The 67,979-nt window shown below is 36.9% G+C and overlaps 2 protein-coding genes and 1 long non-coding RNA gene across 11 annotated transcripts; 2 read left to right on the top strand and 1 right to left on the bottom strand.

Moving 5' to 3' along the window:
* Positions 1 to 19,317: 19,317 nt before the first annotated feature.
* Positions 19,318 to 50,729, top strand: LOC115225485 (synapsin-like). Of its 3 annotated transcripts, none has more exons than XM_029796440.2 (11): positions 19,347 to 19,466; positions 21,069 to 21,160; positions 24,445 to 24,595; positions 25,771 to 25,860; positions 34,369 to 34,431; positions 37,030 to 37,172; positions 38,554 to 38,628; positions 40,440 to 40,542; positions 41,716 to 41,825; positions 46,051 to 46,152; positions 49,262 to 50,729. In XM_029796440.2, the coding sequence occupies exons 1-11, from the start codon at positions 19,362 to 19,364 to the stop codon at positions 49,530 to 49,532; spliced, it is 1,305 nt and encodes a 434-aa protein (XP_029652300.2). In that variant the 5' UTR covers positions 19,347 to 19,361; the 3' UTR covers positions 49,533 to 50,729. The 3 variants fall into 3 exon arrangements, with proteins under 3 accessions (XP_036370007.1, XP_029652300.2, XP_036370006.1); XM_036514113.1 differs by having other exon boundaries at positions 25,771 to 25,875; XM_036514114.1 differs by lacking the exon at positions 46,051 to 46,152 and having other exon boundaries at positions 19,318 to 19,466; positions 25,771 to 25,875.
* On the top strand, positions 31,214 to 54,871 carry LOC115225484 (prestalk protein-like). Of its 7 annotated transcripts, none has more exons than XM_029796439.2 (2): positions 31,214 to 31,268; positions 53,777 to 54,871. In XM_029796439.2, the coding sequence occupies exon 2, from the start codon at positions 53,799 to 53,801 to the stop codon at positions 54,588 to 54,590; it is 792 nt and encodes a 263-aa protein (XP_029652299.2). In that variant the 5' UTR covers positions 31,214 to 31,268; positions 53,777 to 53,798; the 3' UTR covers positions 54,591 to 54,871. The 7 variants fall into 7 exon arrangements, with proteins under 7 accessions (XP_029652299.2, XP_036370008.1, XP_036370013.1 ...); XM_036514115.1 differs by lacking the exon at positions 31,214 to 31,268 and having other exon boundaries at positions 53,042 to 53,911; positions 53,948 to 54,871; XM_036514120.1 differs by lacking the exon at positions 31,214 to 31,268 and having other exon boundaries at positions 53,042 to 54,362; positions 54,469 to 54,871.
* LOC118768168 lies at positions 50,839 to 51,797 on the bottom strand. Its single transcript, XR_005004024.1, has 2 exons — positions 51,417 to 51,797; positions 50,839 to 51,362 (listed from the first exon to the last, which is right to left on the bottom strand). It is a non-coding gene; the product is annotated as an uncharacterized LOC118768168 (long non-coding RNA).
* Positions 54,872 to 67,979: the final 13,108 nt, after the last annotated feature.

Raw genomic sequence — 67,979 nt, 5'->3', positions numbered from 1 at the left:
TTTTTAAGTGGGTGTGAAGGACGACTGCACAGATATGTATGTATACATTGTATATAAGTATGTGTATATGTATGGAGTCTGTGTGTGTGTAGAGTAAATTTATATATGTGTATATGTATTGTGTGGTACATGCAGATGTATTACATACATGTATATGTATGATATATAGATATGTGGGGGCAGTGTATGTGTGTGTGTATATTATAATAGTATATGTAGGTATATATATGATTATATATATATATGTATATATATATGTGTGTTTTAGTATACATGTATATTTATATATGGTACATATATATATATATATATAGATATAGTATATAGTATACATATATAATATATATAGATATATATATATATATATAAGATATATACATATGTGTTGTGTTGTGTGGGTGTATATCCACACATGCTATTTACATATATATGTATGGATGTGTGTTGTGTGTGCCTGTATTATATGTATATAATCCTTAACGTTCTCCATGCTAGATTACATCGACCGGGGTTCTAGCCAGAAGGTGTATGTAATGGCAATGTGTCTTACAGTGGATGTTACGCCAACACTGTATGTAGTGTGTTTTTACGTGCCACCTGCACATTAGGCCTTACAGGTAGATTGTGTTTATTTTTATGTTGACACAAACAGTCGAGATAGCACATATATATATGATATAAACATATGTATATATATATATATAACCCTTGATTCAGTAACACTGTGTAGAAACTCTATACTTGGAATGACCAGTTTTAAATACTATTGGATTTTACTCATACGGTATTGGAATCTTATACCATTCTGTCTAAATAATGGATCTACAATTACAATATCCCTACACATCTCACATCTATTTTCATTCCTCCACCTCACTCTCTATTTCATATCTTATCTAAATAAAACTATTGCTTAACCATCTTCTCACGCCGTCTCTGATGAAGGTATATAATAAATATCCTTGAAACAGCTGTAAGACCTTCTATTTATTAACGTTCTAAAATATACACAGCCATGGTTTTTTATCTCATTACGAAAAAAAGGTTATATATACATAGGAGTGGCTGTGTGGTATGTAGCTTGCCTACCAACCACATGGTTCTGGGTTCAGTCCCACTGCTTGGAACCTTGGGCAAGTGTCTTCTACTATAGCCTCGGGCTGACCAAAGCCCTGTGAGTGGATTTGGTAGACAGAAACTGAAAGAAGCCCGCTGTATGTATGTATGTATATATATATTATATATATATATATATATATATATTGTGTGTTTGTGTGTGTGTGTGTGTGTGTGTGTGTATGTTTGTGTGTCTGTGTTTGTCCCCCCAACATTGCTTGACAACCGATTCTGGTGTGTTTACGTCCCCGTAACTTAGCGGTTCGGCAAAAGAGATCAGATAGAATATGTTCTAGGCTTACAAAGAATAAGTCCCAGGGTTGATTTGCTTCACTAAAGGCAGTACTGCAGCATGGTCACAGTCAAATGACTGAAACAAGTAAAAGAGTAAAAGAGTAAAGAGCATACATACATAGCTTTCCATCTAAATCAACACACTATTTCCTGCAAAAGACAGGTCTACCTATCTATTAATATTCGTCTCTTTCCCTATCTATCTATCTATCTATCTATCTATCTATCTATCTATCTATTTATCTATTTATCAATCCGACCAAATATCCATCCTTCCATATATACATACCAATATACATATATGTTTAAAGAAAAATTTTCTTAAAAGTTATTTACTATTCAAAAAAAGTATTTTTGAAAAACAGAATGTCACGAAAGTTTTGGAAACTAGTTTCTATATTCCTGTGTAAGTGATAACAACAAAAGCACTTGCACAGAATTCAAAAGATTCTTTCTAAAAGATTCGTGTCTTTCTGATTTTTGAAATATTTTTTTTAAATAGTTGATAACTTTTAAGGAAGTCTTTCTTTAAATTTTGTCACAGTATCAAGTATTTTTTCAACTTTTAAATATATATTATATCTGTGTATGTAGATGTGTATGTATGCATACACACACATATACATACATACACACACACACACATATATATATAACCACAATCATACACATATATGTATATATATACATATATATGCATGATAAAGATTTTATAACTTTTTAAAAACATTTAGTAATAGTTTATCAAGTAATTTTCACAAAGACTTTTAAATATATATATGTGTGGTGTGTGTGTGTATGTGTGTGTGTGTGTGTGTGTGTGTGTGTGTGTGTTGTATGATGTATGTATATATACTATATACTTGTGTGTGTGTATATATATATATATAACGGGAAGGTTTATGAAAATAAACAAAAGACGAAGGCAGGTGGAGTACAAACAAGTAAATGTATTAGTATGGCGCTCAGGAATAGAAATAAAACAAGTCTTTTACGTTTTGAGCCTACGCTCTTCAACAGAAAGATACACAGAAAATATATATATATATTTATTATATATATATATATATATCATATATCTTCATCATCATTTAGCATCCGTTTTCCATGCTAGCAGGGGTTGGACGGTTCAACTGGGGTCTGGGGAGCCCGAAGGCTGCACCAGGCCAGTCAGATCTGGCATTATATATACATACATATATACATATATGTATATGTTGTGTGATATATATATATATACACACATACATATATACATATATGTATATATGTTTGTGTGTATATATATATATATATATATATATATATATATATATATATATATATACACACACCATACTTATACATATATATATATATATATATATATATATATATATATTATACATATATATGTGTGTATGTGTGAGTGTTGTGTGTATATACATGGAGGATGGGAATCATAATTTTCTTTCTTGTTCCATTATATGCATTAACCTATCAACCTTTGTCATGCTTTTTTTTCTCCCCCCATATTTTTATTACTTTCTCACTGACCAGTGTCCTAATTTCTTTCTGATATATATAACACATACACAGAGCCTGAAAAAATTGCTTTGAGATACATGGTGAATTTTATAAATATGCCTAGCTAAAGCATCATAAAAGCATGAAACTATTGGTTGCTCTTTTGGTTGTACATTAAATTGATATTCATCTCTCACTTGATGGAGTATTCTTTTGTTGATTCAACCTCTATTGGATCTATAAACTATATATATATATGTGTATATATATGTATATATATACCACACCACACACACACACACCACACACAACAACATATATATATATATATACATACAGACATATATATATTCCCACACGCATATATATATATATACAATAATATATATATATATATATTATATATATATATATATATATATATATATATATATAGATATATATACATATACATTCAGAGTGGCACGTAAAAAGCACCATCCGATCGTGGCCGTTTGCCAGCCTTGTCTGGCACCTGTGTCGGTGACATGTAAAAAGCACCCACTACACTAACGGAGTGGTTGGCGTAGAAACACTGTCAGATCAAACTGGAGCCTGGCGCAGCCTTCTGGCTTTCCAGACCCCAGTTGAAGCGTCCAACCCATGCTAGCATGGAAAGATGATGATGATGATGATACATATCAAACAAGTGATTGAAAAATGCTTTAGTATTATTATTCACCATTACACATGTTTTGTCTGCTAATAGGAGTTACAAAGTTGCATACACACACACATATATATATATGTGCAACTGGACTCATCTGAAGGCTATGAGCACTATCCCTTTTTCCCAGATGTAATCCTTAAAGAAAATAATACACATCTCTAAGTGCAGGTATGGCTGTGTGGTAAGAAGTTTGCTTTGCAACCACATGGTTCTGGGTTGAATCCCACTGCATGGCACCTTGTCAAGTGTCTTCTACTATAACCTCAGGCCGACCAAATCCTTATAAGTGGGTTTGGCCAAAGGAAACTCAAATGCAGTGAGCTGGCAGAAACGTTAGCACACCGGGCGAAGTGCTTAGCGGTATTTCATCTGCCGCTATGTTCTGAGTTCAAATTCCACCGAGGTCGACTTTGCCTTTCATCCTTTCGGGGTCGATAAATTAAGTACCAGTTACGCACTGGGGTCGATGTAATCGACTTAATCCCTTTGTCTGTCCTTGCTTGTCCCCTCTGTGTTTAGCCCCTTGTGGGCAATAAAGAAATAAGAAGGAAACTCAAAGAAGCCTGTCATATGCACGCATGTGCATGTGTGTCTTTGTGTTTGCTTTTGCCTACCACCACTAGCTGACCACCAGGGTTGGTTTGTTTATGTTTGCTTAACTTAAACCAACAGAATCAGTACCATGCTTCAAAAAGTGTAAATACTGGGTTCAATTCATTAGACCTAAACCCTTCAAAGCATGCCCCCAGTATGGCTGCAGTCCAATGATTAAAACAAGTAAAAGATAAAAGATAATATATATTATATAGATAATATATAGGCGCAGGAGTGGCTGTGTGGTAAATAGCTTGCTTAAGAACCACATGGTTCTGGGTTCATTCCCACTGTGTGGCACCTTGGGCTAGTGTCTTTTACTTTAGCCTCGGGCTGACCAAAGCCTTGTGAGTGGATTTGGTAGACGGAAACTGAAAGAAGCCCGTCGTATATATGTATGTGTGTGTGTGTGTGTATGTGTTTGTGTGTGTGAGTGTGTGTGTGTGTCTGTGTCTGTCCCCCCAACATCGCTTGACAACCGAAGCTGGTGTGTTTACATCCCCATAACTTAACGGCTCAGCAAAAGAGACCGATCCGATTGAGTGAGTACTAGACTTACAAAGAATAAGTCCTGGGGTCTTGTTCAAATAAAGGCAGTACTCCAGCATGGCCACTGTCAAATGACTGAAACAAGCAAACGATTAAAGATTATACCCACGTTGATGCAGATTATATAATATGCATACTTGTACAACATTCCCCCCAAAATGCATATTCTCCATAATTTTGCACAGAGCATGACTCACGCTTGCCGCACAGTCATATGTGCCATAGAATGGCAATTGCTAAAACAAGTATGCTTGGCTATTTTACAACCACTTTCAAAATCAATACACAAGGGAAATAACAACTGCTAAAATCACTAAATATTTACTTCCCCTCATCTCTGTATTTCGAATTTTATTGGGTTGTCTGGAAAGTTCGTGCCGATTTTTTAAACGAAAGAAAAAGATCAATAAATACTTGCCATCACATTTTTAATCAACCAAATATGAACCATTTTGTTGCATAATGCATCTCCATCTTTCCTTTAATTTGAAAATACCCTCTTCCCAAAATTGAGGTGGTTTCATGGCAAAGAATTCATCAAGGTATCTTTTTATGTCATCCAAGGAATTGAAATTTTTACCATTAAGACTATTCTGCAGAGACCTGAATAAGTGAAAATCTGAAGGAGCACTATCTGGTGAATATGGAGGGTGGGGTAACACATCCCAGCCGAGCTGCAGCAATTTTTGTCTGGTTCCCAAAGCATCAAGTGCCGAAAATGAACTTTCTTATCTTCCATTTTAAAGGGATACAGAATTAACACAGGTTATAGGAACATAAACCTTCTTCCATGAAAAGATAGCTTAAACTGTGCTCTAACTGGAGATGTAGTCAAATCCTATTTTATGGACTCAACCATGTTCTAAATAAGTCGAAAGGTAAGCTACTATAAATCAGCACAAACTTTCTGGACGACCCAATACTTTGGACCACCTAATAATGCCTGAAGTCTTGTGAAGTCTCAGAGTCAAATAGAACGTGGAGATGGATTATCATAAATTTTAAGTCGAACATTTGAAAATTCCAAACTATAATACATGAAACGTAAGGTAGCATCGAAAATCTGCACATAAAATAAAATACATTGAAATAAATTCATATGGCTGTGTGGTAGGTTGCTTGCTTACAAACAACATGGTTCCGGGTTCAGTCCCACTGCGTGGCACCTTGAGCAAGTGTCTTCTAATATAGCCTCAGTCCGACCAAAGCCTTTTGAGTGGATTTGGTAGACGGAAACTGAAAGAAGCCCATCGCATATATGTATATATATATATATATATATGTATGTGTGTGTATATGTCTGTGTGTCTGTGTTTGTCCCCCCAACATCACTTGACAACTGATGCTGGTGCGTTTGCGTCACCGTAACTTTGCGGTTCGGTAAAAGAGACCGATAGAATAAGTACTAGGCTTACAAAGAATAAGTCCTGGGGTTGATTTGCTCGACTAAAGGTGGTGCTCCAGCATGGCCGCAGTCAAATGACTAAAACAAATACAAGAGAGACAGAGTAAGTCTTAATTGATGTTCAATCCTTATTATTATTGAGTGAGGGAGCAGTGCATGCCATCAAAGTGACACTGGGGTAAAATATACGAAGCCCAGTATACCCATCATGACTACCCATATGATAAGGGTATACAACTTTCTTGAACCCTCACTTTTTATGTATCCCCAATGCATCAGACTCTTACCCACCAAACTTCATTATTTTCATCATCTAACGTGACTCGTTTCACTTTCTAATAAGTGAGAATTTGTCAGAAGGCCTCCAGAAAAGCAGAAAATATGACATACCTATATGTGTGTGTGTGTGTGTGTGTGTGCGTGTGTGTGTGTGTGTGTGAGAGAGTGTGAGTGTGTGCATCTGTGTGTGTGTGTGAGAGTGTGAGTGTGTGTGTATTTATATATTTATATAACTGCAAATATAATAAAATATAATATGTAAATATATATTAACCAAGCCTCTATGTTCTAATTGAGCAATAATAGAGCACTGACAAGCTTTTCTCCTCTATGTTTTCTCCAGTGTACATCTATCTTCCTTCCTATGCTACGTGCTGTCTCTCCATTGTATGTTGTCTTGTTTCTGCACTGTCCCTCAGTACACCAGGTGCTATAGACTACATTTCTAATCTTACATTTAAATTGTGGGTTCACCCTGCATACTGTACTGGGACCTTTTGAATGGATATGTTCTACAGAATAGGGGTTTTATGGTGTTCCTGGCCTGTCTACTAATATAATCCAAAGATTTTCTTATCTAAGCTTTTCCAAAAAAGGTATTCTAGTTTGCTTTCAGGGGTAGCACCAACAAACATGACACTCTGGTATTTTTGGTTATTGCACCATGACTTGACCTTATCTGTTTTCTTCTTGGTCCTTTCTAAGCTATTTCAGGATTTACTCCTGTATAGCAGGCAGATCCCATTGGCATCACTCGCTATGATGGTCTTGTACTTACTTGTTCCTTTGTACACTCTAATCCTGTCTCTTTGGCTTTAGCCAGAAAACTGCATACAGTGAATGAAGTGTTGTATGTGTCTTTCTAATTCCATTGGGTTGCACATATGGGACCCATTTCTTATCACTCTAACCAAGTCCACTATTTGAGAAATCCTGCATTGAAACTGATATTGTTATATTTTGGGATGGTCATTTTTTTTATTTTATGTTGTTGCCAAATAACTACACAGACTATATACTTATTCCTCTCATTTTATTATTATATATATATATATATATCTTTATGCACACATACAATAAATCCTCGAGTATAATCCGCATTTCCCCCCAAAAAATTTAAAGGTTAAAATCCCTAGTGCGTATTATATATGAGGTTAAAAATGAAAAATATTTTCTAAGCAATTTCTGAGTCCGGCAATGTTTATTCAGACGCATTTTGTGATGTTGGGCATAAAAATCCCTTAAGCTAGACCTGAAAGCAATGAAGTCATAAAAGAATCATCCATAACTTGCAGTAAGCAACATTTATTAAACGTTATTACTGTTATTACTGTTATTTCTTTATTGTCTGCAAACAAAATGCACAAAAAAGCTACACGTTTGCATTATGTTATATATACAATAATAATAAAGGATGTTACCATATACATTTTTACAAACCAAGGACGTTATATAGACCTCTTTGACTCAAGTTAGAGAAGGGGTGCGTATTATACACAAGGTGTAGGTTTTTCAGAGGTACAGACCCCTAAAAATCCCCTGTGTATTATACTCAAGGGCGGACTATACTCGAGGATTTACAATACATACAAACAGACACCCATTTATATACACATACACATATCTTTAAATATATATGTGTTCATATCTATCTTTCTGTGTACTTATCTATCTATATATCTATTTATCAATATATATGCATATACATATATGTGTGTATATATATATAATTGTTTGTTTGTATTCCACCTGCCTTCGTCTTTTGTTTATTTCTGTAAACCTGCCTTCGTCTTTTGTCTATTTTCATAAAGCTTCCCGTTATATATATATCTATATATATATACCAGACATTATATATACCAAAACTCAGACATTTGAAATTAACCCCAATGTAATCGGTGAAACTAAGCACGTGTCTGTTTTTATACGGAAAACTGGTGATTAGTTTTACAAATTATATTACCTGTGGAACGATCGTACTGATGAGTCCTACGGACGAAGGATTACGTAAGTGATTCATTCGTTAATAGGCGAAACCGCTGGTCTGCGAGTAAATCTGGTTTTTTATATAATTTTCATCTATCTTGCCCGCATATTGTTCTGGTGTCCACTGAATTTTCCTCTAGAGAACATTGTTTTCTTTGTAGTTTGATCATAGGTGATCTACTTCTAGCATATGGCTGACCACATAGTGGTTTTTAGCCCTTTAAATATATATATATATACCGGAGTAAACACATAAATGTGAAACAAGGTGGAAAAAAGAGTACTCAAATACCAGTGGTAGAGTAATATGCTTTATTTAAAGCAGCAGAAAATTCAACAAAACCTGTTACTCTGAGTAACAGGTTTTGTTGAATTTTCTGCTGCTTTAAATAAAGTACATATATATATATATATATATATGTGTATATATATATATATATTATATATATGTGTATATATATATATATATATATATATATATATATATATATATATATATATATATATATATATATGCTTGCATGTTTGTGTATTGCAATAGATTATTATCTTATCTTCATTTCTTTTTCTTTTCTTTGATTCTAGGTGGCGCTGCTGTAGCTGAAGATTGGATTTACACCAGATTGTAACCACAACCAAGGAAGACAGAAATTGAAAGAGAGAGAGAGAGGGAGAGAGATAAACACAAAGAGAGAGATACATACATACAGAGGCAGAGAGTGAAGGTGGATAGAAAGAAAGAGTGAAAGAAGAATTTAACAGAGAGAGAGAGAAAAAGGGCTGTCAAAGAACGAAAGACGCATAGATATATATACATATATATGTATATATAAAATTATATATACATATATCTGTGTGTATGGTTGCTAAAAAAGAAGGGAAAAACTCAACAGCTAAGGACCTGTGAATGCAACAAGAGCCTGAACTACAATAACCTCTCTATCAACAAAGAATCGGTTTAACAATTCCTGTTCAAGTTCCTTCTTCTTTCACTCTTAACCTTTCAAAGTCTTCCTACTTCACCCTCTTTCTCTCCCCCTCACACTTCTTCCCTGTTGCTCCTCCCACCGCTCTCTTTATCTACCTACCTATCTACCTCCTTACCACCCTCCTCCCTCCTTGCTTCCTACCTAGCCACACCCACAATCTCCTACTCTTTCCCTCTCTCCTCTTGCTTTGCACCTCCTACCCTTTACTCTTTCCTCCTTTCTCCAAATTCTCCTCCTCTCTAATTTTCACCTCCTACTTTCTCTTCTCCTCCTACTGCCACTATTATAACTCCCTCCTTCTTTCTCTACATTCTTCACCTTCTCCTCCTCTCCTTCACCTATGCCTTTAGCTCTTCAATCTTTCATCTAAAAAGATACAGAAAACGCCTGATTCCTTCTTCTGGACATCTTTTGGCTCCAATTTTCTCCATCATTTCTCTTTTATTTAAAAAACAAAAGATCAAAACTTACTTCTTCAGGGGCCTTCTACAATCCTCCTTCAATTTTTTTTAAAAAAGGTCATCCTTCCATTTCTTTCCTTTCTCTGTCTGTCTGTCTCATATTTAACAAAAAGAAAAACAACAAAACAAACAATTCTTTCCCCTCTTCCTTCCTTTTTTTTCTCTCTCCAAAAGTCTTTCTCATTTTTTCCCTTAAATCGTTCCAACAAAACCCGTCAAAATTTCGTTCTCAACATTCAAGGACAACTTCTCGACGGGAGTCAGCTTCCTCCGGAGACGCTTCAGCTCAGGTGACCTCCAGGGCGAGCTACGTGATGCCCAAGAGCAAGGCCAGGTCCCCGTGCTTCCGATACGGAAGGGGCCTTCGCCGAGTGCGCCCAGTTCCCCATCGAAGACCAGCGCGGTCGGGATTGCCAAGGGCATATTCTCAGGTCAGAGGTCAAATGTCAACAAGGACCGATGTAAGACCCTCCTTGTCATTGACGATCCCCACACCGACTGGTAAGGCCCCTATTTTTGTTCCTTGGGATTATTTTATAGGGGTGGGGTGGAGGGATTTTTTATATGTTTTATATCTTTTTGTTATTTGTAGTAGTAGTAGTAGTAGTAGTAGTAGCAGCAGCAGTGATGGTGGTGATGGTCACTTGGTCAGTCCAGGCACCAATCTGGCAGAGCTATGATCAAGAGATGCTCCAGCAGAGGCCTGGCCCATTTCTTTTAAATCAGGCACAGTGTATCTAAGACTACATAATTTAATATGTGCTCATCCTCACTCGGTCTTCTTGTTTTGGAAGACATTAATGTGTGATTTGAGAAAAATTAGACTGCTATTTCTTATTTCTTTATTGCCCACAAGGGGCTAGACATAGAAAAGACAAACAAGGACAGACAAAGGGATTAAGTCGATTATATCGACCCCAATGCACAACTGGTACTTAATTTATTGACCCCAAAAGGATGAAAGGCAAAATCGACCTCAGTGAAATTTGAACTCAGAATGTAATAACATGAAATGCCGCTAAGCTGGTGTGCTAACGTTTTTGCCAGCTCGCCGCCTTATAGACTGCTATTTCTAGCAGATTAAATGACCTCAAAGAGGCCCTTCCATTGCCTTATATGAATCCTTACATTTTCAAAAGTAGATACATGCAGTCATACATACATTATATATATATATATATATGCCTGTATGTATATCTGTATGTTTGCATGTATGTGTGTGCATACATATATACTGATTCTATTGCATATAATGGATATATATATATATATATAGTATATATACACACACATATATATATATAAAATACCAGATGGGACAAGAATGCAAAACATCCAGACAGTTAGGTGATACAAAAAGGGACAACAACAAAACATCCAGACAGACGATACAAATAAAACAAGGATGGGTCATTTGAAGTTTTCTATCTTCAGTCAAGTACCAGATTATCCTCGCAATTTCAGCTTAGATCAATGGGACACCAAGATATAAAAAGTTCATAAACAAGCATTTCAAATATCAAATATACATTACCATCCTCAGCTGCCTAACTGATGTCACTATGGTTTTGACACTTAGGCAGTACCACTCTATCTGGTGGTTTCAACAACATTCAAATCTTAGATGCTCTTGGGAATCAACAGACAGGCAACAAGAGTGAAGTATTAGTATAGCATATATCTTCTATCTTTTATCTTTCACCTCTTTTAGTACATAGACTGCGGTCATTCTGGGGCACCACCTTGAACTTTTAGTCAAATGAATCACCCCAGTACTTACTTTTTAAGCCTGGTACTTATTCTATCGGGTTTTTTTGCCAAACTGCTAAGTTTTGGGTAGGTAAACACACCAACACCAGTTGTCAAGTGGTGAATGGGTGGGTGGGGTGGGAGGCAAACACAGACACACACATAGATATATACATATATATATGAGGGGCTTCTTTCAATTTCCACCTACCAAATCTACTCTCAAGGCTTTGGTCAGCCCAAGGCTATAGTAGAAGACACTTGCCCATGGTGCCACACAGTAGGACTGAACCTGGAACCAGATGGTTGGGAAGCAGCCTCTTATATTTTTTTAATGGAAAGATATAATTTGAAGCATTAAAATCACTATTTATAGTTAGTAAGGAAAATAGCCAAAGAAAATTGAATTTTTCACTTCAAAATTTTCTAAATGATTCACTAGAAATGTTCAAATTTTGCCAAATTTTTCAGACAAATATTTTTTCTTGAGTGAAATGTTTGGTAAAAATAATATTCACAGCTACAAAGAAGTGTGAAGAAATCCATTATTTTCTCAATCTGATAAGTCTGAGTGAGAAAAGTTCAAAATCATGATTTGTAGTTAGTAATGAAAATTACCCAAAGAAAAGTTGAATTTCTCATTTCAAAATTTCAGCTGTTATTTCTAGTATACTTAGCAACCCCATACAGGACCATACTCCACCATCAGTTATGCCCACTTTGGTATCGCCATCACCATCACCACTATCACTGTAAGAATATATGTAAGCATGGGGGCCACCAAGTTACGAAACCATCATCTCCTCACTCTGGCATTTGGTTTAAGTCTGCACTCCAGCGCCCCCTGACGAGAAGCTGACTTGTGCTGGGAAGTATGTCTTTGTCTGTTTCTCTTCAAGGGAGATGAATCACCATCACCTGTCAGGTGGCACTGCCTTACTGATGCTAAAAGGTGTGTCCCAGCCTCTGTCACATATCATGGCCAACAGGGGTGGATGGGTGGGCACATACACATGACTAAATGTGTGTATGTATATACATTTGTGAGTATTTCTATGTATATTTGCATGTATCTTGCATGTATTTTATATTGCATGGATATCATAAATATATACAGATGTGTGCATGTGTGTGTGTGTGTGAATATTTATATGTATATATTTTTATAGCATATATAGGAGAATTTGTTTTGGGACTCAAATATCAAAACTCGTAGTCAGCTTTAACTTTCATTACAGATTTATTAAAATACCAAACCGGTTTCAACTATTTTTGTTTATCAATGTTAAAATAGAAAAATAACTTGAAATGGGTTTACAAAAGATTAAAGTTACAAGGGAAAATTCAGAAAAACATACTTAAATAATCAAATATTCATACAAGTTCCAAGGAGTTCCGCAGAGATAGACATCAATACAAGTTCAAATGTTCAATGATTTTCGTAACAGTCATACATGATTGAAAGTTCAGTTATTTTGGGTGATATTAACAATTACGATTTCAAACCCCAAAACAAATTCTCCTATATACTTTCTTGCGTGGTTATACACTTCTTTTCTCTTTATATATATATATATATATTGGGTTGCCTAGAAAGTTTGTGCCAATTTCTAAAGGAAAGAAAAAGGTCAATAAATACTTGCCATTACATTTTTAATCAACCAAATATGAACCATTGTGTTGCACAATGCGTCACCATCTTTCCTTTAACTTGAAAATACCCTCTTCCTAGAATTGAGATGGTTTCATGGCAAAGGATTCATCAAGGTATCTTTTTACGTCATCCAAGGAATTGAAATTTTTACCATTAAGACTATTCTGCAGAGACCTGAATAAGTGGAAATCCGAAGGAGCAATATCTGGTGAATATGGAGGGTGGGGTAACACATCCCAGCCGAGCTGCAGCAATTTTTGTCTGGTTCCCAAAGCATCAAGTGCCGAAAATGAACTTTCCATTTTAAAGGGTTATAGAATTAACACAGGTTATAGGAACATAAAGCTTCTTCCATGAAAAGATAGCTTAAACTGTGCTCTAAATGGAGGTGTAGTCAAATCCTATTTTATGGACTCAACCATGTTCTAAAATAAGTTGAAAGGTAAGCTACTATAAATTGGCACAAACTTTCCGGACAACCCAATATATATGTGTGTGTGTGTGTGTGTGTGTGCGTGTGTGTGTGCGTGTGTGTGTGTGTGTGTGTGTGTATTTGAAAAAAAATTAATAGAAATAGATTTTCTGAATATATTTCCACTGTAATAATTAGGTAATTATAAATCATAAACACCTAATGTTTTATAAACATCTAATTATTAAATTAGATTTCTGTTCTTTCTTTTCAAATGTATAATTCTGTAGCATGGACTTTCTATTTCTTATTCTATTCTCTCTCTATATATATGTGTGTGTGTAGACACAGACACACACATAGATATGTATACACACATATATGCACAGACATGTGTATAGGTAAGTATATATATATATATATGATAATAATGATAATGAATTTATTGTATACAGAGCTCAGGTGTATATATTGTAACATATCCATTATACACATACAAGTCCATAATATAAGCTATATTGTATTGCTAAATAGATAAAGTACAGCTAAGGATCCATAACTATACTTATGGATTACACACTGAAAAGGAAATGAATTACGGGAATTCTATCTGCACACTGCCATTGTGGATTCTTACCACGGATTTTACCATGGATATATTTTATTTTTTCAAAATTTTTAGCTCAAATTTATACCAACACAGATTTATACCAATAACTTTTTTAACAACACCTTTCTCATCCGATTTTAGATAGCATTTCCATCATTCGATTTACTACACTGACATTTATCCTTTTCTCTGACAAGTGGATACACTTCCCAATAACGGTTATCTCATTTTGAGAGTAGTATATTCATGAAACAGTCATAAGGACTTTCAAAACTTTTTAAAAAATTTTTTAATGATCATAGCTGTATTTTATCTATTTATTTATAAATACAATATTGCTTATATCATGGACTTGTATCTACTGTGATTTTTAAGATATAACTTTTCCTAATTTTTACTCTCTAATATTTAATCGCACTAATTGAATCTCTAAATACCTTTTAAGGTTTTAGACATTTCTCATGCCAAGAGCATTTTTATGAAATCCAGTACAATTTGTTTTCAATAGACATATTTGATTAACTCTGTATGTGTGTGTGTGTGTGTGTGTGTGTGTGTGTGTGTGTGTGTGTGTGTAAATCCCTACTCCTTTGCATAACACACACACACACATGCACAAAAGTAGGCACATGGTTGTTTAATACGAGTGGAATGGTCTTTTCATTTCTCTATTTCTGTTTTTTAAACCTAAGTGGTTCATAAGATGACTAAGGGATTTTTAGATGATCCTTAGTTCATAGAAGTCCTTCTTTTTTTTTTTTTTTTATTTCTATACACATTTGAAGTGCTTACATGTCAACCAACTGCATACCTTTTGTCCACCCCTGTATATGTCTTCTGCATTCTTATGTCTAATTTCAAAAATATTCCCTTATAAAATATGGAATTTCCTTTCAGCTCACCAAGGTTTATACATAAGGGTACATAGAGGGTGTTATAGGGTACATATAGCTTATTTAGGGAGACATTGTTATATAACCCCAGATCATTAATGATCAAGTAGATCTATGACCAAATGTGTTCCAACCATGACCACCCCCATCTTTTATTTAATCAGTAAATCTAGGGCTACATTAACCCTTTCATTTCCAACCCAGCTGAAACCAGCTCTGACTCTGAGTACAAATGTCTTGTTTTCTGAATTAAAATCTTCCACCAAACCTTAGTCACAATTTATGTTCCTAACACTAGCTGATTGATAACTAAGTTATTTTACTAAATTCTTTGTTATGTCTAAAATAATTGAGAGAAGCACAGAGCATCTCAAAATAAATACAGTAATGAAAGAGTTAAGCAAAGTGTTCTTCATAAGAAAGATTGATCTGACAGAATCTGGCTGCTATTTCTAACAAATGAAACAGCCACTTAGATTCTCCCTTATTTAGGGTGCATACTGTTAATTTATAACAATAGATATTTACATTCTTAATTTTTGGTGTATGTAGGTAAAGAAATTGAAATATCACGACTCATTCAATGAAGCCCTTGTCAAGGGTCAGCATGTGAGCTCATTCCCCATTGAAACCAACTGCCAGTTTTCCATCAACTCAGTGTGCTATTTCCAGCAGAAGATAGGCCTGAAATCTAGACGACTGAAGCATGTCCTCTTTAAGGAAACAGACCTCTCAGAACATAATTGACATCAAGAGGCAGGGATCAGATATCGAAGATGCAAAGAGTGTCATGCACTTCCTCATCCCCTGCCAACTCTCTTCTGCCTTAAAAGTCCCCGGCTCTTCTATACTGCACTTGGCCTGAACAGCATCCTCTGCATGTATCAAGATAAAGAGGCTCTCTCAGTCACTATATATACCCTATGTATATATATATATGTAGGTATGATTTAATACTCGGACACCACTGCTGACATATATATAAATATATATAAATTCAGAATTCAAGTAAATCAGGTCCCAAAATAGTAAACCACCAAGGTCAGACCAATGGCATTTTTGCTTTGGAATTGAGATGTTTTGAAATGTTTTATTCTTACTTATATTCACCTGATGAAAATGGGGTTTTATTCATCAATAAAAAAAATATGCCTGAAACAGTTGTAGTGAACCACAATCCATCTGTTGTTATTCGTTTTATAACTAAATAAATGGAGATGTTATTAAAATTCTTTTACTTTCGACATATGTTTCGAAGACAACATGGTATTATTCCAAAGGAATAAACGGTGTAAAATGCAATCTTCTCATCAGGAAAGAAAGAGAGAGCCTCTCTCAACAACAAGACATTATAACAATTACGATGACTGCCTACATGATAAACAGAACGTTATTAGGTGTTTTAAAAAACCGTTAGTAAATTTGACGTCAAAGGTACATACTAGGAAGAGAAGGGTTAAAGAAATAAGTAGAGAACTAATAAAAGGGTTGAAAATGTTCAAAGGCTTAAAAGTATATATATATATATCTTCTCAACACTCATTTTCGATCAAAGTAATTGTCACTGAAGATCTCTGTTGGTCCAGGCCTGTGGTGGAATGTGTCCACCAAAGGTGTCACACAGTAGGACTAAACTTCAAATCACTTGGTTGCAAGGCAAACTACTTTACCACGCAGCCACAACTGATAAACTGAAGCAACTGCACCCTATTGCAGCTATGGTGTTTGGTGCACCAATTACTGTTATGTTATAAGCGACTTATGCAATGACAACTGCATCTCTAACATCTGCACAGCAACTGTTAAGACTCCTACTACAACACATGCTCACATAATGCAGTTTATAAGAATACAACCTGCAACAAAATGTGCATCAACTGCAGATTTGCTTTCATCAATGAATTAGCCAGCTGCTATTACTATCAATATCAAATATGCTAGCTGCAGTTTTATCTTAATCTTGCAATGCACCAGATGTACGTTCATGTTAGTATAACTGCAGCAGCTGCAGTTTCTTTTTCAATCAGTGATGCACCAAATGCACACAGATTTTGAAGATAAAAGCATCAATTGCACTTTTCAATGTCAAACTGCTTTAACAAAATCAAGTTGACAGGAACGTTTGTGCTACTGCAATTCTGATGCAAACAACTGCACGTTAACAATGCAGCATATATCTACTGCACTTCCAGCACCAATAATTGCATTCTGACAATGCAGAATATAATCTATTACATTTCCAGCACCTGCAACTGTACTCTGACAATGCAGAATATACCTACTGCACTTCCAGTGCCAACGACTGCATTCTATCAATGCAGTGTATATCTGCTTCATTAACTTCTGCGCCACCAACAATCGCACATTAACGGCACACATGCTAATATGCTAACTACAACTCTCTTTACTCTCTTTTACTCTTTTACTTGTTTCAGTCATTTGACTGTGGCCATGCTGGAGCACTGCCTTTAGCTGAGCAAATCAACCCCAGGACTTATTCTTTGTACATCTAGTACTTATTCTAGCAGTCTCTTTCGCCGAACCGCTAAGTTACGGGGACATAAACACACCAGCATCGGTTGTCAAGCGATGTTGGGGGACAAGCACAGACACACAAACATATACACACACACATATATAGCTACATATACATATATACAACGGGCTTCTTTCAGTTTCCGTCTACCAAATCTACTCACAAGCCTTTGGTCGGCCCAAGGCTATAGTAGAAGACACTTGCCCATGGTGCCATGCAGTGGGACTGAACCCGGAACCATGTGGTTGGTAAGCAAGCTACTTACCACACAGCCACTCCTCTGCCTAACTGTTGCATTTTCTGAAAGTAATTGCAGTTAGCAAGTTTGTTGCTGAATGCAAAACTGCAGTTAATACACATGCTACCTTTTATCTGTTACTTCAGCCATTGCAGTGTGGAACCTTTGGTGGACATGTTCCACCACATTCCACCACGGGTCTGGGCCAACAGAGATCTTCAGTGATAATTTCCTTGATGGAAACTGAGTGTTGAGAAAATATATATATATATCATCATCATCATTATCGTTTACCATCTGCTTTCCATGGGTTGGATGATTTGACTGAGGTCTGGCAAACCAGATGGCTGCACCAGGCTCCAATCTTGATCTGGCAGAGTTTCTACAGCTGGATGCTCTTCCTAATGCCAACCACTCCAAGAGTGTAGTGGATGCTTTTACGTGCCACCTGCACGAGGGCCAGTCAGGTGGTACTGGCAACGGCTATGCTCAAATTTTGCTTTTTATGTGCCACCTGCACAGGAGTCAGTCCAGCAGCACTGGCAATGACCTTGCTCGAATGTTTTTTCATGTGTCACCAGCACAAGTGCCAGTAAGGCGATGCAGGTAGTGATCACGCTCGAGTGGTGCTTTTTACTTGCCACCGGCACGGAGGCCAGTTTGTAGCTCATTCAATGGTCATGCTCATAAATATCAAACTGAAACAAAAACACAATAGAAGACAATAAAATATCCGGAAAGATAGATGATACAAAGAAGGATAAGAGAAACAACAATTAGAAGGACAGGCAAAAAAAGACAGGTCATTCGTGGCTTTCTTTCCTCAGCCAGTTTCAGAAGTCACAACCATTTCAGGCAATTACACTTGAGATCGTTCGATCTGGTTGCCCCCAAAAAAGTCTAAGCTAAAGGCATTAGACCCCTTTGTAAGAAAGCTAGCGAATGTGTACGGCAACAAAGACAAAAAAAATAACCAAACAAAAAAACGGAGAATATAGTATAGTAGAATATAGTATAGTAGTATAGTATAGAGTACAGTATAGTAGTTAGTATTAGTGGTTACAGTTGATGTTGTTGTTGCTTAACCCCAAGTCAGTCCATATCCAGTGACCATCCCATCTTTTTATACATCGATATCCACAATGTACATTTTTATGTAAGTTGAAAAAGTGTGATTTGTAGGAAGATTTAGCTGCTGTTTCTAGGAGACAGGGCGACCACGTTGAGGCTCCCTTGTTAACATAAAATAACGAGAGATGGGGAGGTAGTCATTAACGGAAGGAGCAGAATTTGGTATTTCAAAGAGTAAGAAACTATAAGTTACAATGATGATGATGATGGTGGTGATGAGGGTGGGACAAACCCGGTTACCTCTAAACGTATGCATCTTCTTCACTCTTTCTTATTTCCTCTCTTCTTAATTGACAGGTCGAAATATTTCCGCGGTAAGAAGCTATTTGGTGACTGGGACATACGCATAGAGCAGGTGAGTACCCCGGATGGGATACGGGTGGCATATATGTGTGGGTGCTAGTGGAGAAATTAGGTGTACCTTGGGTATATTTATGTCAGGAACTTAGGTGTACCTTGGGTATATTTATGTCAGAAGTGCCACTCTGAAGTACCCAGAGTAGATGATATGTTGTGTGTGTGATCAGGGTCTGGATTGCTAACACCCCAAATTTGGATGTGTTAGGTCTGGAGTCCTGAAGTACCCACGGTAGGTTTGTCATGTGTAAGATCAGAACGGGACTCCATAAGGCAGCGAGCTGGCGGAAACGTTAGCATGCCAGGCGAAATGCTTAGCGGTATTTCGTCTGCCGTTACGTTCTGAGTTCAAATTCTGCCGAGGTTGACTTTGCCTTTCATCCTTTCGGGGTTGATAAATTAAGTACCAGTTGTGCACTGGGGTCGATGTAATCGACTTAATCCGTTTGTCTGTCCTTGTTTGTCCCCTCTATGTTTAGCCCCTTGTGGGCAAAAAGAAATAAGAATGGGACTCCATTACACCCAAGAATGGGTGTGTAAGGTTTATGGCTCCGGAGTATCTGGGGTAGATATGTTATGTGTATTCAGGGTGTGTAAGAATTGGGACTAGAATACCCAGGGTAGGTGTGTTATATGTGTGTTCAAAGTAGGGCTCCCTAACACACCAAATATTAGTGTGTAAGGATTGAGGCTCCACTCAAGGTAGATATGTTGTGTTCAGTGCAGGGCTCCCTAGCACCCCAAATGCAGATATTTGAGACATGGGATTCTGGAGTACCCAGAGTAGGCATATTGTGTGAATGATCAGGGTGGGGCTCCATAACACTCAGGTATGGGGATTTGGAGTACCCAGGGTACATACGTTGCATATGTGTTCAGGGTGGGGGTGTCTTAGTGCCCCAAGTATGGGTGGGTAAGGATTGAGACTCAGGAATACTCAGGGTATGTTTGTTGTGTGTGTGTGTTCAGGGTGGGATTTCATAATACACTAGATATGGGTGTGTAAGGATTGAAGCTTTGGTGTACCCAGGGTAGATATGTGTGTTCAAGGTAGAGCTCCCTAGCACCCCAGGCTTGGTTGTGTAAGGTTTGGAACTCTGAAATACCCAGTGTGTGTATCAGAGTAAGGTTCTGAGGTACCCAGGGTAGGTGTGTGTGTTAGGATTGGACTATGGGTGACTTCATGTATCAGATATAAGGTTGAGAAATATACAGAATGTGTGTGTGTATGTGTGTGTTTGTGTGTGTGTGAGAACATGTGTGTCTGTGTGCATTTATCAGGGTGTATGTGTGTGTGTGTGTATGTCTTTGTATATACTTGTGTACATATGTGTCTGTGTATATATGTTAGTCAATGTGTATATGTATCTGTGTGCGTGTATATGTATGTGTATCTATATGTTTGTTTCTGTACAGGTGTGTGTGTGTGTGACTGTGCATATGTGTGTGTTTGTATATAAGTGTGTGTGTCTATTCTTATCTGTGTGCGTATGTAAGTCTGCATATGTGTTTATTCCTGTGTGTGTGTGTGTGTGTCTGCAGGCATGTTTGAGAAAAGGTTTTCTTTCTTCAAGTCACCAACCTTTCCATGCCCTTCCAGGCAGAGTTTCCTGAAATCAATGTTGCTGCCTACACAGACCAAGGGACCATGGTCGACATTCAAGTATTGCGGAATGGCACCAGAGTTGTCAGGTAGGTGGCACTGCTTGTACTCTACTGTTCTTGTTCATGATGGTGGTGGTGGTGGTGGTGGTGGTGGTATTATTTGCCCCAGGTTACAGGAGCAAATCAGATTTATTTCCAATTGATCATTATGATGAGGTGCTGGTGTGGTTGTGTGGTTAGAAGTGTGCTGCCCAACCACATGGTTTTGGGTTCAATCCCACCTTGTGGAACCCTACGTTTCCTTAAACTGACCAAAGCCTTGTGAGTGGATTTAGAAGACAAAAACTTAAAGAAGAAACTTGCTGTACAAGGTGCATAGCTCAATGGTTAGAGCAACGAGCTTACAATCATGAGATTGTGAGTTCAAATCCCGGACTGGTCTGCATATTGTGTTCTTGAGCAAGACAATTTATTTCACATTGCTCCAGTTCACTCAGCTGTAGAAATGAGTTCAATATCCTTTCTTTATTGTTAGTCAATTGGTTAGTCAATCTAACCAACTAATCAACTGTTTGTTTAAGGCAGACCTTGAAGGGAGGAGACGTGTCCTTGATGAGGTTGCAAGATATTGGCATAAGGTCTTTGACAAACAACCAATTGCTTGTTTTACCAAAACAATAAACAAATGTTTGATATAAAGCGCCAGCCTGTAACAGTGGAAACCCCTAGCGTTCTTGGCCCCCAGACCATATTTGCTCTCTGACAAGTTTATAGTTGAGCCTGTGGCAGTGGAGACCTCTGGTGTCTTGGCCCCCAGAGTGTACCCCTGCTTACCATTTCCAGGACAGAGATGTTGTTCGCAAGTGTGACCCCTGTGAGTCTGAGTGGCTGTTCAAACACATATTCCTTGCCATATTCTGGGGCATCACCTTTTCCATTTTGTCTGCTGGGGCCTTGAGGAAGTCTGACTTGCAGGAAGTTGCACATTCCAGGGCTTAATGTAGAGTTACTCCATGTCTTTTACCTTTTACTTGCTTCAGACATATGACTGTGGCCATGCTGGGGCACTGCTTGGAAGACTTTTTAGTTAAATGTATCACCCCGCCACCCCCATCCCGGTGCTTATATTTTTTACAAGCCTGGTACCTATTCAGAAACCTGGACGCTATCAAAGAAGCTTGAGAGGCAGTTGGATGGAACCTACGCTCGCCTCCTTATGAGAGCTCAAAATCTCTCGTGGAAGCGTCATCCAACCAAAGTACAAATATATGGGAAGCTACCACCTGTGTCATCTCTTGTGAAAGGTAGGAGAGTCCAGTTTGCTGGACATTGTTGTAGAGCTGAAAAAGAAGTAATTTCTACTCTTCTCCTCTGGAAGCCACCTACTCGCAATACCAGAGGGCGCACACTCTCCTACTCTGATGTAATCTCCAGGGATACAGGCATCCAGCAACAGGATCTCCGTAATGCCATGATGGACCATGAAGTCTGGCATAGCATGGTAAATTCCATTGTCTCGACCACGGTCGAACAATGATGATGATGATGTTGGTCACTTTTTCTGAAGCACTAAGTTACAGAGACGTTAACACACCAGCACCAGTTGTCAACCAATAGTGGGGTGGACAAACACAGACACAAAGACTCACAAACATATATATGTGTACATACAACAAGCTTCTTTCAGTTTCCATCTCCCAAATCCTCTCACAAGTTTTTTGTCAGCCTGAAGCTATAGTAGAAAACACTTGTCCAAGGTGCTTTGCAGAGGAACTGAACCCAGAACCATGTGGTTGGGAAGCAAGCCTCTTTATTTCATTATATTTGCCATAAAGGCTGTACATAGAGTAAAGTAGCTTTGTGGGCTGGACTTCTGCTTCTCTAAAACATTGTTCTTTAAAACCAAACACAAAACGAGGTATTAAACCTCTTACAACTTTTACAACTTTTCAATTTTTGGACTTAACAGTCCATTACAAACAACAACATAGTAATAATTACATATATCTATCTATCCGCTCAGTTGAAGTCGACTCTCGGTTACTCGATGGATCAGTGTCCTCCAGTCAGTTCTATCCTTTCAGATTGGTTATGTCCATTCCGGTATCACTCTTGATGGTGTCAAGCCAGCGGGTTCTTGGTCGGCCTCTTCCTCTCTTGCCAATGACCATTCCGAGCATGATGTCCTTCTCCAGGGATTTTCTCCGCATAATATGGCCAAAATATGTCAATCTATGCTTGGTGATCCTGGCTTCTAGCGACATTTTCGGCCTTATCTGCTTAAGAACTTCTCCATTGGTGAGCCTCGCTGTCCATGGAATCCGTAAAAGTCTTCTCCAATGCATTAATTCTCTTCTGGTCAGCTTTCTTTAGTGTCCAGGTCTCGCATCCATATGTTGCTATTGGGAAGACAATTGCATTCACCAATCTGCATTTGGTAGCGAGTCTGATGTCTCTACTCTTCCAGACCCTCCTCATGCTGACCATTGCCTCTCTGCCTAGTACTATCCACCGTCTTATTTCTGGAGTGCAGTCACCATCTCGATTTATTTTGGAGCCAAGGAAGATGAAAATGAAAGATGAATATAATATATAATATATATAACATATAATATTTATAAATACTATACACAAAGCTCAATCATCCTCCCTCCCGACTAGGCTGTATGCTTCCCTTAGGCTCCAGGTCGGGGCCACAGAAGGCATATCTAAACATGTCCTTTGAGAAGGTGTTCATCACCCTGACTATAGCGACATCCAATATGACCTTCATAGTCACCTACAAAGGCCGCACCTCGTCCTCTGTCCAGGGCATGGGCTCCTCCCTCTGGTCATCCAGCATCTCTACGTAGATCTGTATTGCCCCTCCCTTCTGGAAGCAAGCTTCTTACCACACAGCCATGCCTAATAAAAACAATATTATCCCAATTCTAGTGGCATCCTTTGAGACAGCCTCATACTGAGTCTTCCCAGTTTGTTAGTGGAACATATCCTTAACCCTTTAGTGTTCAGATTACTCTGTTAAATGTAATACTTTTTCACTCAAATTGTTTTGAATTAAATTATGCATTATCTCATAGCTTTGAGGTTTCAATGATGTGATTGTTTATTTTAGGATGTCAATGTAGGTTAGGTGTGAGAGGCCAGATACCACCAGTTTGAATATAAAACATGTAGAATATCTGGGCCTGATATGGCATGTTTAAACATTAAAGGGTTAAACCAGACATCCATTCCGAATGCTTAGTTCAGAGACTGATTTAATCCCCCATCGTTCATTCCACCAAATTCCTGGTTCTTTGCCTAAATTAAAAACAATTTCCTTTATTTAATTTCATTATCACCAAGTTTCCTATTTTCTCTCTGTGCAGGTCTTTCAAGCCAGACTTTGTGCTCGTCAGACAACATGTGCGTGACGCTTGTGAGGACTGGCGTAACTTGATCATGGGGTTCCATTATGGCGGTGTTCCTAGTATTAATTCTATGGATTCCATTTACAACTTTCAAGATAAACCTTGGGTGGTAAGTCAAATTCTCTACTGCCTCCCTGAAACATTTCTTTTCCTCTCCAGCTGTCTATCTATCTATCTATCTATCTATCTATCTATCTATCTATCTATCTATCTATATCTATCTATCTATCTATCTATCCATCTATCTATCTATCTATCTACTAATTTATATATCTATCTTATCTGTCTGTCTGTCTATCTATCTATCTATCTATCTATCTATCTATCTGTCTATCTATCTATGTGTCTATCTATCTATCTATTTATCTATCTATCTGTTTATATATCTATCTATCTACTTACCTATCTATCTATCTATCTATCTATCTATCTATCTATCTATCTATCTATCTATCTATCCATCTATCTATCTATCTATCTACTAATTTATATATCTATCTTATCTGTCTGTCTGTCTATCTATCTATCTGTCTGTCTGTCTATCTATCTATGTGTCTATCTATCTATCTATTTATCTATCTGTTTATATATCTATCTATCTACTTACCTATCTATCTATCTATCTATCTATCTATCTATCTATCTATCTATCTATCTATCTATCTATCTATCTATCTATCTATTTATATATCTATCTATCTGTTTGTCTGTCTGTCTGTCTTTATGCATGTATCTGTCTATCTATCTTTATATCTATCTATCTATCTATCTATATATATATATATACACACACACACACATATATATATATATATACACATACATATATATATGTATGTATGTATGTATGTATGTATGTATGTATATATGTGGAATCATATATCTGACTGTCATTTTTCTCTTTCTGTCTATCTGTCTATCTACTTATCTATCTACCTTTCTGCCTATCAATTTATCTGTTGTGTGTCTATCTCTCTGTCTATCTTTCTCTCTCTCTTTCTCTCCCTATCTATCTATCTAGCTACCTGTCTGTCTGCCTGTCTACCTATCTGTTGATCTATTTAGAAAATTACTCATCTGTGTCTATAAATATATCTTCCAATCAACCAGATTTTGTCAGTCTAACACATCATCTAGCCATCCATAAAACTCCCTCCCTCTCACTTGTACACCGTCACCCTTTCTCTCCCACATCCTTCTCCCTTCTCTCTGTATTTCCCTCCTCCTCTTCTTCCCCTCTCTCTCTCTCTCTCTTTCTCTCTCACTGCCCCTCTCTCCCCACAGATGGCACACTTAATCCAGATCCAAAAGAAACTTGGACCGGACAAGTTCCCATTGATCGACCAAGCGTATTATCCAAACCACAAGGAAATGGTGAGTAATCTTTGGGTGAGTTATTCTTGATCCTTTGCCTGTCCCCTTTCATTTGCTTTGGAAACTGTACTTCTGTTAGTTCATCGTTAGTTCATCGTTAGTTCATCGTTAGACTAAACGTTGCAGATAGCATCCAAAAATTTAGAGGTTCTAGATGAAGATGCCCCCTTCCCTCACACACACACACACACACATTCAGATAACGTCAAACCACACCCCACTACTTTCAAAAAACTTTGGTTCAGACATGCATCTGGGACCAGTCTAAGTAGCCTGTCAGCAGAGATGTCTGAGTTCAAACCATGCTGAGGTCTACATTGCCTTTTGTCATTTCTGGGTCAATAAAATTAAAATACCAGTCACTCTACACTTTCTCTCACTCTTTCCTTCCTTCTGTATGTCTGTCTGTCTGTGTGTCTCTATGCCTGGAGACCAGACCAGACAAAGATGAGGACGAACTCCACCAAGACATGTCATATGGCACAATGATGTACCCTTGTATTGCATCTAAAAATGTTTGCAGAATACACACACAGACACACACATACACACATGTATATTACATATAGTTTATATATATATATATATATATATATATGTATAGTATATAAATATATATGTAAATGTATAGTATATAAATATATATATATATGTATATGTATAGTAGTATAGTATATATCATATATGAAGTATATATGATATATATATACATGTTTATTTATATATACACACACATATATATAATATATACGCATGCACATATGCGTACATGTATATGTGCGTGTATGTGTGTGTGTGTTTAAAGTACTGTTTTGAGCCCTCAGATTCATGGAGCCATTTACCCAATTTTCTTGGCAGATGAGTGCCTGAGGTCACACCATTCCTCCTGGACAGGACACCAGTCTACTGCAGGATTGATTATTTACTGCTGAGTGAACTGGAGCAACATAAAATGAAGTGTTTTGCTCAAGAACACACTGTACCCAAGTTTACAAATTGAAACCAGAATCTTCTGAATATGACCACAATTCCCTAAACACTACACCATACACCTTCACAAAATATTTATATATATATATTATATATATATATATATATATGAAAGAAATTTGTAGTGTAAGGCCAGAACTACAAAAGAAAAGGGAAACAAAACAAACCAAAGTTGCAGTTTTACCTTTTATTTCTATATTTTGGGGCCATAACCTCTTCTTCAGGACATTTGGAAAAGGTGAGAGATGGAAAAATTATTATATAGGTGCAGGAATGGCTGTGTGGTAAGTAGCTTGCTAACCAACCACATGGTTCCGGGTTCAGTCCCACTGCGTGGCATCTTGGGCAAGTGTCTTCTGCTATAGCCCCGGGCCGACCAAAGGCGGTGCTCCAGCATGGCCGCAGTCAAATGACTGAAACAAGTAAAAGAGTAAAGAGTATACATCTAAGCAATGACTTTTCCATCCCTCACCTTTGCCAACTGTCCTGAAGAAGGGGTTATAGCCCCGAAATATAGAAATACAAAGTAAAACAGCAGTTTTGGTTTGTTTTGCTTTTGTTTTCTTTTTCTTTTCTTTCTGTAGTTTACTTTGTCCTTCCCACATTTTCCATGTTTGAAATAAACCTGCTTGTCTCCCCTGTTAGTTTGATTATGCATTAGTTTGCCTGTACCTGGTAGATTATGTAGTGCTATGAATTAGTTGTGTCTAGCAAAGCAGTGGCGTTCTTAGTATATTGAAACTAATGTGTCCATGATGCATGTATGTGTGTATATGTGCATATATGAGTGTGTATACATATTTATGTGTGTAATATGCATATATATATATACATATATATATATATATATATATATATATATACATATAATATATATATATATATATATATATATATATATATATATATTATATATAATATATATACATGTATATATATATATATTACATACATACATATACATATATATATATATATATATATATATATATATATATATATACATATATATATATGTATATATACATATATATATAAGTATATATATATTATATATATATATATATATATATATATAATGTATGTAGTATGTATGTATGTATGTATATGTATGTATGTGTGTATGTATGTATGTATGTACATACATGCTTTGAGTTTTGTGTATATACATTTACATATAAATATGCGCAAACATGCAATCAAGTGGGTTGGTGTGTAGATAGGCTTTTTATATTTACTAATAATATAAGTAATACGCACATATATATATATATATATATATATATATATATATATATATCAGCATCGTCTTCACTGTTATTATTTTTATCATTATCATTATTGTAATAATTCTTATTATTCTTAACATTTGAATCAATGTACATTCTCAGGTAAATATACGAGATATTTGAAGTACGGTTACCAATCATATGTTTAGGAAGCTGTGCACACCTTTATCTATTCACCTATTCACCTATTCCCTGATACTGATTCACTAATATATAAGTGTGTGTGTGTACATAGTGCATGCACATGCACACACACACACACACACACACTGTTTTAGAGTAATATTACAAACAATAATATGTTACATTAGTTACAGTTTCATGCGAACATCATTTTTCTGAACTCATCAGATGTTTGGATCTGAAACAGTCCCCAGTCAATGACAAAACAGAAAATATAACTTAGCATAAATATGTTTTTTTGCAATATTTCCAGGACTAAAAAGGCATTTTGATAATGACAGGCTTTGACACTTACATGTTCTGGGGTTGATTTTCCTCTCTGAGTGAGATGTAGCAAACAAAAGCCTTATGATAGTTGTTAGTGACTACAAAGGATAAGGGGAGACAATTTCTGAAAGTTAAACATTTATAAATAAATAAATATATATATATCATCATCATCGTTTAAAGTCTGCTTTCCATGCTGGCATGGGTTGGACAATTTGACTGAGGACTGGCGAACCAGATGGCTGCACCAGGCTTCAGTCTTGATCCGGCAGAGTTTCTACAGCTGGATGCCCTTCCTAACGCCAACCACTCCAAGAATGTAGTGGGTGCTTTTATGTGCCACCGGCACGAGGGCCAGTCAGGCGGTACTGACAATGGCCATGCTCAAATGGTGCTTTTTATGTGCCACCTGCACAGAGGCCAGTCCAGTGGCACTGGCAATGACCTCACTCGAATGTTTTTTCACGTGCCACCAGCACAAGTGCCAGTAAGGCGACGCAGGTAACGAGATATATATATATATAGTATATCATTGGGTGAGCCATGCTACTAAAGAAATTCCTCATTGGCATGCCATTCATAGATTACTGCAGCAGCATGCAACCCACAGGCTGCAAGGTCAGAGGACAGGATGGGCATGAGCCAATGCCTTCAAGATAGTTACACAAATTAAAACCCCAGTTTACTGCAAAATAAAAGGGCATAGTCACATGATTCCTTTGACACAAACCTTGATTTCCAAACTGTGCACAGCTTCCTGTTACATGTACATTAGCACCACCCAGCACTCCCATGCACCTGCAGGCACTCACACACACACACAAAACATAAATATATGTGTATATATGTGTGTGTATATATATATATATATATATACAGACATATATATGTATGTATATATATATGTGTGTGTGTATATATATATATATATATATATATATATTATATATAAATAACAAGACAAATAAAAGAAAATGGTGCTCAACAAAATTGGCTGGGGTTACATGTGGTATTTAATAACAATTTGATTCAGCTCCATGCAATTTAAAGTTTTTGGAGGCTTGTAGAGTGAACCTAACTCATCAAGCCTCTGGAGAGAGTGTGACAATATGTGACTCCATTTCAAGATAACTTCTTGGTGTTAGCCTTCTATCGGTCTACTCAGTTCACATGGTGTTATTTGTCTCGAAGCCACATCTATTATTTTCTTCATTATCAATATATATCCTGACAATAAGGGCCTAAGAAGAAAGAAAATAATTGATGCTGCTTTCAGAACAGTAATAGCATACAAACTGAGTTGACCAATAGTAGCCTGACATCAAGAAGCCATCTTGAATTTGCTTCAAATTCTGTTACTCTGTATCTGGGTGTATATATGTATGTATGTGTATGCATTTATGTGTGTGTGTGTATATATATAATATATATATATATATATATATATGAGGGGGAGTGGCTACGTGGTAAGTAGCTTGATTACCAACCACATGGTTCTGGGTTCAGTCCCACTACATGGCATCTTGTCTTCTACTATAGCCTCAGGCCAACCAAAGCCTTGTGAGTGGATTTGGTAGACGGAAACTGAAAGAAGCCTGACGTATATATGTATATATATATGTATGTATGTGTGTGTATATGTTTGTGTCTGTGTTTGTCCCCCTAACATCGCTTGACAACCGATGCTGGTGTTTTATATATATATATATTGGCCTGCTCGCTTAGCCAGCGGGGTGGCGTCATTCGAAGGCTAAAACAGCGCGAAGCGCATTGTGACCAGCGATGTGTAGCAGCATCTGATAGCCTGGCCGGTCACGGTGATATATATATATATATATAGTTGAAAATATCTTCATAGTTATAAATATAGCATAAACGACTATAGAATAATTGAGGAGAAAAAGATGTTGCATCAAAATTATATTTAATACAAAATAATTTGTATTAAATATAATTTTGATGCAACATCTTTTTCTCTTCCATTTTTCTATAATTGTTTATGCTATATTTATACTATGACAATATTTTACAACTACTGTTTTCATATTCTTACGACTTGCTCTGGCTGTTTTTTATGAATATGATGAATCTTTATTAGAAATCATTCTTTCTCTCTTTTTGGACTTCTCAAAAAGTTTGAATTGTTCTCTTTTGCACTTATTTTTACCCATATATATATATATATATCGATTTTCTTTCTCCGTCTTCCCTTCCTTGGATCTTTCCTTTTCCTATGTTTCTGATGAAGAGCTCCGCTCGAAACGTTAAACCCTCCTTCTTTCTTTCCTTTCCTGAGCGTCCAATAACACTATATTTGTTCCACGTCCTCATGTTGTTGTGTTTTATCTTTTTTTCATGTTTGGATTTACTATATATATATATATATGTATGTATGCTTTTATGTATGTATATATGTATGTATGTATGTATGTATGTATGTATGTATGTGTGTGTGTGTATGTGTTAGGTTCATTCTACAAGCCTATGAAAATTTAAGCTACATGGAGCTGTGCCAAACATTAATACATATATATACCCAGACATATATATATGCATGTATAATCACAATTTTTATCACTTATATTACACCTCACTGCATTTTGCCTTTCATTTATCAGGTATGTGTATGCAACTGTATACATAGACATATACATATATATACACACATACACTCATATATACATATATGCATATATGTATGTATATGTATTTATATGTATGCATGTGTATATTTGTATGTATGTATATATGTATATATGTATGTATATATATGTATATATGTATGTATGTGTATATGTATATATATAAATATATGTATATGATCAGAAATATTAAATTTCTAAATATCTCATAGAGATATGTATGGTGGTGGAGCATAGGGTGGTTGTATACTGTCAACTTAACATGGCAGTCCCGTAAGGGAATTACACCACCACTGTTTAGTCAATGCTTCCTAGGGCTAAATAGCGGTGGTGTAATTCCCTTACAGGACTGTCATGTTAAGTTGACAGTATACAACCACTATATGTATATGTATATATGTATATATATATATACTCAACTTACAATCAAAGTAAAGAAACAAAGTTTACTTTAGAAGCGTTGAGATATATTAGAAAGATACAAATAAGGAAATAATTTATTCTCAGACACAAAATAATAATAATAATAATAATATAATAGCATGAACAGGATAAATTATCCATGATTTGCAGAAAAATCTGTCAACAGCCAGAAAATCTGTCATCTGTCTGCATTTGAGAATAGCTTATTCTTTTATATATATATATATATATATATATATATAACACACACACAAATGTATATATATATATATATATATATATATATATATACATATATATATAGGTATGTATATTTCTATGTTCAGTGTATACACAAACACTGCATGCATTTTTGTGCACTAATTTTGTAATATTCATACTCACTAATATATACACAGACTATTAATTACAATATATAGATACATGTATCTATATATTGCTCTAAAATTCCCTATAACTTTTACATGCACAGGTAAAATACATTCATATTATGTGTGTAATATCTACACACTCATACAGAACCCTAAACACACATACATTTTTATTTGTTTATATATATATATATGAGGGTGTGTTGAAAAGTTTAAGGCTATCATGAAAGGCCTGGTTGAAGGCCTAAACATCCAAGTTCTTTTACAGGTCTTAGAAAAACTGAAGGGCCACTGCAATAAGTGTGTGAACCCTAGAGTGGAATATGTTAAATAAAATCATAATTAACTGATCCTCCTGCATTTTCTTTTACCCAAAGCCAAGAACTTTTCAACCTCTCCTAGTATGTATGTATATATGTATGTATGTGTATAACATATATATTATAAGTATACCTAATATATACACACATATATATTATATATACATATATATGATATATATATGTATATATATATACATATAAACAATTCATAAATAAAGGCAAACAAAAAATTTTTTCGTTGCCCTTATTTTGAAGTATTTATAATTTTAACCTTTAAGGTATTTTTTAATATGCTGGCCATTGATAAATTTTTTTGGAAAAATTTTTTTGAAAAAATATTTTATCCTACATTAGATATATATACATATATATATATATATATATATATATATATATATATATATATATATATATATATATATATATATATATATATATAATATATATATATTTAAATGTATGTATATACACCCACCCACACACACATACACATACCTAAATATACACTCACATGCATGTTCATACATTCTAACCTGTGCTATATTTCAACTCACAGGTTCACAAGTTTTTAAAAATTGCATGTAGGCATTTTTGCAGTTTCCTTTATTCAATTTTCCATTGCTTGGACATTTTTTATTCCTGATTCAATTTTCAGCCACTACTCTATTTATTCTTACACTTTATACATTCCATTGTTCATTGTTGTTGACATATATGTATTCATATATGTAACTTTCATCTGTTCAGAGAAGAGTCTTCTCTGATGAAATGGAAGTTGAAACATCTGGCCATTTTGTCGAAAGGCAATACATACCAAGTACACTTAGCTAGTTTGTCTACTTGATTTTGACTTCTTTGTTATTGTGGATTACTAAAATAATCTATTTAGAATCTATCCATATGTATGTGTGCATTCCCCTTTTCTGGCGTATTATTATTATATTATTATATTATTATTATTATTATTATTATTATTATTATTATCATTATCATTATTATTATTAGTATTATTATTATTATTATTATTATTATTATTATTATTATTATTATTATTATTATTGAATGAGAGAGCAGTGCATTCCATCAAAGTGACACTGGGGTAAAATATATGAAGCCCAGCATACCCATCATGACTACCCGTCTGATAAGGGTACACCACACACATGCATCACAACCATATGTAAGCGACATGGTGATCTCATATCAAGATAAACAGCACATGACCTTGCAGGTGGGGCCCAGTTAGAATTTTCTTCTGGTCAAGTAACCCATCCCGCTCAAAAGGTCCCTGAATAAGGGTTGTTTAAGGATGTTGAAAGAACCACCCATGTTTCCAGAGGTGAATTATTCAAACCTCAAAGAATCCCTGTCAACACATAGCTATGATGCTCTCCCACTACTTCTGCTCATGATCAGAGACACACATATCGTCAGCCACTAAGGGACATGCTCAACTGGTTAAGGTCAAACAACTGACAAGCAAATCTGTGGTATTGAGCAGAATATTTGCTGTAGCCCATCTTTTATACCAAGACAAAACAATGTACATGATAACACTTCCAATCACTTAAGATCAGAAGCCATGAGAGCCACTGTTTATACTGCATCAGGACATCATCATCATCATCATCATCATTATCATCATCATCATCATCATTATATTTTACTTCACAGAGGTCTTACTTACTCTGGTTGATTCTTTGAGAGCAGACAACAACCTGTTGTCAGAGGTCTGACAGGGTCTCTTACCACAAATTATAAGACTCAGTATTTGGATGTTAAGTATCATGGAGGATACTCAACACCCAAGCACCAATCCCAAAAGTCTAGCTGTCTCCAATAGAGCAATTTTTGGGGGCATACTCTACCCTCATGTCATTTCCAATTATCAACATCATCATCATCGTCATCATTATTATTGTTGTTGTTGTTGTTATTTCTCCATGATTCTACCTTCTTTAAATGACCAGTTTTATTGATCAAGAGACACTAACACTACACCAATGTTTTTCTCCCTCAGCTGGTCACTCCAAAATTTCCAGTTGTGGTGAAGATTGGACATGCTCATTCTGGTATGGGAAAGGTCAGTATTCACATTTATACACACACACACACACACACATATATATATATATATATATATATATATATATACATTTATTATCTTATATATAAATGCAGGGTTGAGAAATCTTTCTTGTTTTGTCTCACTGGGAACTTGACAACCTCTCCTGTGCTGGTGCCACACGACATTGCAGCCAGTGCATTCTGTAAAGTGGCCGGTGAAGAAAACGATGTCCAGTAAAGAAACCAAGACAAATGATTTAAATGAACACCAGTCCATGAGAGCAGTACAATGGCTCCCAGTAAGAAGTGTGTGTGTGTGTGTGCATTTTGTGTGTATGTGTGAGAACTGTACATACATAAATACATATAAAAAGCAATTGCTAAAGCATTATAATGGACTTTCCTGTATGTTGAAAACCTATGTAGTCTTAGGCATCCAAGGAAAGCGAGTTAATTCAAATATTTGCATTGATTGATTAAATGGAGCCACCTGAAACGGCTGTAATGCACTGATACCTGGACATTCTTGTTACTTATTTGCTTTTTATTCACCTAACTTCGAACTGTATGGACAATACTGGACTGACTTGGTGCCTCAACTTAATCACATAATTCAACTGACTCTTATTTATTTCTTACGTATGGAGTTTAACACAGTTATAAATTAAATACTTTTACTTTCGACACATGTTTCGAAGATTTCACTGATATTATTCAAAAGAATAAATGGTTTAAAACAATGCAATCTTCTCTTCAGGGAAGTGAAAAACGAAACTCGTCAGTAAGACATTTTAGTAAAAAATGATGGATATGTATAGTGATTTACTGGACGCTATCAATATTGTTTGAAAAAACAATATTAATTGTTAATTGTTAACAAGGCAAAAATACACTCTCTTTATATATATTATATATATATATATATATATATATATATATATATATATATATATATATATATATATATGTGCACTGGTCCAGTATAATGTTTGATTTTAGTTTGCCCATTGCCATAGTTCACTGAAACCTAAACATCATAAACAATAGTGTATTTACCACATTTCTACCTAGGGGACATTTATATTTGTCTCTACATGTACTTCCTGGGATGGCTTGAGTTATCTGTTGCTTTATTGATATTTGACTTAACATTAGGGGGACAAGAAAAGGTAATTTTAACCATGTACCTGTTAAAGAATTTATTATATTTATGGGTTCTACGAAAGTGGATATCTATTAAGTACAAGAATCTTCTACCTACCTTTGTCCTAACATTAAGGGAGAAGGGGAAGGGGTGAACCATAAAACTTTCAGAGACCTATTCTTATGACTAAATGATAGAGAAAGTGGTTTGATACATAAGTATACCATATGTATGTATGTATTTATGTATGTTTACATCATTAATATATATATTGGGTTGTCTGGAAAGTTCATGCTGATTATCTTTCGACTTATTTCGAACATGGTTGAGTCCAAAAAATAGGATTTGACTACACCTCCATTTAGAGCACAGTTTAAGCTATCTTTTCGTGGAAGAAGGTTTATGTTCCTATAACCTGTGTTAATTCTGTAACCCTTTAAAATGGAAGATAAGAAAGTTCGTTTTCGGTACTTGATGCTTTGGGAACCAGACAAAAATTGCTGCAGCTCGGCTGGGATGTGTTACCCCACCCTCCATATTCACCAGATATTGCTCCTTTAGGTTTTCACCTATTCAGGTCTCTGCAGAATAGTCTTAATGGTAAAAATTTCAATTCCTTGGATGATGTAAAAAGATACCTTGATGAATTCTTTGCCATGAAACCACCTCAGTTCTGGGAAGAGAGTATTTTCAAGTTAAAGGAAAGATAGAGACACACTGTGCAACAAAATGGTTCATATTTGGTTGATTAAAAATGTAATGGCAAGTATTTATTGACCTTTTTCTTTCCTTTAAAAGTCGGCATGAACATTCCAGACAACCCAATATATGTATTATATGTGTGTAAGGTGGTGAGCTGGCAGAAACGTTAGCACACCGGGCGAAATGCGTAGCTGTATTTCGTCTGCCATTAAATTCTGAGTTCAAATTCCACCGAGGTCAACTTTGCCTTTCATCCTTTCGGGGTGGATAAATTAAGTACCAGTTATGCACTAGGGTCGATATAATCGACTTAATCCGTTTGTCTGTCCTTGTTTGTCCTCTCTGTGTTTAGCCCCTTGTGGGTAGTAAGGAAATAGGTATTTCGCCTGTTGCAACGTTCTGAGTTCAAATTTCGCTGAGGTCGACTTTGCCTTTCATCCTTTCGGGGTCGATTAAATAAGTACCAGTTACGCACTGGGGTCGATATAATTGACTTAATCCGTTTGTCTGTCCATGTCTGTCCTCTCTGTGTTTAGCCCCTTGTGGGTAGTAAAGAAATAGGTATTTCGTCTGCTGCTATGTTCTGAGTTCAAATTCCACCGAAGTCGACTTTGCCTTTCATCCTTTCAGGGTCGATAAATTAAGTACCGGTTACGCACTGGGCTCAATGAAATTGACTTACCCCACCCCTCCAAATTTCAGACCTTGTGCCTATTGTAGAAAGGACTATATATATATATACGTTTGTGTGTTTGTGTGTATTTGCAGGTGAAGATCGACCACCATCATGCCTTCCAAGACATCTCCAGTGTCGTGGCTGTGACCAAGACGTATGCCACCACAGAGCCATTCATTGACTGCAAGTACGACATCCGTGTGCAGAAGATAGGCAACAATTACAAGGCATTCATGTAAGTAGAGTGAGGAGGAGGACGGAGAGAGGGGAGATGGGGAGAAGAAGAGAGCAGGAGAGAAAGTGTAGAGAGATGGAGTGAGAGAAAGGAGTAGAGGGAGAGAGGAGAGGAAGAATAGAGAGGGGAGAGGGGGCAGAAGAGATGGGGTGAGAGAGAGAAGGGTGGAAAAGAGAAAGAGTAGAGAGAGATGAGGCGAGAGAGAGGTAGAGAGGATGAGATGGAGAGGGAGTAGAGAGAGATAGAAAGAGAGGGGACAAGATAGAGAAGATAGAAAGAGAGTGGGAGAATGAGACAGATTAGAGAGGGGAGGAAGAGACAGAGTAGAGAGGGGGAGAATGAGAATAGAGAGGAGGAGAATGAGAATAGAGAGGGGGAGAATGAGACAGAGTAGAGAGGGGGAGGAAGAGATAAAGAAAGAGAAAGGAGAGGAGGCTGGAGAGAGAGTAAAGAGAGCGAGAGAGATGGAATGAAAGAGAGAGAGAAAAGAGATGGGGAGAGAGAGATGAAGAGATGGAACAAGAGAGAGAGATATAGAGAGAGTGAGATAGCAAAAAAGAGATAGAGTGAGAGAGAAAGAGTAGAGAAACAGAGAAAGGAAGAGATGGGGAGAGAAACATGAGAGAGACTAGTAGAGGGAGAGGAAGAGAAGAAGAGAGGGAAATGGAGAGGTATGATGAGAGAGAGATGGAGAGAGACAACAAGGGAGAGAGAGAAAGATGGAGAGAGACGACAAGAGAAAGAGAGTAGATGGATTTTGAAGGGGAGATAGAGAGATGGAGCAAGAAAGACAGGAAGAGAGAAGGGGATGGAAATGGAGAGATATAGAGAGAGAAAGAAAGAGAGAGAGAGAAAGATGGAGAGAGCAAGAGAAGAAGAGTAGAGGGAAAGAGGGAGAAAGGGAGGCAGAGAGAGAGGAATAAATTGAGAGAGAAAAAGGGAGAAAGAGAGAGAGAGAGACAACACAAGGGTGTACTAAATACCATGCAAGATAAATTCTTGATCAACTGCAGTTTCCTTTGCTTCAAGAGAAAGGAAACAAGAACCTAGCAGCAATTGCAGCTGATTCAGAAGGAAAAGGGGGAGATAATCTAAGACAATCAGCAGTTACCTGCATGGAGTAGGTGTGGCTGTGGGGTTAGAAACTTGCTTCTCAACCACATGGTTCTGGGTTCAGTTCCACTGCATGGCACCTTGGGCAAGTGTCTTCTACTATAGCTTTGGGTAGACCAAAGCCTTGTGAGTGGATTTGGTAGATGGAAACTGGAAGAAGTCCGTTGTATATATGTGTATGTGTGTGTGTCTTTGCATAACAGTGGTGGGATGACAAACACACACACACACACACACCCTCATTCTTTTTAATTTTTCTATTTTACAGCCGCAAATCCATATCAGGAAACTGGAAAGCCAACACCGGGTCAGCAATGCTGGAACAGATAGCTATGAATGACAGGTGAGTAGGTCACTTCCTTCGGCCCCTGGTTAGTAGCTGACTACATTAGTAACTGACCACACACACACTTATTTCAAATATCTTGGGTCATACATATCTGGAAAAGACTTTCTAACTAGAAAGAGTATGGCCTGGTCAGCCTGCAATGATATGCATAAGATCTGGTCATCAAATCTAAGTAGAGACTTAAACTTGAAATCTTCAAAGCCACAGTTGAACCAATTCTACTATATGGCTCAGAAACCTGGACGTTATCAAAGAAGCTTGAGAGGCGGTTGGATGGAGCCTACACTCGCCTCCTTATGAGAGCTCAAAATCTCTCGTGGAAGCGCCATCCAACCAAAATGCAAATATATGGGAAACTACCACCAGTGTCATCTCTTGTGAAAGGTAGGAGAGTCCAGTTTGCTGGACATTGTTGTAGAGCTGAAAAAGAAGTAATTTCTACTCTTCTCCTCTGGAAGCCATCTACTCGCAATACCAGAGGGCACACACTCTCCTACCCTGATGTAATCTCCAGGGATACAGGCATCCAGCAACAGGACCTCCGTAATGCCATGATGGACCGTGAAGTCTGGCGTAGCATGGTAAATTCCATTGTCTCGACCACGGTCGAACAATGATAATGATGACACACACTATTTGTTTGGGCACAGGCTCCCAAACTGACAAATACCTGATCATCCCTCATTCACCCCAAAAAGACAATATTAGTGGAATACTCTGCCCCCAGCTACATCTTCTTGCTTTGCCTCCACCTCTTCTTAACTCCTCCTTGTTTTTCCACACCCATACTTTCCATCTCCCACCCTGCTTCTCTTTGCCCCACCTTCTCCATTGCCTCACTCCACTTCTCCTTTCTTTCCCCCACTCTACCTCTTTTAGTCTCACTCCATTTCTTCTTGTCCCTCTCCTTCTCTTTTGCTCCACCCCACCTTTCATCTTTCACCCCTTCTCCTTTTTCCACACCCACCTCTTTTTGACCCAACCACCTTTATGTTAAGGGTTCTGTTATGTCAGACCTCTCTGAACCCATGGCATACTTGTCCTTTTCCTATCACAATAGTAATAGGGTCCATTAGGGTTCTGTTATTTCAAACCTCTCTGACCCCATGGCACACTACTAGTCCCCTTTCTATCACTTACTCCAATACAAAGGGGACAAACAGTATGTCATGGGGTCAGAGACAGTTATGTCAGACCTACCAGACCCCATGTCACAGTGCCTGTCCCCTTTCATCAAATAAAGTTACGTTCACATCCATAGATACATAAACCCCTGTCAAACCCTACCCTTTTTCTTTTACATATGTAAACTGCTAAGTTAGGGGCTATAGAGGGGTTTTCATTCAGTAAGATTGCCACTGGCAGAAATGTTAGCATGCCGGGCAAAATGCTTAGCGGTATTTCGTCTACCACTACGTTCTGAGTTCAAATTCCGCTGAGGTCGACTTTGCCTTTCATCCTTTCAGGGTCGATAAAATAAGTACCAGTTACGCACTGGGGTCGATATAATTGACTTAATCCATTTGTCTGTCCTCGTTTGTCCTCTCTGTGTTTAGCCCCTTGTGGGCAGTAAAGAAATAGGTATTTCATCTGCTGTTACATTCTGAGTTCAAATTCCACCGAGGTCGACTTTGCTTTCATCCTTTCAGGGTTGATAAATTAAGTACCAGTTACGTACTGGGGTCGATATAATCGACTTAATCCGTTTGTCTGTCCTTGTTTGTCCCCTCTATTTGTAGCCCCTTGTGGGCAATAAAGTAATAAAATTGCCACTGATCCTTTGCCTGTCCCCCATTGTATTACAGATATAAGCTGTGGGTTGATGAGTGCAGCCAAATGTTTGGAGGTCTGGATATTGTAGCTGTGGAAGCCCTGCAGGGTAAAGATGGCCGTGAATATGTCATTGAGGTAAGACAGCTAGTGTGTGTGTGTGTGTGTATCTGTGTGTGTGTGTTTATGTGCTTCTGTGTGTGTGTGTGTATGTGTTTCTATGTGTGTGTATGTGTTTGTGTGCTTCTGTGTGTGAGTGTGCATGTGTTTGTGCGTGTGTGTGTCCGTGTGTATGTGTATGAGACAGTGTAAGTGTGTGTGTCTGTGTGTGTTTCTGTGTGTGTGTGTGTGTGTGTGTTTCTGTGCTTCTGTGTGTGAGTGTATGTGTGTGAGAGAGTGTGTGTGTGTCTGTGTTTCTGTGTGTGTTGTGTGTGTGTTTCTGTGCTTCTGTATGTGAGTGTATGTGTGTGAGAGAGTGTGTCTGTGTCTGTGTGTCTGTGTTTCTCTGTGTGTGTGTGTGGGTATTTGTATGTATGTATGTGGATAACAAAAGCAACAATGACAGCAACTATATCAACATAAATACTATTAGCGCTACAACAATAGCAGTAACACCACCACCTCAACCATTACTACCACCACAAGAACAACAGCAACATATCAAACCCATGCAACCACTGCAACACCACCTCCACCACCCACATGCCCAATACCACCATCACCGCCACCACCACTACAATTGTCACAACCACCATCACCACCACCATGACTACCACCACAAAACTACCACCACCAAGACATCACCACTACAACCATCACCACCACCATCACCAACACAACCACCACTGCTACCACCACCACAACCATCTCAATTACCACCACCATCACCAACACAACCACCACTGCTACCACCACCACAACCATCTCAATTACCACCACCATCACCAACACAACCACCACTGCCACCACCATCGCCTCAACCATCTCAACTACCAGCACAACACTTCATCTACCACAACACTACTGCCATAACAGCTCTCCCTTACCACAACAGCAATAATTCATACCACTATTGCAACAACAACAACAACACTATTACAACAGCAACAACACCACAAACAAAACATGACCACCACACAACACCAACATGAACACCACAACAATGTCAGCACCAGACTAACAACAACACCAAACAACATCACCACCATCGCTACCACCACCACTACCACAAACATCAGTAGCTTAAAACTAATAAAATCTCTCTTTCTCTCTCTTTCTCTCTCTTCCTCACCTGCCTTGCACTAATTACAGGTAAACGACTCATCAATGGTTCTGTTAGGGGAGACTCAAGAGGAGGACCGACGCCTCATCTCTGAGATGGTGCTGCAGAAAATGCAGATTTACTGCAAACCAGGAATGAGGTAAGTTCCATCAATAATATATTCTGTGCCTTTATATTTCTTCATCTTCTTTAACCAAACTGCAGTGCTGCCCTAAAGAATTCTTTGACGACTCAAATGAATCAACCTTATTATTATTTCTTTTAAAGCCTGGTACTTATTCTGTCGGTCTCGTTTGTGTCTGCATAGGTGCATTCCCTCCGTCAAATCAACATTACCTGTACAGGTGCGTCATGTGCCAAACATCATAAGACAGAATTATCTGAGAGCAATGTGAAATGAAGTGTTTCTGCTCATAACCACAACACAAATCCTGGTCTGGGAATATAAACCACGATCTCACAATTGTGAGGGTAACACCCTAACCAGTAAGCCATGCGTCTTCATAGTTTAATGTGTGTGTGTATATATATATATATATATATATATATATATATATATATATATATAATATGTATGTATGTACATACACACACACACATATATGTATAGATACATACATATATATATATATATGTATATATATATATTAAATTAGAGATAAAACCACTATTAGGCAAATCAAACAATGAAAAACACAAACCAATACATAGAAATAAAATTAATTAATATAAAATACAAAATATATAAAATATAAGATTCAAAATTTAAATTATTTAAATTTAAAGTTAAAATTTTAAAAATTATTTAAATTATTAATTTATACTAAGTTTGGTACTTAATTGGTACTTAATTTATCGACCCCGAAAGGATGAAATGCAAAGTTGACCTCGGCGGAATTTGAACTCACAACGTAACGACAGACGAAATACCGCTAAGCATTTTGCCCAGCGGGCTAACGTTTCTGCCAGCTCGCTGCTACATGGTGGTTCTTCATTGCCTTTGTGGAGCTGTGTGGTGAAAACAACCCAACCTGTGGGCAGCAAAGAACTTGCAGCTCCACCATGACAACACCCCCACTCATTCTACTCACATCGTTCAAGCATTCCTTGTCAAGCAAAAACACACCACCTGTTCATCAGGCTTCCTACTCCCCAGACTTGGCTTTGTGTGACCTTTGGCTATTCCCAAAGCTAAGAAAAAGCACTCAAAGGGAGAAGATTTGAGCCACAGAAGACATTAAGCAAAATTCGACGGCACAGTCTACAGCATCCCAAAAAGTGATTTCTAGAAATGTTTCCAGCAGTGGAAGGAACGCTCCCAAGGTGAATACTTTCGGAGTCACAGTGGGGAAATGTCTCCCCTGTCAGTCCAAATAGAACATGTGACAGTCCAACTAGAACAGAGGTGAGCTGGCAGAAACATTAGCACACTGGGCGAAATGCTCCCAGGGTGAATACTTTATAATAATAATAATGATAATGAAATTATTGTATCCAGTGCTCAGGTGCACCACAACTTGTCGAAAGTGCACATAAAGCATATGCAGTAATGTACAAATGTCTGGAAAGCGAACAATGCATGAGTCAGATACATGCTTGTGTGTGTATGGAGGGGAGAAAATCAGGTGTAGTGTTGGCGAATCTCAGGAAGCATGGAAGTTTTGAAGGATGCAGTGCTCCGACAACTAACAACTGATGCTGGCAGTTTGTTCCATGCTTCAGCAACTCTTAGGGGGAAAAATGCTTCCGAAAGTCACGGGAGCTGTGCTGTTTTCTGACTTTGTAAATATGCCCATGGGTGTTAGACAGGTGGAGTTTGAAAAGGTGCTCAGAGTTATGTTTAAGTTTAAAAGAAACTAAATCAAAATAGTGAGTTTTTTAATATTACTTGTCTTTTTGCCAAAAGTCAGATACTTTTTGACTACACCTCATATAGTCCTGATCCCTTTGGTAGCGGAAAACAACCCTGTACCGGAAGAAAGAAAAAAAAATTCTGATAAGGACAGAGTTACCTCCCCTTGAATGATTCCAGACGTGTCTGAAATAAGTGAACGTGTTTACTTTTTCCTTCACTAGTCTGCAAACAGGGAAGACCATGCTTCTAGAATAAATTTTCTATCAAGGGGGCACTGACAAAAACTCCCACTTTTTAAATTCAAGAATGCACCAAAATCGTGCAAGTTTTTTATGATTATTGCCCTCTCGTCCAATCAAAATTTGCACCATCTGCTTCTGTTGATGTATGGCCCAAGCTGTTCTAGCAACTTCCAATTAATTCTGTACAGCAATTCCTAATCTTTTAAGCATTATTTTATAGCTGGCAAATATCATAACTTGCACCTCTCTGGAATCCTAAAAAAAGGACCTATGGTTGTTTAACCTGGTTTTACAGGTGCTCACCATTGCTACAACATATTTCTGTGTCTGTCCTTATGTTGTTATGGCTGTTGCTATTGTTCCTTCTTCTTGTGGACTCCACCTCTGCTTTGTAGACCATGGCCTTAGCGTTGCATCAACCATTTACTGGGCACTCACTGATAATTCTACATGAACATCCTGTATAAATGTATATGTGTGTATGTGTGAAACAAGAAGAAAGAGTAAGAGAAAGTTGGGGCGAAAGAGTACAACAGGGGTCGCCACTGCTCCCTGCCGGAGTCTCGTGGAGCTTTTAGGTGTTTTCGCTCAATAAACACACACAACACCCGGTCTGGGAATTGAAACCACGATCCTCCAACTGCGAGTCCGCTGCCCTAACCACTGGGCCATTGCGCCTCCACAATTATGATTTTATCCAACATATTCCCCTCTCAGATTCACATACTTATTGCGCGTTAGGAAGGGCATCCAGCCGTAGAAACACTGCCAGATCTGACTGGGCCTGGTGCAGCCATCGGGCTTCCCAGACCCCAGTTGAACCATCCAACCCATGCTAGCATGGAAAGCGGACGTTAAACGATGATGATGATGATGATGGTGATTGCAGCAGTCCTTTCGGTTTTCTAAACCCTGTAAAAAGTACTCAGAAGATAGGGGCTCCAACCAGGCCTTTTGCAATACCCTTAAAGCCAGAAACTTTTCAGCATACCTTCATACCTATTGTGTGGTTAGTTAGGGTAAACCCCGGCTGTTTCCTCTTAAAACACATCTGCTTATTCCATTATTACAATCCAGTATGTTGTCTCAGGAATCAAAATACATTAAATTTGAGAATTATGGAACAATACCCAAAAATTCCTAATTTCTTGTTTTGTTTATATCATCGTGATCACCGTGATTGACCAGGCTATCAGATGTTGTTACACATCGCTGGTCACAATGCGCATCGCTGGTCACAATGCGCATCGCCGGTCACAATGCACATCGCTGGTCACAATGTGCACCGCTGGTCACAATGCGCATCACTGGTCACAATGCACATCGCTAGTTACAATGTGTATCGCTAGTCACAATGTGCATTGCTGGTCACAATGCGCATCACTGATCATAATGCACATCGCTAGTTACAATGCGCATTACTGGTCACAATGTGCATTACTGGTCGCAATGTGCATTGCTGATCACAATGCGCATCGCTGGTCACAATGCGCATTGCTGGTCACAATACACATCGCTGGTCACAATACACATCGCTGGTCACAATGTGCATTACTGGTCACAATATGCATCGCTGGTCACAATACGCATTACTGGTCACAATGTGCATTGCTGGTCACAATGCACATCGCTGGACACAATACGCATCGCTGGTCACAATGCGCATCGCTGGTCACAATGCGCACTGCTGGTCACAATGCTCTTCACATTGTTTAAGCCTTCAAATGACGCCACCCCACTGGCTAAGCGAGCAGGCTAACAGAAGAAAGAGTGAGGGAAAGTTGTGGCGAAAGAGTACAACAGAGATTGTCACCACCCCCTGCTGGAGCCTCGTGGAGCTTTAGGTGTTTTTGCGCAATAAACACTCACAGCGCCCAGTCTGGGAATCGAAACCGTGATCCTACGACTGCTAGTCCGCTGCTCTAACCACTGGGCCATTACGCCTCCCATGTTTTCTTTATATAGATACATATAATACACCACAACCATCACTACTTCATCATCATCATCATTACCACAAACCCCATCATCACCACCACCGGTCACCAATATCCCTCCTTCACCACCTCCAGCACCAACCTCAGTTGTAGTACCATCACCATCAATCACCAACACAAGCTGCACTCCCACCACCCTCTCCTCCACCACCACCACCACCACTTTCATCACAATCACCACCACCATCCCCACCAGAGCCACCACTACCATCCCCATCACCAGCACTGCCATGACCACCACTACTGATGATCTTTCATTCTCTACTACAGTCAAGGACCCAGTGGCTCCCTACAACAACAGTACACGGCAGACACTCCACCACCACCACCTCCACGGCCAGCTGGATCACGTACTGGTCAAACTGATGGCGGGTAAGTGAGATTCTTCACATGCTAGAAATAACAGCTAAATCTCCCTAATATTAAGATAAAGGAAGTACATGGTAATATAATTCTAGATATAAATTGTGTTTGTATACACACACACACACACACACACACACATATATATATATATATATATATATAGGTGCAGGAGTGACTGTGTGGTAAGTAGCTTGCTTACCAACCACATGGTTCTGGGTTCAGTCCAACTGCGTGACATTTTGGGCAAGTGTCTTCTACTATAGCCTCGGGCTGACCAAAGCCTTGTGAGTGGATTTGGTAGACGGAAACTGGAAGAAGCCCATCGTATATATGTGTATATGTATATATATATATAATTATATATATATATACGTGTGTATATATATATATATATATATATATATAGGTGCAGGAGTGGCTGTGTGGTAAGTAGCTTGCTAACCAACCACATGGTTCTGGGTTCAGTCCCACTGCGTGGCACCTTGGGCAAGTGTCTTCTACTATAGCCCCGGGCCGACCAAAGCCTTGTGAGTGGACTTGGTAGATGGAAACTGAAAGAAGCCCATCGTATATGTGTGTGTGTGTGTATGTTTGTATGTCTGCATTTGTTCCCCCACCATCACTTGACAACCAATGTTGGTGTGTTTACGTTCCAATAACTTAGCGGTTCGGCAAAAGGTACCGATAGAATAAATACTAGGCTTACAAAGAATAGTTCTGGGGTCCATTTGCTTAGAGGCATTTGGTCCATCTTTACATTCTGAGTTCAAATGCTGCCAAGATTAACTTTGCCTTTCATCCTTTTGGGGTCGATAAAATAAGTACCAGTTGATCAATGAGACTGATGCTATCAACTTAACCCCTTCCCCAAAACAGCTGGCCTTGTGCCAAAATTTGAAAGCATTATTATTATCATCATCATCATTATTATTAGTATTATTATTATCATTATTATTATTATTATTATTATTATTATTATCATTATTATTATCATCATCATCATCATCATCATCATCATCATCATCATCATCATCATTATTATTATTATTATTATTCAGTAGTTTTATTTTTTATAGCGTGCTTTCACTTCACTACCGAGCGCAGCTCTGTGTGCCTTGGGTATGTGCTGTGATTTGTTGTGATACTCTGATGGTTATTGTATGGAAAGTGTTCTGCGCAGGATGTGTGCAGTGCCTAGTAGTGCAATTTTCTGTATGTTATATGTGTTTGTAAGTCCTGGTGTTTTTGTTATGTATTTGTCTGAATATCTTTTTTAATTTTTTTATTATATTATTATTATTATTATTATTATTATTATTATTATTATTGAGTGAGAGAGCAGTGCATGCCATCAAAGTGACACTGGGGTAAAATATATATTATTATTATTATTATTATTATTATTATCATTATCATTATTATTATTATTATTATTATTATTATTATTATCATTATTATTATTATTATTATTATCATTATTATTATTATTATTATCATTATTATTATTATTACTTTTTTTTTTCTTCTTTCAAATTTGCTTCCATTTCTTGCCGAGTGTCTTCCCGACTCCTAGGGCAAAGAAACTCATAGTATACATTGGTAGGCCATTAAACCAAACTCAGTAGTTCGTTAATTTTTTTTTTTTTTTTTTTTTTTTTAAAGTTAAATTAAAATACATGAGCAGCAACAGTTCTCACATCGACAATGCTCTTCTCAATACGTGTGATGTACCAGTTAAGACAATCTTTTGCACTTCTTGCAGGGATGGTAAGCCAGGGATCATTTTCATATAATTTTCGGTTCCCTTCTTGATCATTCCTAGTGCTCCTACGATCACTGGTATTGTAACCGCCTTGAGATGCCACATTTTCTCAATTTCAATGAGTAGGTCTTTATATTTTCTGAGCTTGTCAAACTCTTTCGCTGAGATATTATGATCACAGGGGATGCTCATGTCGATCAATAAGCAAACTTTATTGTTTTGGTCTTTAAGAACAATATCTGGTTTATTGGCCTTGATGGTTCGGTCTGTATGTACTGGAAAGTCCCACAGCCTCAGGGTGGTGATTATACCACTTGTCGGCAGTTTTGATATTGTAATGCCGACTTATTAGCCAGTGTAGATATTGGCCAACTCTGTCATGTCTTAATTTATACTCCACTGGTGCTAAGACTTTACATCCAGAGATTAGGTGGTCCACTGTTTCAATCATGTCGTTGCAGAATCGGCATTTTGGGTCTGCTCCATTTTTCATCACATTGGCCTGGTAGTTCCGGGTTAATAGGCTTTGATCTTGAGCAGCCAGGATGAAACCTTCGCTCTCTGCTTTTAGCCCTGAGCTCCGTAGCCACTGATGGGTTTGCTTCTGGTCAACATCAACATATTTGCCGTGCAGAGGTTTCTCCTCCCACCTATCAGCCAATTGCTCGTGCGCTTTTTTCATTGCCATCATTTTCACCTTCTTTGCAACAATAGTTGCCGTACTTCCCTCGGGTTGTTCAGTTTGGGTATCCTGCACGAGATCAATAGCAAATATTTTGCTTTCCTATTATTATTATTATTATCATTATTATTATTATTATCATTATTATTATTAATATTATTATTATCATTATTATTATTATTATTATTATTATCATTATTATTATTATTATTATTATCATTATTATTATTATTATCATTATTATTAAGGCAATGGGCTGGCAGAATTGTTAGCACACCAGGTGAAATACTTAGCGGTTTTCTGTCCATCTTCACATTCTGAGTTCAAATTCTGCAGGGGTTGACTTTGCCTTTCATCCATTCATGGTTGATGAAATAAGTACCAGTTATGCACTGAGGTCAATGTAACCAACGTTACAAAACTTGAGGCCTTGTGCCTATAGTAGAAAGGAATTCCACCGACATTGACTTGGCCTTTCATATTTTTTGGGGTCAATAAATTAAGTACCAGTTGAGTATAGGGGTTGATGTAATTGACGGTACAAAATTTAGGCCTTGTACTTATGGTAGGAATGATTATTATTATTATCATTATTGTTGTTGTTGTTGTTGGGTGCATTTTAAGAACTTCCTTTGCTAAATTTTAACTGTTGTTTTTATCATTTTTCTCAGACCTCCCGGTCAGCAACCTGGTGTTCCAGCAAGGCCCGGACAGCCAGGACAGGGTCCACCGCAAGCAGCGGGGCAGCCGCCGCCACCACCACCGCAGCAGCAACAACAACAACAACAACACCAGCAACAACAAAGCCAACAGCAGCACCCTCACCAACAACAGCAGTCAGGGAACCAGGCGCACCCGCCGGCCCCAGGGGGGCAGGGCCAAGATGAGGACACAATGCAAAACCTTCGGAAGACTTTCGCTGGAATTTTCGGGGACATGTGAAGCAAATTTTAAGGGTCTGGGGATTGTTAGGCGGGGTGGAATGAAGTAGCAGTGCTTTGTTTTTCTTTTTTTTTTATTTAAAAAAAAATTTTTTTTCGAAATGAAGCAGGTTTTTTTCTAAAAAAAGAATTTAAAAAAGGAAAGAAAGGAAAAGAAAAGAAAAATATCAAGTCAAAATAGGTGGAAAGAGTGTCCCCACATTTATCAGGACACCCTTTAAATACAGAGAAAACCCTTCATGAAAAGAAAAGAAATTGCCAAAATAATCTTCACAGCTAATGAATTTCCCCCTGTCCCACCACATCCACCCCTCTTCAAAACCCGAATCAACCAACCAACCAAACCATAACCAAACCAACCCCCTCCCCCGCCTGCCACCACGCTGTTGAGTTCGGGGGTGGAACAGGGAGGGGTAAGAACAGGAAGGGTAAGGAAAGGAAAAAAAAATAAAGATATGAAAAAAATGGGGGGAGACGAGGAACAGCAGAGAAGAGAGGGAGAGTGCGTGAGTGTGAGTGTGAGTGAGTGTTGGAGTGGAGTGATGGAGTAGATATAATGGGCAGAGCGAAATGCGACAGTGAGTTGGTACCAGGGGGTGTGTTGATGCGGGAGGGCAAGGCGTGGTGAGGTCAGGTGAGGTCAGGTGAGGTCAGGTCAGGTGGTGTTGTTGTCTCGTTGTCATAGTCGCGGTGGTGATGGTAGTGTGGTAAACCAGTGGAGGTGGTGGCAGTGGTAGTAGTGTTTGTGATTGTTGTCGTCATTGTCATCGTCATCGCCATGGTGATGGCGATGGTGATGGTCGTAGTAGTAGTAGCAGTAGTAGTAGTAGTAGTTACAGTAGTAAGTGAAAGGTTGTGTTGTCTTCGTTGTGGTCATTGTCTTGTGATGTGGTGTGAACTGTTGGTCAGTGGCCATCGCTGTACGGCAGCTGAGGTGGAGTAGAATTGTGGGGGGTGGGAGATTAGGGCAGTGTGTGTGTATGTGTGAGTGTGTAAAGGAAGGAAGAAACAGACAGAGAAGGAGTGAGAGAGACAAACAGACAGACGGAAGAATAAAGGTGGTGGGAGGAGCTTAGTATGTGTGCATGTAGCAGAGGAAGGTGGAGAGTGGTGGGTTATTAGGAAAAAGAAGAGTACCACTTTCCCTGTTTCTCCCCTTTTCCCCCCGTCCCCCTCCTCTTGCAACCTATGACACTCATGAAAAAATGGAGACCGTGCAGCCAATCTGGGCACTTCTACACAACCACTCAACAAGGTTAGACATAGCAGCAAAATTTTCTTCAAAAATTGTATTCTGTTGTCTTCAAAAAAAATAAACACAGAAAAGGACACATTAAATAATGTAATTTTAGACAACCCTCAACAAACGTGATGGTCACAGCTGGATTGCCTTTGATCTTAAACTCTACTTGATCAGGATTGTTCTCAGGCTAAACAGCAACAATAAATTACCAATCTCTGCCCTTTTTCCCCGCCTTTACATAGCTACACCCACTATTTCTATCTTTTTACAGAAACACCCACTATCACTTTCCCCTTCTATACAGAGCCATGCCCACCTATCCGTTTCACCTCCTACAGACAGCAATATACACTATTTCTTTCTCCCTAACACACTTAGCCACACCCACTATCCCTTTCCTCTTCCTACACAGCCACGCCCACTGTCTCTTAATTTTTCTGCACACTGCTACACCCACTATCACTTTTTACACAGCCACACCCACTATCTGTTTCACTTCCTACCCACACATAGCCACGCCCATTGTCTGATTCTTCTTCATACTCGACTACACCCACTATCACTTGATTTTTCTGCACACAGCCACACCTACTACTACTTTCTAAACTGTTTTACTTACTACACAAACATAACCGTGCCCACCCACTATCACTTTCTTCACTGAACCACACCCAGTCTGTTTCACCTCCTACACAATCATATACAATTTCCTCTTCCCTCCTACATGCATCCCTTACATATACATTCCCTTACACCTCTCTTTCTCTCAACTCCACCCACACACAACCACTCTCTTCATCTCTATCTCTCACTCTATTTTAACTGCTCACTAAAACCATTTCTACCTGCATCCTCTCACCAGCACCTACAGACTTCTTAAGCCTTATCCAATAATCTTTATCTTAATCTTAACCCTCTCCATCTTCCCCAAAACTCTACCATGACAACTGCCACCAGCAACATCACCACCACCACCACCACCAACACTAACTTCACCACCACCACCACCACCATCATCACCATCACCACCAACACTACCAATGCGACCTGCAGCCAACCAACCAACTGACTGACCAACCAAATAATTCAATTAACCACCCACCCACCCACCCAACAAACCAACCAACTAGACCCCCTCCCCCACAACCCTCACTCTTCAAAAATATATTCCAAAGAAAGTATTTACTCAGCCACATCCCACCACTTGAGCTTAAGTTAGGGTATATATATAGACACACATATATATATATATATACATACATGTACATATATATATATATACATATATATATATACATAAATATATAATATATATGCATATATATACATATATATATATATATATTATATATATACATAAATATATAATATATATATATATATAGATAGATAGATAGATAAATAGATAGATAGATACACACACACGTATATATATATATGTATACATATGTATAATATGTATATATGTATATATATGTATACATATGTATATATATATATATATATATATATAATATATATACTATATATATATATATATATAATACATAGATGTATATATATTTACATCTATATATTATAGTGTAAATATATAGATATATATTAAAGTATATATACACAGACATGCAGGAAGTGAATAGGCACCTTTAATTTTCAAAATCTTTTATTTGATAATAATTGGTTGAAGGAGAGGTTTTCTTCTAGCTGCTCGTCCATAATACCCATTCTTGGACTAACTTCTAGCTGTTTTGCAATGTCAGAAGCCTACGAACGGGATTTGTTTTCTACAATTCTATTTCCGAGGGCCCAGGTTGGCCAGGACGAGAATCTGTTGAGTTTTTTCCTTGGCTTTTGAATTGCAATATAATTCTATTAACAGTAGCAAGAGGAATTTGAAGATTTTCGGCAATTTTTCGTTAGCTAAGACCAGCCCCAGATTGCCCAACAATACGACCTCTTTGAAAATCTGACAGTTGTGCGGAATCTTTTGTGTGTGGCATGGTTACTCTTTGCAAATGTTTAATATAATGGCACCTGGAATGAAAAAGAATAATTAGAATTGTAAATTCGACACAGCTGAAAACATATTAAGACGCTTAGATCAGAAATTTTGAAAATAAAAGGTGTCTACTCCCTGCATGTCTGTGTATATGTATGTGTGTGTGTATATATATGTGTGTGTGTGTGTGACTGTGCATATATGTATATATAATATATATATATTATATATATATATATATTATATAATATATATATAATATATATATATATATATATATATATATATATATACATATATATGTTCAAGGAGAGAAAGCTGGGTATTTTAACATTAGTTTAATTAGAATGTAATTAGAATCTAATTAAACAGAGTGGGTGGGACTGATGTTAATTATTTTTTTATTTCCTTCATTGGTGTGCTTGATAATAATAATAATAATAATAATAATAATAATAATAATAATAATAATGTTTCTTGATCACGTCTACCTAACACCACCCCCTACACATTTCGAAAGCCCTTGTCGACCCACTTTGCCTGTCTCCTTCTGCCTTCTCATATTAAAAATTGCTGATCATTATTAATCATTTTAAATTACTAATTTGGTCTGTCCCTGTATTTATTTTTCATACTTCCAGCATCATTGCTGCCCTCACCCTGCTATCTGCCCCTTTTTTTTGAAACTCCAATTAACTGCCTCCTCTTCCTTCACCTCTCCTACACTACCCATTGCCAATGGAACCCTTTTGCTAACGTGTATTGGCTTCTCCCCACTCCCCTTTCCTCCCTGCAATTTACACATACATACATACATACATACATACACACATACATACATACATACATACATACATACATACACACACACACATATAATACATACATACACACACACATACATACTCAGAGATTCATCACTTTGACAATTTCTCACCAAGGTGCAGGCTTGGGCAGACCAGTAGCTACCCAAACATTTCAAACATGAAAAGCCTGATGTTTCCACATCCCTACATCAATACTTCATGGTGCCAATGATGTCACATGTATTGCTTTCAAAGCATGAAGTGGCAACATGGTTAACATGCAGCAAGGCAACACCATGTACTCTAACAAATAGGATACTACAAGGGAACAGATCCTGTACTCTAACAGATCCGATACAAGAGAACAGATCCTGTACTCTAACAGATCCGATACAAGAGAACAGATCCTGTACTCTAACAGATCCGATACAAGAAAACACATCCTGTACTCTAACAGATACAATACATGAGAACACATCCTGTACTCTAATAGATCCGATACAAGAAAATACATCCTGTACTCTAACAGATGCAATACAAGAAAACACATCCTGTACTCTAACAGATACAATACAAGAAAACACATCCTGTACTCTAACAGATACAATACAAGAAAACACATCCTGTACTCTAACAGATACAATACAAGAAAATACATCCTGTACTCTAACAGATACAATACAAGAAAACACATCCTGTACTCTAACAGATACAATACATGAGAATACATCCTGTACTCTAACAGATGCAATACAAGAAAACACATCCTGTACTCTAACAGATGCAATACAAGAAAACACATCCTGTACTCTAACAGATCCGATACAAGAAAACACATCCTGTACTCTAACAGATGCAATACAAGAAAACACATTCTGTACTCTAACAGATGCAATACAAGAAAACACATTCTGTACTCTAACAGTTCCACCAATCTGCTGCCCTATACTGGTACTTTCTTTATTGACCCCAGAAGGACAAAAGGCAAAGCTGATGATGGCAGATTCTTGAATAGAGGCCACGGTGAGCCAGAGCAGATCTGTCAGGCGGCTTAGTGACCCTCACAATTCTTCAATGCCTTGCCGTTTTAATTAAAAAGATGTCGATGTCATTATCGTAATTAGGGCAACACAGCTTGGATAAATCACTAGTTCAAATGCCAGTGGGGGGGTCGACTTTGTCTTTCATCTTTCAGGGTCAATAAAATAAGTACCAGCTGCACACTGGGGTCGATTTAACTGACTTAGCCCCTCCCCCAAACCTCTTGGCCTCATGCCAAAATTTGCAACCATCATCATCATCATCATCAATATTATTATTATTATTATTATTATTATTATTATTATTATTCAGTTCCAATCCTGCCAAGGTCAACTTTTTCCTTTCATCCCTCCAAGGGGTCGTTAAATAAAGTACCAGACAAGTAGTGGGGTTGACAATATCAACTAAGGCCCCTTCCCCTCAAAATTACTGGCATTGTGCCAAAAATTAGAAAGTATTATTATTATTATTATTATTATTATTATCATTATTATTATTATTATTATTATTATCATTATTATATATATTGTTGTTATCGTTGTTATTGTTGTTACAATTATATTGTTAAAATTATTTCTGTTGTTTTTTTTTATTTTTCATTTTTGTTGCTGTTGCTATAGAAGCAAAAATGGCTGTGGCAGTGGGGGGGGGGGGTAAAGGATGAGAGAAAACGAGGGTGTAGATTTCGATGTGAGTGGAGGGAGCAGGCGCAAGTTCAAATTTCCAAGCAAGCACTGAGATACACATGCGTGCGCGCACGCACACACACACACACACGCATATCCTATATAAATTATGACTCTTAATAGCAGCATCACTACCACCACCCCCTCACCACTACATTTAACTGCTCCACCCCTAACATACACATACACATACATACACACACAGAAGATTTTTCAACCCCTCCCACCACAAAGAAACACCCACCCCATAAAATACCCACTCCATACACACACAGGATGTGAATTCATTGTCGGAATCACTCACAGCAACCAGCAACATTATTATTGAAATGTATTATAATTTATTATAATTTATTATAATTCATATAATTTATTATAATTTATTATAATTCATATAATTTATTATAATTTATTATAATTTATATAATTTATTATGATTTATTATAATTCATATAATTTATTATAATTCATTATAATTTATATAATTTATTATGATTTATTATCATATTGTTTTTTTCTTTTTTGCATAGTATTTTAAGGCAGAGGGACGGGAAAAATTGGTAGAACATCTGACTAAAATGGTCTACAAATATTTGGTTAAGCCTCTTTATGTTATTTTACATTTTGAGTTCAAGTCCCAGCAACATCAATTTTGCCTTTCATCCTTTCAGAGTCAATAAAATGAAGTACCAGTTAAATGCTGGTGTCAATTTAATCAGCTGACCCTACATCCTTCAAACTTCTGGGCCATATGTCTAAATTAGAAATTATCCAAGGTGGTAGGTTGGCAGAATTGGTAGAGCATCAAATGAAATACTTTAGATTCTGAGTTCAAATTCTGTCTAGGGTAACTTCACCTTTCAGTTTTTTTTTTTCAGGAGCTAAAAAATAAGTACCAGTTATGTACTGGTACCAACATAAATGAGTAATGCCACCGCTTAAAAAAAATTCCTTGCCTTCTGCCTATATAAGGAATTGTTATTTAAATACCATCTCTAGTTTCATTATCATCACCATCATCAACATCATCATTACCGTTATCCCCTTTATTATTATTACAATTATTATCATCATCATCATCATCATCAATACTACTATCATTATTATTAATATTATTATTATTATTATTATTATTATTATTATTATTATTATTATCATTAGTTGGTAAGCTGGCAGAATCGTTAGCCTGCCGGGCTTAGCGGTATTTTGCTCATCACAATCTTCTGAGTTCAAATTCCACCGAGGTCAACTTTGCCTTTCATCCTTTTGGGGGCTGATAAAATAAGTACTGGGGTCAGTGTAGTTGACTTACTCCCTCCCCTGAAATTTCGGACCTTGTACCTCTATTAGAAAGAATTATTATTATTATTACTATTATTATTATTATTATTATTATTATTATTATTATTATTATTGTCATCATCATCATCATCATCATTATTATTATTATTATTATTGGCAAGCTGGCATTGGACAAAGTCACTTGCAATATTTCCTTCTGCTAAAACAGCAAACTAACAGAATGCCGGGCAAAATGTTTAGCGTCAAAAATTGTTGACCCTCCGTCAAAATTTGAAACCATTGTTAATATATTAAGGTGGCAAACTGGCAGAATCGTTAAATGCTTAGTGGTATTTTGTCTCCTGCTACGCTCTGAGTTCAAATTCTGCCGAGGTCGACTTTGCCTTTCATCCTTTCAGGGTTGATAAATTACATACCAGTTATGTACTGGGTTCAATCTAATTGACTGGTCCCCTCCCGCAAAATTTCAGGCCTTGTCCCTATAGTAGAAAGGATTATTATTATTATCATTAAGGTGGCAATCTGCAACAATCATTAACACGCTGGGTGAAATGCTTAGTGGTATTTCATCTGCTGCTACATTCTGAGTTCAAATTCCACCGAGGTGAACTTTGCCTTTCATCCTTTCAGGGTCAACAAAATAATTTCTAGTCGCGTACTGACAGCATTTCACCCATCTTTATGTTCTTGAGTTCAAATTCTGCTGGGGTCAACTTTCCCTTTCATCCTTTCAGGGTTGACAAAATAATTACCAGTTATGCACTGGGGTCGATGTAATTGACTTGATCACACACCCAAAATTGCTGGCCTTGTACCAAAATTTGAAAACATTATTATTATTATCGTTATGAATTTAAAGGTAGGGTCTATATGGCTTGTAATATAAAGGTGAGGTTATTTGGCTGGGGAGAGGAGAGGGGTGTCGGCAATGTAGCATATTTAAGTCCCTGGATCCTGACTTCAGTTCCTACCTGGGGTGAAGTGTGACTCACTTCACCTTCACCATGTCATACATTTCATGGGAATGAATAAATTAAAACAAATGCGATAGGGTTGGAGGGGGGTATATGAATATCAATTAAAATATAAGTACCAGTCATTTACTGGGACCCTGCGGTTCAAATCAATCGACTTCACTACACTACAATACATGCATTTCCTTTTACGAAAGAAAAATATTGGCCTTTTGTCGCGTTATGAAAATTTATGAAAATAATAATAATAATAATAATAATAATAATAACAATAACAATAGTAATAATAATAATAATGATAATAATAATGTTGATGTTGATGATGATAATAATAATTATAATAATGATAATTATAATGATGGTCATAATAATAATAATAATGATTAAAGTGTGATGGAAAGTGACATTTTTCCAATTCTTCTTCAAATTGCTTTCAGTCATTCGGTACAAAATATATATATATAACAATGTGTATGTGTCGTGTGTGTGAGTGTATATACATACATACTTATATATATGTGTGCGTGTGTGTGTGTGTATTTATGCATATTTGTGCATGTGTGTGCCTATATATAATATATATACATACATATATATATATATAAATAAATATATACATATATATGTGTGTGTGTGTGTGTGTATATATACATACGTATTTACATATATATAGATATACACACACACATATATACATACCTTTATATGTACACATATATATGGATGCATAACTAAAGATATATATATATATATATATATATATATATATATATGCATGCATACCTATAAATATATATATATATGCATGTTTGTGTGTGTGCATGTGTGCATGTGTGTGTGTGTGTGCATGGGAAGATTTATTAGGAACGTATTTTGCCATTGATCGAGAGTTCAAAGAGCGTCTCTTCATGTGGTTTTTATTCGATGTTCAAATATTTCACACTTTTATTCTCATTCTTTCAGAGAATTGGCATCTTGGAAGCCCTAAAAACAAATCCACCCCAACCCCAACTCCCATCCAACCCTCTTCCTCCCACCCACCCTCACCCCTCGCCAAACCCCCACCCCCACCAACCCCACCCAACCCTCTTCCTCCCACCTGCCCTCACCCCTCGCCAAACCCCCACCCCTCCCCGGTTTCATCCCCCACCCCATCACACACAAAACACAAACATATATATACAAACATATGCACATACACCACACACACATACACACACACACATATTTAAATGGTCCTTGTGATTATACAAACTGGATTTAAATCATGCATTATTCAGTGAAGCACATGCTGTATAAGAAAATATAAGAAAATATACAAATAGTTTAACATTTTCATATACTAACAGTTTCATAGGGCTCTTTACAGACCCCTTCACCTGAATCCCTATTTCACTTTCCAAGAGAAACAAACAAAAATAGCTGTCATAAAAATTGACGTTGTTGACTAACAGCTCATTCTTAAATACTATGTAACTTTTCTTCATATACATATATATATATATTTACACACACATGCACACACATATATAATCAAGGTTTTGTGTCTGATGAGTTACCTGTAGAGTTAAGCGCTTTGTAGGTGTGAAACCAATGGTCGCTCTCTGATCAGCCATAACAAACAGCCTTCTAAATACGACTGCTCTAACATTTTAGTATGTGCTTCTTTTCAGATATATAAACTACTGACCAATATATATATATATAGATATATAGCTATAGATATTGATATACATACATATAATATATGTGCAGAGGTTCACATGCATATACAATGAAATAAATTTAGATGTAATGATAATTATTAGAATGGTTCAAAATGCAAACAGATGAAAGAAAAGATGTCCAGATTCTAATCAGTATTATTGTTTTGGGTCAAAAGTTTTGCAATATTTTGGTAATTTATTTGCTTTATTCATCAAGTTACAACAAAAGCAGGCTTGTGTTCAGAGTAATGGCCATCATGTTGCACTAATCGAAGCTATTTTTCTGCCAGTTCTGTGATCCCACGATGATACCAGTTCTTGTTCTTCGAGGCAAGAAACTCTTTCACTGCAGCTTCCATCTCTTCATGGTTGGTTGAGCATTGAGAGTTTAGGAAGTGAACCATGGATTGGAACAAGTAATACCTTGATTTAGGTTGATACGTGTGCCATGTCTGGTGCTATGTCTGGACTATACACTGGCTGTGGCATCAGTTCAATTCCATCAAGTTCCTAGAGTTTATTCTGGGCCGTTCAAGTAGTATGATGTCTTGAATTGTCATTGCAAAAGAGTTCGCTTTCTATTAACCAATGCCAATATTTTTATCACATAATGGCATCCGTTTGTGAGATTCTGAGCTTGTCTGATTCTCTCTAAGGTCTCCGCATCACATTTGCCTTCGTGGCTTGGAGCCTGTCCTTGGAATCCACAGTTTTAGGCCTTCATGATCTTGCCTGATTTTTGAAATTCATGCTACCCAAGTAGAATTTCTGGAACCACCTGGTTACCAATCTGGGATCAACTACGCCTTCACCTTTCGCACAACAAATCTTTTTGGCTGCTTCTGTAGCATTGTGGCGGTTAGAATGTGTAAAACATAAGTTCCTGAATTATACTGCATTGCACGTTCATCTGTGCACTTTTCAAATAATGCACACAATGAAGCAATGCACCTGTCTGCACACCAACTGCCAAGATAAAGCAATGCACCTGTCTGTGTACGAACTGCCAAGATACTACGATCCTCAGCAGGTACCTTCCGTGGAGCCACGAAATGGCACACAAGCAAATATTGCAGAAGTTGTGACTCACCTCAATATGATAATCATAATAATGCTAATAATGATAATATTGATAATGTGCATACATAGATAGGGTGGGGTAGGACAAAGGGGTGCCTGGATAGGGGTACAGGTGAGAGTACAGGTATGTGGATGGATGGCTGGTTCATACTATTCACACACCCCAATACTCCTACAGACCCCACCCACTTTGCACCCAGCCCTAAGCAAACACTACACACTCTACCCTGTCACAACACAGCTACAAAAACATTATGTTACCCAGACAAGCACACACATTCACACACATATACATATATACATTCACATATATACACACAGACATCTCTCTAGTACCCCATCCTCTGACCCTCTCCTCTTGGCCCCTTGATGATATTTTATTGTCAATTTTCTCATTAGTGTACCACTGTTGGGTGTAGATAAAAAATAAAATATATATATATATATATATAAATGTATATATATGTATACATACACATATATATACATATATATATATATATACTATATATATATATATATATTATATATATATATATATACATATATATATATATATATCATATTATATATATACATTTATATATATATAATATATATATATATATATATCATATATATATATACATTTATATATATATATATATATATATATATATATATATATATACATACATATATATACATGTGTGTGCGTGCGTGTAAATTAAAATTATTGAAAAAAAAAACACAAAACTAAGAAAAGAAAGTATATACTAAAAAATTAATTAATAAATTAAATAATTTAAAAAAATAAATTTATGCAAATATTCCCTACTTGTTATCGAAAGAGCAATAAATGTTTGATTCTGAAGTTTGCAAAAAAAAAAAGAAAGAAAGAAAAACAGATGTGATTCCGAGTCGTTCATTCCATGCCGTCGTTATATTTGTCTCGTTGTAATAAGCTTGTGTGTGCACACACAAACACACACACACATAGTGTCTAAGAATCCAGATAAGAAAAAAATAGGCACATTTCATTATACAGCACCCACAATCCAGATGTGACACCTCCAGTTATAGAGAGCATTTGTCATTTTGTCCATACTGACCAACTCTGTTGAGTGCAGTTACTCATAATCTTCTGATTACCTTATATCATATGTGAAACTGCTTGGTAAAGTCAGCTGTAATGGGTCTATAATACTGTATACTTTGACTAATATACATGCATATGTGTGTGTATTTGTATATATATATATATATATATATATATATATATATATATATATAATATTAATTAGAGAAAAGAAACACTATTAGGCAAATCATACAATGAAAAACTTAAGCCAATACATAAGATTAATTAATTTATATTATTTTAAATATGTATCAAAATTATTAAAAAAAGATAATGAGTATGACACTACGATCGTTTCATGGCTGTCCAATTCTTAATAATTCAAGTTACAGTCAATCTTCAGGTGATTGAAATATTTATCTTAGCGAGGTTTAACATATATGATGATGATGGCCATCCACTCGTGCCCGAGGAAGACCATTGCCGACCTTCAGGAACATTGTGCGCTCTAGGACTAACTTATATTTTGCATTTGTGGCTCCGTTGGTGGCTAATGAGCCCTGCTCTTGACAAGCATAAACAACTGCAAACATTGCAGACCAAGCTTTCCCCATTCACTATACGAGCCGTGCATTTTCACACAGCTCGCTTAAGTTCTTCATGCTGGATACGTGCTCCCTCAAAGGTGTCAATCCCCTCCTTAACCTGCTTCCTCCATCTGTGGTGATGACAGGTATTGTTCTCCCAGTTGCGTTGGACTGGACACCTTATTAGAATGAAGGATAGCAGGATTCCTAAGCAGATGCTCTATGGAGAACTTGTGAATGGAAGGAGATTCCGGCAAAAACCAAGGCTGCGATTTAAGGACTGTGTCAAGTCCTCATTAAAGGCCTGTGATATGCAGGACACTGACTGGGAGAACAATATATATATATATACATATATAAATACAGTATACATTTAAACACATAAGAGATGGCCATAACAGGACATCTGACCTGCTAGAAAGAGTTGTTAAACTCCAGACACCATTATTAGGGGTAATTTCGAAAGGGAATGAAAAATAAAAACATTTACCATCTATTTCCTGTACCATGGTTTCATGGTATCTTCAGCAAATAAAATAATTTGCTAGGCAAAGTTCTCATCAGTAGGAAAGCCAAGATTAACATATAAAGACGAGGCAATACAGAACATGCCTCATGTTTACATGTTATAATTTTTCAAAATCCATCATGCAAGTGTGGTTTTTTTATCGGTAGCAAATACAAAAAATGCCGATTTTCTTCCAAAATTAGCCAAAAATCATTATGTCATGATTAATAAATTCCAGGGTAGCAAAAAAAAATTTTTTTTTTTTTTTTGGTACCAGTGGTATGTATGTATGTATGTGAATGAATGAATGGATGGAAATAGTAAATGAATGTAGGTTAGGAGTAACAAATGGAGGGAAAGTACTTGGTCCAGGAAGTAGAGTATAGAAAATTGAATTCCATCAGGTGAAATCCATAGAGAGCAACTAAAAGTTCCTATGCATTCTTGGAAATCTGCTTGTTTTCTTTTTTGGCAGTCAGCCATTCATATACATTCCAACACACACCCTAATATGAATTTTCTATCACAGAACATTACATTATATATATGTATTGGGTTGTCCGAAAAGTTCGTGCCAATTTATAGTCGCTTACATTTCAACTATTTTAGAACATGGTTGAGTCCATAAAATAGGTTTGACTACACCTCCATTTAGAGCACAGTTTAAGCTATCTTTTGTGGAAGACGGTTTATGTTCCTATACCTGTATTAATTCTGTAACCTTTAAAATGGAAGATAAGAAGTTCATTTTCGGTACTTGATGCTTTGGGAACCAGACAAAAATTGCTGCAGCTCAGCTGGGATGTGTTACCCCACCCTCCATATTCACCAAGATATGCTCCTTCGGATTTCCGCTATTCAGGTCTCTGCAGAATAGTCTTTTGGTACAAATTTCAATTCCTTGATGACGTAAAAAGATACCTTGATGAATTCTTTGCCATGAAACTACCTCAATTCTGGGAAAGAGGCTATTTTCAAGTTAAAGGAAAGATGGAGATGCATTGTGCAACAGGTTGATTAAAATGTAATGGCAAATATTTATTGAGCTTTTTCTTTCCTTCAAAAATCGGCACGAACTTTCCGGACAACCCAATATATATATATATATATATATTTATAGCTGAATGCACGGAAATCCTGAAAAACTCACACGTACCAGGGACCATACTGAACTCCAGAATGGAGATTTTCGGACCATGCTTGCTTTTCAGGAGATTCCTGTTAGTGTTTGGGAACCGCATAATAGCGGTAATAGTGGTATTAACGATAATTACACCACAGCTAGATATTGATTGCTGATGAGAATGGGAGATAACCCCTTACCTTTTACCCTCATAGCTGACAGGGGCATAGCTGAAGGAGGACAACACAGACAGTAGCCGATGACCAGTAGCAAAGGGAGATAATCCCCATTGTTTTGTATCTGTATCATTTCCCCCTTCATATTTTAAAGAGGCCATTTGGCCAACAGGTCATAGGGTCTGAAGATACACTATAAAGGTACCCCTTATGGCTAGAAACCCAGGGTAACCCTATAAACCAGCCTTCACCAGTAATTAATATATATATATATATGAACGAGGTATAGACAGTAACAGCACGACAATGTTGAAGTATATTTGTCATCACAATAGGGTAACCACTAAGGTGGGTGTTTACTGTAGCTTGTTGCCCAAGAGAGAGAACATCTCCAGCTGGCTATTGACACACTTTCTGTGCCGATCGGTATTTGCAAAGGGAGGTCATCCTTCCCTCGTCAACCTAAGTGATACGTACGGACTGCAGTTCTGGGTATTGGCCCGTCATCAGGCATACAACAATCACTGGTTTTCGATGGAAGGGTCCAATACAAATATTTATCCTTTTTCCAGTAATTTTCGTCACTGATCTTAAAAAAAGTGTACAGCCAAGCCAATAATAAATCTTGAACGAGGTATAAACAGTAACTGAACGACAATGTGAAGTAATTTTACCATCTAAATGTGGCTAACCACTAAGGGTGGATGTTACTGTAGCTATATATATATATATATATATATATATATATATTATATATATATATATATATATATATAATCTTATGCAAACAGAAATCCGGGATCTGGAATTATCCAGTTAATTTTGCTAGTTTATTTTGTCTATTTGTCTTCTCTCCTAGTGCTGTAGGAACATTTAATGTGGTTTTAGAGCCAAGTTTTGGCTGCTATTTCCAGCGTGAAGGTATCTCTTAGATACCTTAAATTATAATTTTAATAATAATTATTACCTTTGAAGGTTTTTATTCCTATGCTGGCCACTTGCTAAGATCGATACTTAAATTAACGATCTTATCCTTATTTATATATATATATATATCTTTGATTAATGAGAGAAATGAAAGATATGAGAATGATTATTAATCCCTACAATTGTTTTGATCCATTCAGCATCAATTCCTCATGGGTGGGATACTGGTTTAGGTGCATCCATTGATGTAGATGTGTCTCTTTAGGTGATTACAAGTGAACATGCTTTACTGGTAAGCTACCAGGTGTAAACCATGTGATTTGTTATCTAATAATATGTACGTATCAAAGCTGAGTCAATGTGGAGGAGTTCCAACTAGATGAAATCTCCATGTGGTTTAAATGCACAGGTCTCCGAAATCCAAGTGGCTAAAAAGTGTTGGCAGAAGGGCATTCAGGAGTCATAACCTGTATGCAGCCTGGCCCCCTTGGTGCTAAAGCTAAAGGCCAAAACACTTGCCTAAGGTGAGTTTCTTCTCTGAAGACCTTCTGCTGTTCAGCTCTCTTGAGAGTTTCTTACTGCCATATATACATACATATATATATATATATATATATATATATATATAATTATCAGATAAAGATAGTTATAGCTGGTCTATGGGGTTACTCGGGTTTCATGTCCATAAAGTGCTTAGCTTTTCAGCGTTTCTTCAGACCTTAATGGCCGGTGGCCTATAACCTCTCTTCAAAGTGGAGGGAGAAAAGACCTCAGAGTTTTTGAAAGCACTGATGAAGGAAAAGGGTTAAGCACAAAGGATTGTCTCCCTTAGACCACTATCCATATGATGGATGAAAGGATCTCTCATGTAATCTTATGGAAGATTCTAGAAAAACTGGACCCCTACATCAATGAGAGCAAACTGTACATAGCTGAACAGGTGAGAATATTAAAGAACTCTCTCGACCCAGAGAACATCTTAAACTCCAGGATGGAAAACTTCAGACCATGCTTACACTTCAGAAAATTCCTACTGAAGTCCTGGAACCCACATGCAAACCCAATTGACTACAGATAGTGGTCTAAGGGAGACAATCCTTTGCACTTAACCGTTCTCCTTTGCCCATGCGTTCAACAACTAGCTACAAGGTCTTTTCTTCCTTCACTTTCAATAGAGGTTATAGGCCACTAGGGACTAACGAAATGCCATAAAGCTAACCCCATATCTATCTTTATCTAAATACTCTACTTCTCAAATCTGGGGAATTAGGAGGCCAAATGTTAGGGGTTCTGTGACCATGAAAATTTTCAGCCATTCCTGTGTTACTAGAACCATGTGTGATTGTGCAGAGTCTTACTGAAACACATATGGCCTTCCATTGCACACACTGTCTATTCAGGGTTTAACAATTATTTCCAGGACAGAAACTGGGAAACTTATGGAAAGAAGTAAGGAGGCATTACATGTCCTTCATTGCTGACAACCCCTAAAACCATGACAGTTGCAGGAAATTTTGTATGCATAAAACTTGGAACTTCAGAAGGGTCTGCACATAACCATCTGTCATTGCTTCTGTTAACTTTTTGATCTTAGTTGAAGTTTTTCTCGTTTGAGAAAAACCAAATCAAATCTTCTGTTTTCAGTTTGTTTAAGAGCCTTTTAGATCTGATGTAGTGATTTTCTTTAGCTTTCTCTGACAAACTGACCTTTCCTCATCATAGAAGACTTATATGTCTTTGTGATGTCTTTGTGGACAATATTTCTGACTGTTCCTTCTGACACATGGAGATCTTTTGCAATTGACCTCATGAACTTCCTGGGATAGTAATCAATGGTTTATTGAACTTGCTGGATAAATTCAAGTGTTCTGATGATTTCAGAGCATTTAGAATGGTTTTTATGCTTTGATATTGGGGATACATTTCCATCTTCAGTCTTTGGCTCCTTACAAACTTTGTAGACAAAAGAGATCTGGCAACTTTTAAAACTCGAGATATTTCTAAATCACTATGCTCAGCCTTTACAACCACAATAACAGGATGCCTCTCCATTTCTTGAGTAAGCTGAGAGTCTGCCATTATTATTTTCTGAAACAAAGATTTTACAGAGTTAGCAAAGAATACAGCAATGATCCCCCAAAAAGGTATATCCTCAAATAACTTATTCACTCCATATATATGCCAGCATGGAGGGAAAACATTAATGATGATGATGATGATATATGTATGTAAATGTGTATGTATATATACATACATATATATATATATATATATATATATATATATATATACATACATACATATAATACATACATACATACATATATATATATGTATGTATGTATGTATATGAATATATATAATATATATATGTATATATGTATGTATATAATATATATAATATATATGTATGAACTTATGTATAAGTATGTGTATGTATATATATATATATATATATATACATTACATATATAGTATATATATATATATATATATATATAATAAGTAAAAAGGATTCACAAATTCAGGCAGATATCCATAAAGTGTCCTGTATTAAACGAATTTGATTAACTATATCAACCAATCAGGCACCAATAAATTCAAAGCATAACAAGTAAATCCAAATATCATTTAGAAGAATCTCAAGAAGTTCAGAGTATAAGAATAAGAATCGAGAAAATCACAGCTTTGATTGGTGGTTTCACCATACAACACCAACAAGCATTTCTGTTGTGTCAGCATATTTAGATACAGAAAGAAAGGGATAAAATACCATTCAAATTATTATATCTAAAAATATATGCTAACATAACATTATCTAAGCAATCCAAAATTGGCTAAATTCAAAGGGAAGAAAACATTTCTAATAGACAAATGCATACAATCGAGAATGTTAAGAAGAAATATATTAGTCTAAGAAAAACCAGTTTAGCATTTAACTTTTGACGACGTTAGTAGATAACGAAAGAATAAAAAATAAAATTTACATCACAACAACTAAATATGCTAAAAACATTTTAGAATTTTTATACATATTAGATTAAGAGAAAAGTAATTATAATTAATGGGCTATTTAGTATTGAAATAATTAAACGTTTTTCTATATTTATGAGAACATTTCAATATCAGATTATTTCTACAATTTCATCATTCTAATTTAGAAATAATTATATAATATGTTTCTTCAATGCAAAGATCACATTTAAAATTACCAGTATTGTACAATGATG

Source organism: Octopus sinensis, linkage group LG27 (assembly GCF_006345805.1).
Source record: "Octopus sinensis linkage group LG27, ASM634580v1, whole genome shotgun sequence".
Classification (NCBI taxonomy): domain Eukaryota; kingdom Metazoa; phylum Mollusca; class Cephalopoda; order Octopoda; family Octopodidae; genus Octopus; species Octopus sinensis.
The sequence above is the reverse complement of the archived record's forward strand: the minus strand, read 5'-3'. Positions and strand labels throughout refer to the sequence as shown.

Excerpts from the sequence above, each read along its gene's own strand:
- LOC115225485 (XM_036514113.1), top strand. The coding sequence starts at position 19,362 with ATGCATCTTCTTCACTCTTTCTTATTTCCTCTCTTCTTAATTGACAGG. Across the intron at positions 19,467-21,068 it reads GGGACATACGCATAGAGCAG|GCAGAGTTTCCTGAAATCAA; the intron begins GTGAGTACCCCG and ends ATGCCCTTCCAG. Across the intron at positions 38,629-40,439 it reads CAGATAGCTATGAATGACAG|ATATAAGCTGTGGGTTGATG; the intron begins GTGAGTAGGTCA and ends ATTGTATTACAG.
- LOC115225484 (XM_029796439.2), top strand. The coding sequence starts at position 53,799 with ATGGTGCCAATGATGTCACATGTATTGCTTTCAAAGCATGAAGTGGCA.